Raw genomic sequence first — 72,089 nt, forward strand, 5'->3', positions numbered from 1 at the left:
TGAGTATTTTTGTATAGATTTCCAAAAATATAAGGCATTTTTTGGTAAAATGTCGCATACTTGAATTATGATTTCATTTAGTCTAGTGTCTGTCAATCTGTTTACTTAAGTAGAGTTACTTGCTTTCACTAAGACAACTGAAAGCAGTGTCAGACATCTATGGATGTTATAAATGCTCTTGTCAAAGGGTGAGAACAAGAATGTTAACAAGAAGAAGGCAGAAGTATCAGCTTTTACAGAGTGCTCGCAGATTTCTGTTTTCTCTTACTATCTACTAAGTTATGAACAGTCAGATGCCTGGTGAAGCAGTTGGCTAGTCTTTAATTCTGTAGTGAATAAGTTCTGCCTTAAGCACTGGCGTGAAATAATGGATCTGACCTTAAATTTCAGACCGTAGTCTTGTGGGATAAAGTGAAACATAATACTTTTTTGAAGCTCCAAGAGGTTCCCTGTTTAATGTCGGCAAGCGTACAATGGGGTATCTTACCTCGTTATCACTGGGCAGATTTAAAGATTTTATTGGAATTATTGGGGGAGGAGAGGGGAAGAGACGAGATGCCCCTTGTAGAAGCTCATTTACTGCATCCTGATGAAGTTTTTCAGCAGGCACCCCGAAGGAAACATCTGAAGGCCTATTACTAGGAAGACACCTCTGTAGCGAAGTAATTGCACCACTTTTTACACTTTCCATCTGTATGCCAAACTACTCCTTACCACTCCTGTCCTTCAGCTGGTGCTTTTTTCCCCGATACAGTCCTGTGATTAATAAGGTATTCACCTTGAATCATACAAAAGAAAGAAGTTAAGATGAAGATAGATTTTTCAGGCATATTTCAGAGTTTTATGGTCACTTACCACATTTTGAAAATTAAATTCTCCCAGTGCACACATCAGAAATCTGTGTATTAAGTATAACTTGAAGAAAATATTTAAGAATGCTGAAATGAAGTACCATTGTTTTAGAATATTAAGCACCAATAAATGATCATAAATACACACTAGAAACTTGGTTTGATCCCATAGTTATCCTAACAAGCTTCAGAGATGTGGAAAGTTTATAGAGGACTTTTTGAAAATGCTCTTGAGATTGCAGGTGATTTAAATTCAAGATTGTTGTGTTTTCGTTGTACTGTTAGGCAGACAGCTTCCAGTCCTACTACTCTGGGCAGAAAACTTTTCTGATTTTCTCTTCACACTGATTTGTTTATGAAACACGTTTCTGTTAGCTTATTGCCTGTTTAAGAAATGCAATATGCTATATGGGTGTAGTATATTTCAAAAGCATAACCTACTATAGAGATGATGAAGCATCTCAGTCTCTGTGTCTCTGCTGTTAAATTGTCATGTTATAATTAAGTGAGTGCTTAATAATGTTTTGGAGGTTTCTTTTGTTTTGTGAAACACGGCTAGGCATCAAATTAAACAACAAATGACAGTTTAACAATGACAGCTTTGTGCTCAGCATTCCAAATATGGTGGTTGTAGGAAAAGACCTGTTTCTTTGATTTGTTTTTTTTTTTTTTTTTTTTTTGTAGGATAGTTTATTTTTATATTCTCTGAATAAAGTGCACACTTCAGTGAGTATTACTTTTATTTGATACTGTCAGTTATATTTTATTTAGGTATATATCAGCCCTGTTGCTTTTGGGAAGGCCAAGATTTCACATTTGTGAAAACTTATCGAAGCCAGAGGAACAGTTTTGATAAAATAATTCTTCTGATTTGAAAGACTGTTAAACAGAATTTTCCAGAGTTTAAACTTTAATGAAGAATTTAAATTTGAATAGAAAACAAAACAGCGGAGGCTTATCCACCCTGCAGACCAGTTCTGGTTTCTGGCGTCTATGAGCAGGGACAGAGAAGTAAATATACAACCTCATTCATAATCCCCCATATAGTCTGTTTAATATGGACAAAGTTGACATATTATAAGGATGTGGCTATTACGATCTAGAAAGAAACATTAATATTCCCCATTACTTTGACTGGCACTTCAAGAGAGAGAAAGTTTCCTTCGATTACAGTATTGCTGAGACATTGATAATTGATTAATTTGTTTCCAGTTAGAATTGTTCTCATTTATGAATGTTTCCATTTATATAACTGCCAAAACTGCGGTAAAATGCAATTTGAAATGCCTTGAAGTCTATAATGTGTCTGTCACTTCAAGATGTGAAAAAGCAGTGGGGAGACTTTTCATTAATTTCAATAGGAAATATGTTTATATGCATTGTGTGATTGGGAGACAAGTATTCTGCATTTCAGTTCTTTGTTAAGATTTTTTTTTTTGTGGGAAGACTTATTTGTCACCTACAAAGACATTTAAACTTTGTCATGATCAACAGATGCAATTAATATTATGTACTACTTAATTTTTATTTCTTTTCAAGAAAGATAACCATGAGATTCCTGAAATAATGAGAGAGAAAGCAAAGAACTAGGAAGATAGATGAAGAATCTTAAGAGGGTTGAGAGGGATTTAGGATTTTGAGATCTTTTAAAAATATGTAAATAGATTATTTGCTTTTATGTGCATTGTTTCTCAAAGGAAAAACAATAGTCCTCAACAGGAGTTGGCTGATCATAATCTAATCTATGCAATGATTTAGAGTCACAACACTCAAGTTTAAAATTAATCCAGAAGTTGAACTAAGATCATATAGATATGCTAAACAGTGGAAATATAAACTACAGTATTTATGTCCTGGAGGAAAGGGAGAAGTCTGTGAAATATGGGTGGTCGATAGTCTTTGTGACAGTTGAACTCTAATTTACACAGGGTCATGATTTTAAGGGATAAGTGTTTGTAATCCCAGATGGAAAAAATTATTAGGTAATAATGAGGTTGCTGCCCAGAGAAGAGTTACCTTGTTCTGGACATAGTTTAAGCTACAATTCAGTTAAATATGTGTATGTACACCAATAATAATTTAACACCTTCCTTCTGTTGTATCTAACGGTGCTGCAGAAAGGCTTTAATTTTGCAGTGAACTCTCTATATCTATGTTTTCCCACTTCCACTGATTCTTCCAGATGTCTGTAATAGATGCCATGAAATAATAAAATAGATTAAGGTTCTAAGCCATCTGGTGATGTAAGACTTCCTGGCATTGGAAATTCTGCTTACTTACTTCAGTGTAGTGTATATTTTCAAAACTACCATTAATTTTCAACGTAGGTAGGTTCCCTTGAATCGTAGATATACTTTTTTTTACCCATTTTAGAATAAAAGTCTACCTTCTCTTAGTATTTTCACTTAAGGAAATGTCCTTGCAAATACTGGAATATTTATCTTCTCTTTTGTTTCTTAATTTTACTTGTGAAGCATACTTATTTGTGTTTATTCCATAATCTATGTTTCTTCACAGCATTTTAAGTAACCTGCCTTTTACTATAAAATCTAAGGTTCTCATGACTGTATCCTTTTGAGGATCTGATCATGATTCACTGCTGGGTCTGCACAGTTCATGCCATACAATGTGATAGAAATGGAATGATAATTAAGTTTCTTACTATAGCACTTCATTAGTTGCTTTAATAAGCAAAAGGCTCTCACTAATGGCTGAAAATTACAACTGTAAAATTTTCTAGTCCTTCAGATTGGAGTGGATCCACTTTGCAAGTGCTTAAAATAAAGGAAGCATCTATGGATTGACTCTGGAGAGTTTATGAATGTGTACCACATTTCTAGGGCTGAACTTAAAACATTCAGGAAAAAACTCCCACCCCATCTTCAGAAGGGAACAATATTCCATGGTTTGCAGCAGTGCAAGAAAACACTGAAGGCACAGAATTTTCCTGAACATAAAATAATAAAAAAAAATTCAAGGACATGTTTTGGTATTTTTATCTTAACTAAGTAATTTAAATAAGTAACTATAAGTTGATGATATTTGCAAAAAAGGTACTGTTTGGTGTAAGATATTTACATTGGGTACCTAGTAAACTAATTTAAATGCCAGTGATGTAGATGTCTGTGTTTGTTGTTTAGATTTCTGTTTTAGATGGGTTTGTATAAACCCTGTTTATTAATTAACTGCTATTAACTTAATCCTAAAGAAGCTTTGCAAAACAGAGCACCGGTATTCCCATTCCTCTTTGCTGGTGGTAAAGTGATCCCCAATGGCTGGCTCAGATGTTGGTATTTACACTACAGAGGCATAATGTTTGACAAGACAGGTCCCACTATTGGTGTGGTGAGGTTAGAAAACACCAAAACCTTTAGTTGATTGCTGATTTTATTATGCAAACTACATTCCTAGCTGAGAAGGCTGTATAAAGGCTAAGTGGAATATAAATTGAGAAGTAATTTGTTTCAGTGACATGTTGTGCTTGTGTTGAAATGGATTGCTCCTCACAACATGTTTTACGGAAGAGTAGAATCATAGAATTGCTCAGGTCGGAAAAGACCTTAAGAATCATGAAGTACAACTGCAGCTTAACCATACTTCCCTAACTCTAACAACCCTCCACTAAATCATGTTCAGTCAGTTAAGGCTCTAAACGGTCAGGAACTACTTCTGTATAAGAACTGATCAAAGAAGCTAGGGATGCAAACCACTGGCCATCAGTGTAATGTGTGTGAAAGCCACTTAAACCTGTATCCACAAGGGCTATTACCTGCAGCAAAATGATGAAAGTTGTCAATACTTTACGTAATGGAAAGACTCAGACAGAGTTTCCTTTTTGAAATGACAGTCGTATCCTTTCGTAATTAAAATAGGATTTGACTGCGTTAAATTTTACCTGCAGCTGAAATTTCCGAAAGGAAGAACAATGTTGTGTGTAAAGCCCAGATACTGATGACCTTCATAAAATAAATTACTAATAGATTTGTCTTGCTTTATGACAACCTGTTAATCATGTAATATCAGTTGCTATATTCTATACTTAGACTCCATATTATTTTTTCATAAAACTGATGAAGTCCGAACATGAAGTCAGTCAAAGCGAATTCTTTTCCATTTTTAATATTCAAGGAAAACCACTATCCTGCCAGATACATGCAATTCTTTCCACCATTATTAATGAACATCAACAAGGTTTTGTTTTGAAAAAGCTGACTTCCTCTAATCTAAGTTGACTGTTCAATATCTTTTTCTACCCTCAGGATTTTAATCAAAAGGCTATATTTTTATTTCAGGCTTTAAGGTACCATTCATTCATAATGACACAGAATACCTTTGCTGTAATTAGGAAAACAGGACTCTGAGCTGGGATTTACATTTAAACCCTGTCTCACTGTCAAAACCAATCCATAGACATTTTGTAATCCCTATCCTTTGGGAAAAGGAAAGATGCTTAAAGGACTCTTTTACACCTCTTCTGTTCATCACTTCAGTAGTTTCTCTAGTCTTAACAGTGATTCTGGAAGGGAAGAGAAAGATCTAGAATAAAACATGCTAATGGCTTGAATTTGCTTTATTTTCTGAGAAGTCAGAAAATACGTTTTAGAAAACTATACTGCAGATAAAAATGGCATCATAATTTGATATTTTTTTCTTGATTTCTAGCTTATACGATTACATTGCCTACATTATTTTTCAAGCTTTATCTTACTGCTGGGGAATTTGTGTGCACTCTTTAATAGTAAGCTGGGATAGGACTCTATCTGTTTCTCTTGACCTCAGGTTAGCTTTTCTTTGAGATACACTACTTTTAAGATTGGTAAGTATGCTGACCTATTTCATTAAAAGTAGAAGATGCCTAGCAAAGGCATTGTCCTGTTCCTCCTTCTCCTTCTGGTCAACCTGCAGTCTAACAACTTCTAAATAACATTCTCTAAAATACCTCATCTTTTTATGCTCACAATACCCTATTTTTGCTTGGAAAAGAACTGCCATTTTGTTCAGGTGACAGGTCCTGCCTGTCCAGTATTCTTTTCCTGTGAAAGACCGGTGCCAAATGCTTAGGGAGAAATAGAAAAAATAAGATTCAAGAAAGAAGCTTTTAAATGTATTAATTTGACCTTTATGCTGAATTTATTCCAGCCATTAATCCAAGCAATACATATTTAACTTAGTAATAGTGCACTCATATACAAAATAGTCTTTTTCATATATTTAGCAGCTTTACAAAGTTTCTAGCTTTGTTTTACACCAAGGCATGTTCAGTGCTTACTATTTTTCTCTTTAGACTTATGTAAATTGATGTATGAATTATAAAATTTTGATAAAAATGGAGATATAGCACCAAAAGTCCTCTGTAGAAAGTTTTGCAATGCATAGTACACATGTACAATAAACTTTTATCTACTCTATTTACTACATACAAAGCCATTCCCAAAATAAGCAAACAAGCATAAATAGTGTTGGAGAAAGGAGGACCTGAGATAGAATGTGACATTTCTAATAAAATGAATAACAAATGTAAATTAAAGTCTCAAACATCCAACATTCCAATGGATCAATATTTGAAGATAGTTCTGTAGTGTCCATATCTATGCAAAAGTAGTTTAAATTCTTTCAGTCTCTGGGATTTTTTTTTTATTAATGGAATTCCTTGTGTGGGAATTGTGTTTATTCCCCAAAGTAGAACTTTTTCTTATCTTCATTTCTGGTGACCTTGCCTTGGCCACTCTCCATTCTTCATTTCTCTTCCTGCTCTCACTACTGCTTTCTTTTTCTCTGGATCTCTCAACCAGGTTTCCCCTTTGCTAGCAAAACTAATGTATAATCCACTTATATTCTACTCTCTGCTTCTGTTTACATTTCTGATTTTCTCACTTTCGACTTCTGCAGCATTCTAATATCTTTGTTTTGTTTTTCTATTCCGAACTTTGATTTCTTATTTACGCCTGGAAAATATTCCCCATTCAGTGGGGAAATACACTCCCTTCATACTCATTCTCAGACCTTATTCCCTGTGTGTATTTGATATCTACATGCCATGCTAATCATTTTAGTTATTTTTAAAATGATTTGTAGTTTGACATAAAGTCATCTTCAGTTCTATATTTTCTTATGTGTCTGTCTTGTATGGTTTATCTCATCTCATTTTAGTCTCCTTGGGACGAAGTTTCTGTCTTTGTTTCTTTTGAATGCAGAACTGAGCCATCACTACCATCGCTAAACGAATCATGCTATTAATGACTAATATATGGGTCAGATTACTTCTCTGTTTTCTTAATTTAAACTAAGATGATTCCATTTTTAACTAGTTAACTTACAGCTGCTCTTAATCTAATGGAAGCAAAGAAGTTATTTATCTTGGGTAAAATCCACCATTGGGATGACTTCTGAATCATGATTTAGAAGATTTTAGAACAGACGTTTAGAGTGATTTCTAAGGATTGTATGCTGTGTGCATTTCAGAGAATGACTGATGGGCAGTCACAAATTTCTTTACAGGCGTATAGTTACTACTTCTGATTTTAATGTGAAATTCAGGCTACTGCTGTCAATTTGATTAGTGGGGTAATGCAGTTGATGACATTAAAAAGTTAAATTTTGATAAAGATACAATCTGGAAAGGAAGCAGAAAATATATTGTAAATATTGCTTAAGAGCTATGAAGCCTGATTTGTTGAAAATGTTAGCATGCTTCTTAATTTTACAACTATAAATAGCACTTTTTATCTAAGTATTTGTGCAGTTCTCCATTCTGTAACACCTAACTGTGAAATCTTAAGGGCAAAGAGACTTCATTATATAAACTAATTCATTGTGAAAAAAGGAAAAGGGCAGAAAATTGACAAAAGAATAAGAAATGCCACTTTCCTTGAAATCCACTGATTAGTATAGTTCTGAAAAAAAATTACATCTGTAATGTGAATATGTAAAAAAGCATGTTGACCTTTTTAATTTTAATGTTTCTTTTTTTGTGTGTACAATGTGGAGTATTTTTATTATATATAACTATTGCAGTAGAGTAAAATATCAATTTATAAGCAAATGCACAATTTCATAGAATCATAGATTTCTATATGTGTAAAGCAAAAGAATGCAATTACAGGCAGAGACAGCCATGCTCAGTACTAAGTGTAGTTTAACATGTACTCTGTTCCAAGCAGTGATATTCTTTCAATGGTATGGGTGAAACAGGGAAGAAGAAAAATTTGAGAGGGGATTGGTGTGTAAAGGTAGGTGGAAATAAGGTATTTAACAGGGAGACGGGAAGAACTGAACCCTTCAATATCTGTCTGGCTTAAATCTTTTTTCTAGGGATAGTGCTAAGAGTATCAATGAAGAGATCTGCTCAGGAATACAGTCTCTACATATCTCATCTTTTCTGTATTCTAGCAAAATTCTTTTAAAGTACAACCTCTCTTCCTTCAAGAAAGAACATTCTGACCATTACTGCACTACAGCCAGCCAAAATCTCATCTGAGCATACAGATGAGACAAAACAGTATTGGTAGTAAGGCAGAAGAGGTCACAAAACTACACACTCATCTCAAGGGTAAAAAAAAAAAAAATAGGACTTAAATATATATTTAAACAAGAGAATACCAAATTAATTATAATAGAGCTATACTTAGAGAAAAATAGTTTTTTTTAGATGTATAAACAGTATTGGTTCCTACAAGGATGTACTGTACAAGATTGATACATATTAGTTAATATTTCTTACTATGTATTACTATAAAGTGGTTGTCCATGGGAGAGGGAGACCCTTATGCCAAAGGGTGTAGGCATGTGAAAGTGTGTGATGTGAAACAGTGTCTGAAGGACTTCACATTGTAAACAAGCAAGAAGACCTGTGTGTATTTGGAGGGGGAAATAATTGGGGGGAGCAGGAAAAAAAAAAAGCAAAACTGAAGGACAGAGAAATTAAGGACTCTGATGGAGGCCACAATACAAATCTCTGGTGACAACCCTGGGAATTATATCTAGACCTTCTGAGACCCAGTTAAATCCTTTTCCAGAATTTCTCTCAGTAGCAGGAATATGATTTATCACTTGCAGAATTATAAACCTTGGATTAGTTTTGTTCTCAAGGCATACTGCAGATCTATTAAGATTCATTTCATGAAATACTTAAATTGTTAAGAAACGACATCATCCTCAGCGTCATCATCTTGCCTCCCATCTCTTCAATGACTTTGATTAATCTAAACTTGTCTTTAATAAAAAAATGGTGCTCCTTATGGACTTAGTATTTTTAAAATTACTGTTGATTTAGGGAAGATTTTTTTTTTGTTTCAGTGCTCATGTAAATTCTTTATAGACAACAGCAAGCCTTGAATTGTATAAAATGTATGTTTTATTATCAGTTTTCTGCAAATAAATTGAGAGTTTGGAAGATTTAAATACTTAAAATCCCACTCCAGGTTGAGACTGTGAAAAGACCCAGCAGGATTCTTAACTGTTTGACAAAATAGGATAATGTACAGAGTAAATGAAAATAGCAAATGCCACCCTTATGCTATTACTAAAATTTTGGCACTTACAAAGAGACTTAAAGTTATGGCTAGAAAAAAAATAGCCTTAAAAAGAAAGCAGGATGTAAACTACTGTGAATGAAGGTTTATAAGTGTAATGAAGATTACCTTTGAGATTTAATGTACATCTTGCAGAATGAAAGCTATATACATTTTCTTTTCCACCACTGATAATTTGCCTGTATGCTTTTAAAAGCAGTAGTGACAAGTTAATGCCTTACACCAATTAACGTTTTCTATATAGTAGACATTGAAGTTTCTGCATTCTTGATGAAATCTTAATTGCATAGTAAAATCTTACAATAGTGTTGTTTAAATTCTGTTATCTTCTTATGTTTGTGACAAATGAGAATCCATCTTTGCCTCATTTCATTCAGTGTTGCTCCAGCATTGACTTTAGGTTCCCATGCCTGTTGGGCTCAGTGAGCTTGTGTGTGGCATTTGAATATGTAACGGTGCTATCAGGCCCCCAGTCCAAAATATTTTCCGGGCGGAAGCACAGATGTTATGTTCATTTCACTGAATTTTCACGTCCTCTGTAGAAATGCAATTCAAACTCCCGTGGAGCAAGTTTCCATCTTCTTGGGTCTGTTCAAGAACTTCTCTTAGGCTGTTGAATCTTTTATCTGTCTCCAAACAAAACACGTTCTTCAGAAAAACTGTCAACATGCCGGCACTGAATTGACTGATGCCATCTGTGTGTTGATTTTCACATGCTTTATGCCCTTATGCTATGAAATATGAAAGTTTTCTTTATTGTACAGATAAAATCAGGAGCAGAGATGTCGGAATTATATTGCTTTTTTTTGGTGTATGGTATTCAGGAGTAATGAATCTTTATTTTTTTGCTTTTTAATCACTAGCTACTGGTATAGCAAAATCAAAAGTAATGTCAAACATCGATGTTTTAGAGTAGCTGTGCATCAGGTTTTATTATTGTTATCTTTTTATCTGAATAATTTCTTCCTACTTCTGTCCATGATGTTCTATATTTTTATATACTTAGCAAATTAAGGATTTTTAGTTGAGAGATTTTTTGTCTAAAGCAAATTCTGAATGTAACAGATGCATTCACTTATAGTAGAACCTCAAAGATTACTTGAGAGCAAAATGGAAATACGTTATTTTGTCATTAAGGGAATTTTGACTTTATTACTAACTTAAATAAATGTAACAAAGAATATTTTTGACAACTCATTAGTCAGGTTGATTCCAGTAGACTTATACATTGGTAAATATCATAAAACATGACATAAAATCCTTATGTACAGGAGATGACTGGAAAATACTGTACATAACAAATTGGAATTGATTTGTATGTTGTTTTTCTTTCCTGTACCTATATTTTGCATATGATCAACATGACTATGGTAAGCTTGCATCATAGCTTAACATAGATATTACATAGGAATTACAAAAATATGCATTTTGCACTGCTTTTTTTTGTTTTAAATGCAAATACAGTTATGTGATATGGTTACGAAGTTGTATTTGGGGAAGAGCTTGGTACATGCACTCTTTCCCATCTTGCATATACCACTGGGGATGATTGAATATACAGTTTTCTGAAGAGATAACAAACTACTTAGTGATTGGTGTTTTCTCATGGGAGCTGGTTTTGGACAGGGGCAGCTCAGAGCAGTCATAGTTTTAGGACTTCAGGAGCACATTGCATAAATACATCTACATGATTCTTTGTGGGGGTCCTAGTTGCAAACTGATTCTGTCCACTGGCTTGGGCTGAAGGTTGCAAACTCCAGCTTGACCTAGACCACCTTGACCAGATGGGGCCCTTGGCTCTTCTCCACATCCCTGAGCTCCAGGCTCTGGAGGCCTTTAGTAGGACATCATCTTGCACCTTCTAAGTCCTCCATTTGGGATGCATCAGCCAAATACTCTGAAGCTAATACTTAACAAGGTCTTGCTTATGTGTCTTTGATTGAATTCTTGTGCTCTCATTTCTTGGAGGATTTCTTTCACGTGCCAAGCTTACTTTATTTACACACTTTCACGAGTTCACTTGTGTGTTTGCACAACATAGGTACTACAGACAAGCGTATTTATAACAGGAATAATTCCAGCATCCTCTAATTATTTGGGGCTTTGGCCTTCTTGGGAGTGTGCCAGCCCCCTTCCTTGTCTTAGATGATAATTGGCTCATTTTGAGTATCTTCTAAAATAACAGTCTAGGGACTCTTCCAAAGGTAATAAAAATTTAAATGACTATCAATGCTAGTAGTAATTCATATTTTCCTATACAACCTTGAAAGATGTGGAACAGGGCTATCTGATTTTTACTTTCATTAGGAAAATGCGATGGACAAAACGTGTAATTGAGACATTATTTGACAATATTTAGCTTTTCCAATGCAGACAGGATTGAATGGTGCTTGAAGTGTGTTGCTGAATCTTTCCAATATGTCATAATGTACAACCTGTCTTATGCCTCATGTAAAACCAGAAAATGTACAGAATAACTGAGAAGTTTATTGCTGAAATGTAAAATGTAGTGCAAGGGCATGGATGCAGATCAATTTAAACTACATAGAATATTAGATTTGTTTGTACTGTTGTGTTGTGATCCCAAAATATAATTAAAACTGTATGCAGAGCCTTCCATGTAACTTCTTATAATATGATTTGATGATTGAATAGTGTGGCTTCATCATTTCTGTATGTATCTGTTTCTAGAAATGAACGGAAAAGAATCAAGAAATTTAAAATGGCTCCGTCAACAAATTGGTTAAAAGAAAGAAAGAAATTGAGCAAGGTGGAGATGCAGAGTTTTCAAGATACTGCAAAAGGCAGAATTAGCATTATTGTAGGAATGACCAGTTTATGGCAAGAGAAGTAATGAGCAGGAAATGAGACAGTGCAATGATAAGTGGAAAAGAGATATAAAAAGGTGATGCAAAAAGAAAGTATGCTGTTTGGCAAGAGAGAAATTATGTGATCTATGAAATTAGAGAGGAAAGAAAGATGTGATGAAGTGAAATTGGATTTAATGATGTAGAAGAAAGGTGATTATGGAATCACCTTAAGAAAAATAGAATTTAGTGATGAGAAAATCCTATTAAATTACCAGTAAATCTTCTTGCCACTTAGGGATTTCCCATCTTACTTCTCTTTCTCTCCCAAATATTTTCCAAGGTATAATCTTGATATTTAACCTTATAGAAATGCCATTTTCCTCAGGAAGCACTTCCACATACGAGACTAGAAAAACAATGCAAGTGTACTCCTGAAACTTAGTTATTGTCTTCAGCCTTCTATTCTGCATGGTGTGTTAGTCAAGTTAGTTTGTCAAAAATGTGTTCAGGTCAGTCCTTTTTCTAAGGACTCGTTGTTTCTTGCTGTTTGTTTGCTTGTTTTCATTTGTTTTCCTTTATTTTTATTTCCCCCCCCCCCGGGGAAGGATGGGTTTTTGTTATTTATGTCAGATACTGCCTATGAAATCATCTTTCCAATTTTCTGATAATCTCCATTGCGTAAGTTAAATCTGTAGACTTTCTGCAGTTTGCTTGCTTTTAATGGTGTTCGGTTCCATATTACGGCTTTTAAAAATCCAAGCAAAGTAGATAGAAGCAGCATTAGAATGTGGGTAGCAGATGGCATTCCATTAGGAAATGACCGGTTTGGCCTATTGGAGTCATGTCTGAATTACACTCAAAAGGTAAAGTGCACGGTATTTGTGTGGACTGTCTCTTTGCTTTGTCTTTTTGATGGATAAACAGAAAAAAAAAACAAAACAAAAAACACAACAAAACGCAACACTTATTCATAAGACAATCTATCAAAACAACAATTACAACACAGACGCTGCATTCTCACATTCTCTGTGTATGATATTTCTGTCTTAATGTTGTGTTATTGAGACCCAATTTGGCAAGATCTTGTCTTAAAATTTGATATGTTTGGTCTGTAGGTTGTAAATATCAGCAAAATTATATGTGGGAAATCCCTCTGATTTAACTCAAAATGGATTTAACAAAACAAGTCTGGAGAGCCTTAAATACAATGATCATTGTGGTCCTTTTCAGCTCAGGCCATATAATATAAGATTCATTCATTCTATAAAGATAGAAGAGTGTGATGGGGGGTTGTCATGAAAAAGCAGTAAACTAAACTGCAAAGTTTTAGTTTAATTTACGTATAGAAAGCTTTCCTGTGGAGTTGCTGTAGATCTGATGTATCACCTAAAGCATTAGTCCTAAATCAGTTTGTTTTATAGAGTGGAAGACAGCTAGTGTAACTAGCTAATTAATCTGGAGATCCCTTGGTCCTTCGGTAATTACTACTCACTGCTTTTTAAGGTGGATTTTGTTGTTTTTTTTCTTTCCCCCTCTTTTGCGATAGCTTTAGATCATCTAAGACACTTCTTAGAAGCCTATTTTTCAGGTCAAAAGAAATCCAGGAACTTCAGTTACTGACATAAAAGAAATATGTTGGTTTTGTCAAATAATGAAACTTATTGGAATACATTACTATCCTTATCCTGTATATGGGGAGCAGAAAGAAACGCATACTAACAAAATCCCCCACCTCTGTATCCTTCATGAGAAAACATTTTGAGTGTTGCAGTTGCCCAAGTCTGTTTGTTCAGCTTGAAGCAAGTTTCAGAACTGGTTCTGGTCAATTAGATAAGCTTGATGTTGATCAGCAAAATTCTTGACTTTGAGTGCCATAAAGCTTCAAGAAGTTTCCCTTAAGTGGTCATCCCCTTCACACGGAAGTTGCTGAAATCAAAACCAAGTAAGTCACTTTCCTTTCTGAAGTCTCAGGCTGATCAGACTGTCTCTGTGAATATGAGTTACACATTTTCATGCTGAAGACGCAATTGACATAATCTCAGAGAAAGTGAATTCTTAGATTATTTTAAACAAAGCTTGTGTACTGTGGTTTTGGAAATCTGAGAATGAAGAAAGCATTTCTTAATGACTGTGGAAAAAAAATGCTTAAGTGTTGACACAGCTTCAAAAGAGAAATAGATTTATACTTTTAGCTCTACACTGTATCTGTTTCTTAAAATGTGGCATTAAAAGTAAGGACTTAGCATTTTAATCCTAAAACCTCTCTTTACTGAGAAGATGATGTACACAGCTTGGTATGCCATCTGTTTTTCCAACCAATGAATATAGTCTATATTTTTAGTGACTGACCAAGTGACCTTTATTTTATTGATGATTCTTGAATCAGGTTCTGAGTAGGTTACTACTGTATGCTTGTACCAAAGAGTTCAATTGTACATGAGGTAAAATTTGAAAAGAAGACAGGAAGAAAGAATTTTTTCAGGAATATAAAATAAAATGTGATAGCAGTAGAAAGGTAAAGGAAACTTGAAGTGGCAAGAAGGGAGAGGAAGTGTTCTAAATTTATAATGAAAATTAATTATGCATTCACTGCATTTGATGAGGTCAGACATGATGAATTTAAATAGTACATGAGAATGAAGGCCATCTTTTATATTAAAAGCATTACAACTGGGCGATGTGAGGAGGGGCAGAGAAATAAAGGAAGCAAAGGGAGAAAATTGCAACATTGAGGCAATAAGTAACAAGAACATTAAATCGAACAGATCTGCTTTGTGACTAAATTGATTCACAATTTTTAAGCGATTCAAAATAATGGTAATTTATTAGCCATAAAATTACACTGGAAAAATGTTTAAAGCTGCTGAGGAAGTTAATGAAAGGAGGAATTTCATAGTGGATATTCATCAGCTTGCAGCAACCTTTAGAAGTTCTGTTCTTGTTAAAATTTTGTTCCTTTGTTCAATATAGTTGCTATGTATGCTTCTTGATTTTATTGGGAAAAACATTTTTTTTCTTTTTTTCTTTTTCTCCCTGTCTCTTGTCACATCTGTCCTGTTTTCTATACCCCATTTCATTTGTGAACATAGTATTTGAGCAAAGTAATTAAACACAAACTCATAGAAGAGCTGTATGATACAACCAGTTGTACAGCTAAAACAATCTCTGGACCCTCTTTCTGGAATACCAAATTGGATTTTGTTAGTAGGGATAGACAATGCTGAATAGCACCACTACAAGTACATCATAGCCTCTCTGTTTTACGTTGGTTTTATACGTGTGTTCTGGGAAGTATGAAGATACCACATTTCTCAGCCACCTTCCTTTTCATAAATTCTGGTACTGTGGAGCTGGGAACCCTTTATCTTCATGTGGAGTTGAGCAGTACTTCTGATATATATATATATATATATATATACATTGCTGTCAGACCCAATAGTTTACTCAAGATATTGCTATGGAGACACAAGAGACACAAGGACTATGTGCATGGGGATATGACCAGGAAGTAAGAAACTCACACTTTCTTTGTGAAAAACATCCATTTAATTACAGAAATAGAAAGGGAAGGAGTCCTTCAAGTGTTTCATTTCTGTGTCTCCAAACTAAGGATTGTCAGCAGAGAGTTAAATCTAAAAGTCTTAGTGGTTAAGAGGAAAAAAGGTAGAACAGCAAATAGTGAAGTGTCACCTCAGACTTTTACAAAGTAGCACTTAAGACAAAATAAACATTTTTTTTTTTCCCTTAAGGGTGGTTTCGTGTACTAAGTTGTCTGTGGAGTGCAAGGTTATCAGAACACAGGATACTGTGCCAGATAATTCATAGAATGGCCTGGGTTGAAAAGGACCTCCAAGATCATGTAGTTTCAACTCCCCAGCTGTGGGCAGGGTCATCAACCACCAGACCAGGCTGCCCAGAGCCTTCCTCTAATTCCCCTATGTCAGCTGTTATGATTCACTGGTTTTAATATTATTCCTGAGTTCACTAGAGACAGTTCTCCAGGCAAGCTTCTAAGGCATAACGTGTAACCTAATAGATTTATTAGTTAGTGTTTTTTTTAACAACGTATGTTCTTCATTTACTTACGATCAACCTCTATGCTGAAAATGCACCATAATCCTTATAGCTGTAAATAGATAACCATGGTCAGATTGAATCAATACCCATTCTTCTGAATTATATACTATAATATACTGAATTTGTGGAATACAGCTCTAATCTTTCTCCTGACGTATGTCATTATTACTAGAACCTGGTTCCAAGGTCTATCTAATTCATGTTGTTATTTACCAATTAAGTAAGCCATTAATAATAGATAAGCATGTATTTAATGCATTTATGTGGTCCTCATATTTTAGAATATTAATTATTTAGCATGATTTTCTATTAATAAGTAGTTATAGTACTGTGTTTGATGAAAAGCCTGTCAAGTTTAACATCTGACAAAAGGTTTTATGGTCTTCTAGCACATGGGAGTTTTGAAACCTGTTGACAAGTGAGGGCTTTTCATGTTACATTTCCTTTTCCTTAGCCTTAACCTTAGAGATGAAAGTAACTGTTATACTGACAATAGCAATTTGGTACCATGTGCCTCCTTAGTCCCAAAGTGCTTGATGTTAGTTCAATCTTGTGTCTTCTCCTGCATTTTGAACTCACAAATGGACTACTGCAGTTCTAGTAAAATCATTAACAGTCAAACTTTCCATATTAACTTGTTATTTTTTTCTTTGAGGACTTCGAATTTCACATTGAAAAGCAAGTTTGGCATTTCAGTTACTGTTTTACAGTGATTCACCATTAGGAAGCAACGTTACAAGACATTTCTGTATAACTGTGTGTTAGCATGCTGGTATCTACGTGTATTCCTTATTTACCTTTGAGGAACCTGAATGTATTGCCAGGTGTGTCAGTTCCTTTTGATGATGTCTGAGAGTCTTCTCTGGGATTATATGTTGGTTTGAAGTCAGCTTCCATTGCACAACAATCTGTGGTATATAGAATGAATGAAAATGATAAATATTTATACTATAGGAGAAGCTATTCCAAAGATAGGTTTCCCCTGTCAAACACACAAGTCAAACACATTGTTAGAAAACTTAAAAGTGCTTCCTGATTCAGTTATGTTAGTGACTTTGCCGTATTGGTCAGGTCTATCAGCTTTTTATTTGACTCATGAGAAAAGATCTGTGCACTGGATGAAAAATGGACATAACACTCTTCTCCTTGAAACTCATAGGTAGATAAACCTTTGGCTGAGCAGAGTTGGCAATGTGTGTATTCCGCAGCTGTGGCTTCTCTTTCATGGCTCAGTTGTGCCAGATGCGTGTTGGTTAGGTTTCCAGCTATGCCCAGCATGAGGAATATGGGAAATGCAGAGAAGTTGCTGCAGTTTGGGAGCTGCTAATTTATGGTAGGAGATATGGTTGGCAGAAGCCAAAGGAGCAGTGAGCATGCAGAAAACTGGATATTCAATGGCTCTGGGAAAAGAAGTTAGTGGTGCCCATGAAAGAGAAATACAAACCGTTATATATGGTAGGGAGTCAGCAGACCATTTCAGAAAGAAGTTTGTGTCTTGGAGAATCAATATATAAAAAAGGACAACCATCTCATTTTCAATTTCAGTTGAAATTAAGTTCCAATCATAACTTTAGATTAAAATCCTTTTTCAACTTTCGGTGATTTAAACATTTTTCTGCGTATTTTCTATCTTTTCAATACCCCCGACCTCAGGCAGAAGTAGATTTTTTTTCTTTTCAAAAAGGCACAACAGGGAGAAATCTTCCCCCTGTAGGATCCAGTAAAATTTTCCTCATCAGTTAGGTTGACAGCAGGCTTAGCACATTTATTAATTATGAGTGAGATTTGTTGGAGCAACGAGATTCCAAACCTTTAGGAGTCCTGGTGTGATTATAAATAAATAAAGAACCTTAAAAATGCTTCAAAGCAAGAGCTCAGCAAAGAAAAGAAGGGAATCTACTTTAAGACTATGCTACTAAAGGAGGAGTACCTTTCTTTTCTCTTTTTGAAGAATTTCCCAGAGTATTTACAATACACCAATGATCTACAAGTATAAACGTTTTTTTTTTTTTGTACTCCTTAGAGCTTCATTGGAACTAAAAGCATTATGAACTTTTGTGTATCTCCTTGTGAACATATTTTGCCTTCAAGATTGGCAGTAGTTCTGCTCTCTTTCTTATGTGTCCTGTCATGTTTCTGGCTTTGGGGCATATGCCTTTTGCCACTTACCGGATGAAGTTCTGCAACAGCATCGATTATGTGGGGAAGTTGGTTCTGGGTTGTCACATGCTTTTCTTCTATTGGAGGAGCGTGAACGTTCTGCAGGCCCTTACAGGGATCTGTGGAGGTCATCTCTCCAGTCAAAACCCTTACTCCAAAAAGGGCGACCACCTCCTGCAGGCTTATCCTATAATTAACCGGAAGAGGAAGGTTTGTTTTCAGACATGTTTTCCACGTTGCTTTTGTTAACTAACATCCTACCTATTGAACAGAACCAAACTACTAATGCTGGGGAAATTAGTTGTCAGAAATTCCAATGTAGCTGCTTTTGTGTGCCAACTAATCAACTGTACTTAGAGACTCTTAACTATTCTGTGTTACAAGCAGACAGCATGGTGATTTAGTTGGGCAGCACTATGATTATTGATTTCAGATCTTGAGAGTCATGTTAAATATATTGTGAACACTAGCATTTATCCTTTTGTGAGGGAACATCTACACTGAAATTATGAAGACAGTGTGCAGTGGTTACTTGAATAAACCTCATGGCATTTTGTTCTTGTGAAAGAAATACAGGTATGATTGTATTTCTTGTCCTGAGCAACCCCTTGTATCTATTTAAATATTTATCAATGTTTATGGTTTTCAATATTTATACTTTTATGTAACTTAGCTTGTGAGCCTTCCAGTTCCGTAGCTACTTATTTTTCCTTCATACAACCAGTATGCTGTAGTGCCTTGTCTGTCACAGAATTAGTGTATCTATTGTATATCTGTATTTTATTCTACTTTGAGGGATTTGTATCCAACAGCTGCCACACCTCTATCCCACTATGTGTCTGACTGTGAGAAGTAAATCAAAAACATAATGCAGCAAAGTAATCTGCTCATCATTGACATTAGAACTTCTGAAATTTTTTTTTTTTTTCCTTAACTAACCTGAGTACTCCTTTCTCAAGGAAAAGTAAAAGCACATATGCAGTGAACTGGTTTGACCTCTTTGTTACACAGATGGTAGAAGGTGCTCTGTGGTTGCATTTCTGGGGCAGTTCCAATGAAACTAAAGGAGCTACTCCAGCTGAATTTGACTCATTAACATGCTTTTCTTTAGATGTAAGATTTGTTTTTTTTGAAGGTACTACTCTAGTGTGTTGTTTTTGTAACTACCCTGATTTCTTTGAAATTACATCTATGACAAAATGATGTACAGCCAACATAGCTTAGACCCACAGGGGTGAGTTACAGTCTAAAAGAGAATATTGTGGACCACGAGAGTGTCAGTGACCCAGAAAGTAGCACAGAAATGAGTTTGCATTGTGTGCTGATGATGCACCTTGTTTTTTTTAAAAACTCAGTTACTCATTTTCCCACTCTATTATGTTTACTGGACAAGTGCGATATAGTTCATGATCAGCAGAAAACTGAGGTCATGCTATTAAGATTTTTGTCATTTACAATTAGCCACTTATGTCTCCTTTTAACAGAACATAGTTTTGAAACAAATAAATTTAAAAACTTAATTGTATGAGGGATGCTCTGAAAGTAATGGTTCTTGTTTTATTATGTCATCCCACTATGACAGATCACGTGGCAGTAGAGGTTGAACCTCCCTGATGATATTCTCTTAAATTCTAATCTTTAAATATAAACTCTCACAAAAGTGAAGGAACTGGTGTCTGAATCTCAGATTTTGAACATTTGCTATCCAAACTGTTCATCCTTCTCTATGAAGTTGCTGCATTGACCTAAAGGTCTTTGAGATAGTTGAAAGGGTGATATTTGTGCCCTAGTTCTGAAAAAGCCCGAAAACTTTGTGCACCATGGATGATTTTCAGTAAGACATTTTCTCTTTCTTGAGGTTCCTGAAGGACTAGATGGTGAGGGATTTACTCAGTGACTGACTTTCCAGGCTGCCTGGACTTTGTCATTTGTGATCTTAATACCGTTTTAACTGTGACTGTTTTTGACCTCGTTAAGGAAAGTATGATTATTTAAATTCAGATTTTAGCTCTAAGATTTTTTAAGATGCGTATAGTGAGCATAGTTCTATGTTGTCCTTTATACTATTAAGACACATATAGCGAGTGTAGTAACCATAGTGACCAGCATAATTGCTAGCACTTGAAAAACTCCTAAAAAATGCTAAAGTTACTTATTTAAAATATGAACTTCTACTTCTCAAGTACTCAGATGCTGCTTAGTTGCATTAGGATTCTAGAGAATGCATTACATTGTATAATGTGTATATATAAAATATTACTACAAAAATGTAGTTAATTTTACCTTTAATCCATAAAGGAGTCATTCCAGCTGCTGCCTATCCCTCTGGTTCACGCAGTACAGAACCAGAAAGTTTTTTCAGGAATCATCTATGGACAGCTGCGTTTCGTGATACTCTACTGTGAATTTTAGAAGATCCCGTATTTTAAATGATCATCATTCATTTTCTATAAATGCCTTTGAGAACATTTCATAGCCATGCCCAAACTGTTCTCCGTGTTTTGTGTGAAGAAGGCAAAACAGTTTCAAAAGAAACATTCCATGCCTTTCTGGCTGACATCCTGTGGGTTCCTAACCATTTTTTGTTCACCTTTTATTTTTTTTCCTACATCATACATTAATTCCATCTCTTCTTCCTTCAGAGACAGATGGTGAGCTGGTGATACTAATGAGCTCCCTGCTACCCAGGGAAGGCAGGCTGAAACGGTTTGTGTTCTGAGAGCTAACAGGCAGAGCACCCTCACTAAGGATGTAACGCACAATGGAAGGTTTTATAAACACATTCTATAGCAGACTTTCTTCACATTCACCTATGAGCTGTAGTTCTCCAGATCAACTTTCCGAAACAGTTCACCTAATGGTCCAATCCTTACTGTGTTTATTGGGGTATTGTGAATGGTACAGTAATCTCCCACCGTTATGGAGACTGAGAGAGCATTAGGTCGTGGACACATGGCAATTGAGTGCCCTGCATCTCTGGCATTAGCACACTGAGAAACAAAAACAAAGAGCACCTGCTGTTTCTCAAAATGATAATTTGAACAACATAAACACTTTGTTGGCAGAAGGCCATTCTTTTCTAGTCTAACTTTAAAGAGAATGCAATTAATTATAGGAACAGCAGACCTCTAAGGTAACAAAATGCAATTATCCAGGGATTCATGATAGATTCAGTTATATCTTGTTTAAAACATAATAGGATTGTCAAAACTGACTTGTGCTTAGCATGCAATTAAAGACAGGTCCATTCGGACTGGAAATCCAGCAGTTATAATTCTGCGGTCAGTTCAAGGCTAACTACAAAGTTCCAAAATTGTGGTAGTTCTGTGAATTCAGCATAATTATGAAAATGTTTTCAAAACCTATTGTACTGGTTATGATTTTTAGAACTTCATTAATGAATTAATTAAATGTTCTCTCTCCTGCAGAGATAACAAAGAGAGGTGTAGCCATTTCTCCACAGCCAGTGGAGTAGCTGCACTGACACAAGATTTCTAATTGAGCAAATGGAAAACATTCACTTTTTATGTCTAAAGACAAGTAAATACTAGTATCAGAATATCTGTCCCTTAAAGAGCTCTTTTGCCCAAGAATGCAGTATTTTGCCACTGGAATGGAGAACATTAGAAAACACAAACATTTGCTTGCAGTTATTACACATAGAGATATCACATAAGTTCAAGGGATAAATGATTGTATATTTAACTCTAACTGGCTAAATATTGTAGCAAATAGGGAGCTGTTGGTTTCTTATCACAGCAGGTACTTTGATATCTGCTAGTACAGAATAGTACCCAGTCCACATTTAAGTTAATTACAGAATACTAGCAAGTAACAGATGTGCTGCAGATGGGTAGGGTGATTAAAATAAAAAAGCTCACAAATAAAGGTTTTGCAGGTTTAGAAGCTAACAATATATAAATGGGTTAAGAAGCACTATGTTAGAGAACTCTTTTTTTTTTAGTATTTGAACTGAGAATGTATTTGTTTCCTTATGAACAATCATTGGTTATGAATAGGTTTAAAATAATGAGTTACAGACTTAAACAGAGATGTTTTCCCTATCTGAGTATAATTCTACTATGCCAGCCATTTCTTTGGGAAAATATGCGTGTACTCTGTTCTTGGGGCTGTGATATCACCAGTTTTTGGGAAGAACATAAAATTAGGGTCAATATTAAAGTAGGTTATAGTCTTTTTGATTTTTTAGACTGTAATCTTACATTCACTGAAATGAAAGCTTTTTACAGGAATGTACTGGTTTTGCTAAAAAAGCTTTTACAAGCATTTTTGATTTACAACTGGAAATTCTACCCCAAAAGGAGAGGGAGCCACTTTTAGACATGCAAACACCTATCATATAAGAAGAAAGTTGATCGTGTAAGCAGTGTGACTCAGGAAACTAAACCAAAAGTTCCCATGGGTCTCTTCACAAGTTTTTTTCCCTTTTGGGATGATGCTCCTTCTCTGCTCCTTTTGTCATTTGACAAGAAAATGGTTTCCTGCCCAGCTTTAAGAGGCATCATTGTAAGATGAAAAAGATTACAAAATGTAAAGGAAATGATACAATCCTAGTAATTTAATATTACATAAGTAGGTTGACCCAATTTCTGATTCAATCAATATTCAGACCATTTTTGCCATGTGATCTAACCTCTTAACTAGTGGTGTGACACTGCATTAGCCTAAAGGAGCTTAGCGTATTCAATGTAATTCGCTAATATGTACAAAAGTTCTGTCATACCACAGTACTGTGGACTGAATTTAAAAAATATAATTAAGCTTCTCCTGTTCATTGTTACAGAAAACAGTAAAGGAGTGAGACGCCTCATAACCTCACTTACTGTATAGAAAGAACATGAAAGTTTCCGCCTTTATCTTACGACATTGTGTACTTCATTCTAGTAAACTTTTGTACTATACAGGTCATTTATAGTATATTCATGTTGAATTTGGTCTGTTGGTAGGAATCACTTGCTTATGGGTTTTTCTTCTACCCACTATAGTAACTTCTCTGCTGTGATCCTATGACTTTTCTCTTTGACTCTTGCAATTCTCTTTGACTCTGCTGTTGTCTCCACATGCTTGTTAGAAGAGTAAGAGTACTTGCTGTGGCTGATTTCCAGTGGCATGAGGGTGGGCAAGCAGGCTCGTAATGGCCTCTTTCTTTTGCCTTTATCTCACACAGATGATATTTGGGACTGTGTCTTTTTTCTAGTAGTTGCTATTCAGGAAAGTTGCCAGAGTTTTGGATTTTTGGGATCTCTCATCCTCTGAAATCGGGGCCCATAGGCCCTGGGAAAAATGGGAAAACAGTGAAAGAGAAAACAAATGACCATGTGGATGCCCCATTCCTGGAGGCGTTCAAGACAGTGTTGGATAGTGCCCTTGGCAACCTGGTCTACCAGATCTGGAGGTTGGTGGCCTGGTTTGTGGCAAGGGGGTTGGAACCTGATCATCCTTGGGGTCCCTTCTAAGCCATTCCATGATATGAAAGTCTTGTTTCCTTAGGGAGCCAGACTAAAAATGTGTTTCTCACTTATAATTTATCAAGCAGAATGCACCCTCTGGTATATAGGTATACTGGGGAAGTTTAGTGGTGGGGATGACGAAGAATTTAAAACTGACCTAAGAATATTGCCCTCTTCTAGCCTTTGTTTCCAAAGCTGCATTTTTTAGCTCTTTGGACCTGTCTTGATATTTATACATTCTTTTTGTTTTAGGATAAACTACATCTACTCTCCCTTCCTTCCTCTCTCCCTTCCTTCCTCTTGTCTAAATTTCTTGCTATTTCTTCTCTTACACATTGATATAGACAAATTAATATGAATAATTCTTTTGAATGAAGACAGCCCAAGAAAAGTTAAGCAATGCATTTGAAATGTGAACTGGGGAAGTGTCATTAAGACACTGTAAAGCTGCCTGTTTGTGTTCCAAATTAGTTTCTAAACGTCTAAGACTTTTAACTCTCTGTTAGCCAGCAGCACAAGGCTCAAAGGTACAGGGTGGTTTGGTTTGTCAGGCCGTATCTGAAATATCCTGAGCTCACACTGAAAGGAATTATAAGTGTCAGTTCCATAACATGCTATAAATCTCCCCACCAAAAATAGTTCTACACACGAAGTCTACTTAAGTTAGTGTCTAGAAGACATTTTCCCTCCACGGCAGTTACTACAGTGCCTAGAAGACATTTTTCTACCACTGTTACTGTGGAAAGGACTACAATAAATGATTTTTTATTTTTTTTTTTTTTTAACTTTTTTGGTACCACATACCTCTTGTAAGTACAATACTAGAATTATAATGTTTAAGGGCTACCCTGAAAGTAATGCGTCCTATTTTATGACATTGGCCCAAGACGTCAGAGGAGGATTTTGGTAATATGGCATTAGAGGCTGAACCCTCCCACCAATATTCTGTTACATTTTGTTGCCATGAGACGCATGGCAGCAGAGGGACAATCTGACAAAATGGCATCTAACAGGGAAGTATAGATGAAGCAGAGATGTGTCACTGAATTCCTCCATGTGGGAAAAATGGCACCCGTAGCCATTCATCAATACTTGCTGAATGTTTCTAGAGACCAAACAGTGGATGTGAGCACAGCGGGTCACTTCCTCTGGAGCAGATTTTTATAAGTGTAGCACTCAGTCTGTGCATTGCTGGTGAAAATACATAGCTAATTGTGGTGACTATATTGAAAAATAGGTTTTCGTAGCTGAGAATTTGCTCTCTCCAGAAGTGTTATAGTGCTGTTAGAATCTGTGGTGGTTTTCGTGGAAATAAGTGGGAGACATTACTTTTACAGCAGCCTATGTATATCAAGAAGTCAAACTATAGCATTTCAACAGTAATTGCCATCTTCTCTGGTACTGATTATGTGGAAATTTTGCAGAAATAAGATCTGGGTATTAAATGGACCACTGGAATATATGTATCTGATTTTACTTGAAAAAATGCAAAGATGTCCTTCTGGTAAATTCAGCTTTGTGAGGCACCATAAAGGCAGCAAGCCTGGAGAAGTGTCAGGGATGAAGGAGATGTAAAATGTATCCAGTGACAAAGATCAGAAGAATGTTTGTTTATTTGTTTTAGAGAAGAACAGTCAAAGGGAGATGTTGAAAGAGTTCTAAAATATTTGGGAAAAAAAATCAGCAAAGATTATACAGTCTTCAAATGCAACATGCTAGGCAATGAATAACAGGCATACGTATTAGTTAAGAAAATGCATGTTAGAAATTAGGGAAAACTTTACAAAATATTTGCCCTTTGGATTACTTGCCTGAGCAGGTTATAAAATCTTTGTTACTGGAGGTTACTAAACATATAAACCAACATCTGTTAGGGATGACAGAGGTATGGCTCACTAGCCTATTATTTCTGAATACATTTGTGTGTTTTTTTAATGTGGACATCTGTAAGGCCTTTGATATTGTGTGACACTATCTCTAAGTTGTTCAGTGGGTAAGGAATTGACTGGATGGTTCCTGTCAGAGGATTTTGCTCAGTGGCTCCATGTCCTGGTAGAGGCCATTAAAGAGTGATGCCTCTCTTGCTCTACAGTATCTTCAACATTTTCATCAGAGACCTAGACAGTGGGATCAAGTGCACACTCAGCAAGTTTGCAGATGACACTAAACTCTGTAGTGCAGTTGATACAAAAAGGAAGGGATGTTCTCCAAGGGGCTGGATCTGATTACCTTGAAAAGTGAGCCCATATGAACTGAATGAGGTTCAACAAGGCCGAGGGTGCAAGATGGTACACTTGAGTTGGGGCAATGCCAAATATGTGTACAGCTGGAAGAAGAACTCCTTTGGGTCAGCACTACAGAAAAGAACTTGGTGGTCTCAGTGGATGAAAATCTGGACGTAAGCCAACACAGTGTGCTCTTGAATCCTAGAAGGCCAAAGGTATCCTGGGCTGCATCAAAAGAGAGAGGTAGCCAGCAGGGCAAGGGAGGTGTTTGGATCCCCTCCGCTATGCTCTTATGAAGCTCCACCTGGAGTACTGCATCCAGGCTTGGTCAGCTTGAAGAAGAATTAAAATACTGTTACTGAGAAGAAAGTTGTTTTTACATTAGTTGTATACAACAGATAAATATTTTTACACACTATGATAGGAAATTGAAATTTTGACTGCAAATTGTGATTTATACTTGTATTAAGACGCTGCTTTTACATTTTGTTGTGTTTTGCATATATTCACGTTTCTGTCTGAATGTATTTTCTGTTCCTTTTGTTACCTTAAATTTCGAAGAATGGACAAGGCTCTTTTGTTCTGAATCACAACATTACTTCATGGTGTTATTCTGTTACATAACAGCAAATGCTTAGTTAGCTATGTTAGCTAGCTTACAGCATCATGCAAAGTTCTAAATGAATGAATTTGATATTGTACACAGATGTCAGCTCAACTGTAAAGGCCCAACATTGAAATCAGACCCTAATACAGTTGAACTCCATGCTCATTATCTTCTTTTTTTTTTTTTTGAAAGAAAAGCTCTCAATCACTGTAGTAATAACTGTAGCCCAGTGCTGCCCAGTGCAGTTATTCAAGATTGCTAGTGTTGAGTTAGGTGCATGCCTGATGAGAGTTTGAGTTTGGTTTACACTACTGTTATGTTGCACAATCATTACCACTTGAAAACATTTTCAAATATGAACATTCTCCATGTGTATGTGAAGAAAAAGAGCCAAGAAGTGTTTGTGGTAGTGAATAATGACATTTGTGATTTTCTGTAGTGAAATTGAATCTTTATGAAAGCTGGAACATTCAAAAATAAATTAGAATGTGAAATTCTAAGGCTGAGAATGAATTCAGGATGTTTCCAAATGATGAAACATTGCCAAAAAGGCACAAGTGGACACCAGATGAAGAAGCCCTTCCTATACAATTATCTATATCAGGACAGGTACTATGACAGTTTTGCATCTCTCATATACGCTGAACACATTGTTAGTGTCTCATATAGTTCTGCTCAATTGTTAAGATGTCTTATATTTATGTTCAGTCATTATTAGTTTTAGGAAGAGGAGAGTGTGTTCAGGGACTACTCTGGCTAAACGGCATGCATTATGCAGTGTACATGCAGTGTAGAAGGATTAATTGAGAGGCCTCATTAAAGAGTAGACAGCTGTGTTGCAAGTGGCTCATCAGGTGAACTAAGGAACCTTTTGAACTACTCTCACTGCACTCTTCTGCTGAGTTGGGTTCAAGTTGTTGGGGAGAAGAAACGTGCTACGTGCTACAAAGTTATGGAAATAACTTTGGGGATGTGTTTTCAGTTAAATGATTCTTAAGCACTTGGATAAGCATTTTAGGATGAAAGATATATTTATAAATGTTGTACATACAGTAGGAAAATGACAGTAACAGGAATCTTTTTTTTTTTTTAAGTATATCAATTTTTTCAGAGCATCAATTATTAGTTAACAAGTTTTGTTCCCTGTCAGCAGGGTTAATGGTATCTAGTACACAAATAGAAGGATGACACTGGAATATCTGCTTTGTTCTGAAGGAGCACGTGGCTTTCCTCTGGAACTCAAAGTGAAAAGCAACATGAGGAAGGCTAGTGGTAATAGATCTTCAAAGTTCTTCCAAGATCCTGTGTTTACTTAGGGTTCGCAGGGCATTTAACAGAATCAATCCTGCTAGTAATTGTTACTGCAGACTTTATGGTATGTAACACAAATTCTGCTTTTCGTATCACGCTATTTTTTTTTATACTAGTTTCTGACATTGTTCTCTGCAATGAAGAACCTGTTAGCAAAATCAGTGGCAAGAATGCTAACGAAAGAACTTTCGTCTTATACTGAGGTTTAAATGGAAAACCAAATAATACCATTGTGGAATCAGAGGTCTGACTATGGCCAATAATTTTCCCTTGGAAATCTTTCCTGTGTTTCACTGTGGTTGAGGTTGTGATTGAATTCAGATAGGAAGCATATGGCAGTGGGCTGGAGAGCTGAGATGTTACTGAGATGCAGAAAATGAAAATGGAGCCACAAGAATAATTGAATCACTTATTCTGGTTGAGTAGAGCAGCAGAATGTTGTAAGTTTTCTGTGAATATTTGCTCAGATTTTAAAATTACTTTATTTCAGTTCTGAAGCTTGATTCTCTAAGTCATAGTTGATCAGGTAAAAGCTAACTTAACATGTTACATCCTGTCAGAGCTCACGTATTTTCAGCAAACATAGCTAATATGCTACAGATTCAAGATTACTTTACAAATAATCTGATATGTATTATTGATTTTTTCTCATAATTTACAAACAGAAGAGACATTTGTTTGAATAAATACTGTAATGCAACATTCTGTAATAGTATTTTGTATTGAGATGAATTTAGTGCCCATATGCATAGAAAACACAGGGCTTGGTTTCAAGGAATTTGCATTGGTGCCTTTTTGATTAGGGCCTTGTAAGATGGGCTGTCATCTACTTCTTACCATCTTGTACTTTTGTCTAAATCTTTGTAGAATATTTACCATACTCAGAAAATTAAATTTGCCTGGCATTTTTCAGAGCTTCTCCTTTTTGATATTATTATAGAAACTAAAGTGATAAAGGTGGCAAGTGAATTTGGAGAGGAGAGGCTAAATTCAGGGTAGGTAAATGGAGGTAATGCTGTAAAATAAGCAGACTACTGTGGATTTAGATGAACAATTTTCCAGCTATCTGTCATGTTCTCCATGGCAAGGAACCAAAACTGCCAAATAGTGAACTATGAACAATGATAGCTGTTACAGTTATCTGTATGATGAACAGTGGTTCACAAACGGTGGGTCTGGATCACTAATGATCTACAAGTTTGCGGGCAGTGCTTCACCGCTGATCTGTGGGAATACATTGCAGATATGTTGTGTTTTCAGTTTAAATATTCTGATAGGGGTGCACTTACCTCAAGTTTTTTGAAACAGTTGCCTGAAGCCAGAATGTCTGGTATCTAAGGTATTTTTTTTCTCTTCTCTGTAATGGGACAGTGAATTGACAGAGGGTACTGATACACCAATATAGAACATGATAGAAAATTCCAAAGCAGATACAAATATGTCTTCTTGTCCATGAGCCAAGGATGCCTGACTTTGCTATCAATGCTGTTAGTGATGCTCTACCTGCAATTTAGATGAAATCTGTGCTTAGCATGGCCAGCTTTCAAAATAAGGAATAATGCAGCTCTCTTCCCTTGCTGATTCTATACACAGTCTTGTGTAATCACTGCCAAAAGATAAGAATGAAATGGAAAAAAAGAACAGTAGCAAAAACCAATGCTGTTCTGATCGGCAAAAGGCAAGGAAAAGATGGGTATAAAAGAAAGATTGTATGTGCAACTGATGCTGTGATATTGATTTGAAATGCAATTACTAAAGGTCAGCCATTTCCAAAGGCATACTTTTCTCTGCTGCTCATGGACTGTAAGATGTGGGGAGAGCAGGGACACAAAATGCAGGAGGCTTACAGGAAATAACACATAGGGATGTAGTGGAAAGCAGAGGGTAGCGGATACTCTTTTCTCCCTAGAAAGTCATTAGGTCTTCTAATAAAGAAATCACATACATTTCTAGATATCATGTACTTCATAGTATGGTTTACTTGCTAAATTTTCTGTTTCATTCTACCTCTGCCTTTGTGTAAGTGCTCTGCTAGGGATGGTGGACCATTGGAAATAATTTCATCCCACGTTTTTCTGTGGCATTTTGCACGTTTAGTACTATTTTACCCTAGTTCTATAGCAAAAAACTTGAAAAGGCGATTGTAAAGCATAAAATTGAACCTTGAATATCTACCTTCAATATACTTAATCTAAGCTGTATTTTCTTTCAGATGCTGCACTAAAATTATTACATAAATATTCTTCTTTGGTTTCTTCTTGCACTTTACAGAATGTCTGTTTAAATCTCTGAGTTTGAATGGTGTTATTATTGTAGTTGTCATTTAGTAAAACCACAGAGGTGAAATTATAAGTAATCAATACCTCATAAGAGGTACGACTCATGATTTGCTCTTAAAATATCTGTTGCATTAAACCAACTCTATCATGTGGTTTAAAAGTAATTACATTTTGATTATCAATGTGGATAGATTAAAGTTGGAATTACTTGAAATTTTGTATCAATACATTTGCTAATATCCCTTGCTTATAATTTGCATTCTTAACAGAATAAACAATGAAAACTTGCTTATTATTTGACCTCTTTTTATAATAATCTACATCTTATGATCATATAGGACTAACCCTCACTTTTACATCTTCACTTTCTTAAAGGCAGTAGGCTTTGATATTGCTCTGTTTTTACACTTCATTGAGGCAAAACCAGAAGTTCCTCTGACTACTTAAACAATTTGAAGAATATTGAGGACTCTGAAGCTCAACTGATTTGAATGTGCGCTTATCTGTGTAAATGAGTGAAATGTTAGAAGGATCGGAGGTAAATTCAAAAACTAAAACCAGAGAAAAGCAATTAGAATCTTTAAGTATTAATCAAAATGCTGTCTGCACACAGCTACTGAATAGACCATATGTGGCCAATGCAAATACAGGTGTGACGTGACTGTTCATTGCTCTACCAGATTACTACATTTCTGTAGACAAAGCATTAATGTTTGAGGACAATTTCTCTGGGATTTGATTATCATATTTTGTATTATTCTTCCTAATCTCACATGGTACAGTAACTGAAATAATGAAAAAGTAAACATGGAGAGTGCAACTCTCCACTGGAAGGAGATGGAACAAAAGATGACGTTTCTTCCCGAGACAGCTATGCAGCAAAGAAAAGGGTCTTTAACAAATACAAAATAAACATATTAATAAAAATTACCTTACATATTTTAATATAATATTGCTAACAAAGGAAACGGTTGCCATTGAGAAAGATTTCCTTCTTCCCTCCTTAAGTCTATATGTCTCATTTTTATGAAACCGAACTGAAAGAATTGAGGTCCCATGTGCGTGACAGAGGCACAAATAGTTCCTATTTTGTACATTGGACGTAATGATAAAAGATTAAATCTGCTCTGAGTCAGGTAGACTGCTTCTCAAGTTTTCTCAGACCTTGTTCAATAAGAAATGACTCAGTTTTTTGAGTTCTGTAACTGTTTTGGAAAGGGTGTTGCATTTTTCAAGTCCTTTGTCAGAATAGCTTTTTATCTGTTGTCACATAATTTGGCCTATCTTGGCCTCAAAGAATAATGTTCATCAATAAAAAAATAAACATAATAAAAAGTAGCTTAAGAATTGCTCTACTTGTCCTAAATCATAAAGTGGAATAATGAAGTTAGTTTCTCTCTGTTAAAGTACATTGTGGATGACCCTACTATCCAACCTAATTTACTATTAGGTCTTTTCAAACCTGAAAAGTGCTGACGTCCTGTCATTAATACTCTTGTAAATTCTGAAGTAAACAGATTTCAAAGACACTCGATTGTTAGTGTGAAGACAGGGTCAAAGAGTTGAATGACAAGTCCTCCTGGTACAATAAGACTACCCATCAATCAGTTTTACTACCAACTTCTTAATAAAGAAAAGAGAACTGAACATGACAAAATTATATCTTGAAAAATGTGTGTGCATGATGCCCATTTGGTATCCTTGGACTAGTTGTTAATGAACTAATGACAGCTATTATATATGGTTGGGAAATACGATTTGTCTGATATTCAAGATGCTTTTCCGCAGTTTAAAAGTGATCAAAAGGATCTTGTCAAAGTCTTAAAGTGAAATCCATAAAGAGGAAAAATCTAGTTTGCCAAAGTTTTCTATTTTCTTGCTCCTAGAAGAATATATATTAAAATAATTAAAATAAGTAAGACAGGGAAATTTCATGTAAGAATTATCAGGTTTTAGTAGTGGTCACTTAGAGCTGCTCATTTACTGCCTCTAATTTTTTTTTTTTTTCAGTTATCAAACATATTTTTGTATGAGTGTGCAAGCTACACTGTCAAGGTATTTGGCAAATACATAGGTTAGAAGCTAAGTCGTTTTTCTCAAGCTTTCTGCTGAAGATTTTTGGAACTTTTTAGCCTGCCCTGTGGTGCAGCTTTGTTTCCTTTCCTAAATTTTTCTGTTTCATTCATTTTATAGGATTAGATGTTACAGACAGGTTAATCAGTGATAATTTTAAATACAAACAGTGTACCAATTTAACAGTAGAACACTGTCTAAACTTAGACAGATTCCTTTTTTCCCCTAAGTAAATGTATAGGAACAACAAAATTATGACTCACATCTGTCATTTTTACTAGCACAGGATATTAAAAATTATACAAAATAGAAAGTGCTTACTGGTAAATTGGCTTCAAAAGCAGTTAACAGTGAAGATATTACATACATTTGTACAAATGTATTGTGAAGCCTTTTCAGTTGGTCATCATCTCACTGGTGATAATCAGGATTTGTCTCAGTATAAAGAAAATAAAAATCCATTTATATCTGGTCATTCAGCCTGGTTCAGTCTAGACAGGAGAAGAGAAAAAAATCTTGGTCCTTGAAATTAAATGCTGGAAGAGATCTTTAGGAAGCATGGTGGTAGTTCTGTGGGTCTGCCTCAGATTTCCTACAAGACATTAAGCTTCTTCCTTTTTTGCTAACCCTTCTGGTTCCCTTTTGTTAGGTTACTTTGTGAGCTTTTCAAGATATAGTACTCCTTCCTACATTTATACAGTCTTCCAAGTGAGAACCCATTCCGCATTGGGGAATCTTAGCACAGTGGATGGAGAAGTAATAAATAGTAAACAAATTTACCTATAAAGTGATTATTTTTATGGAAAAGAATTATTTTACTCACTCAGTGGATATATAACACTTCTGTAGACGTATTGATTTTCCCCAGCTTCATTATATATTCTGTAACTGTACAGTTTTGATTCTGGTGTACGTGTAAACCAATGTCCAACATCCTTGCTGCTCTCCTTTCTTGTCATATAATTAACTGCAAAGCTAGGTGGATGTTCTGTGCTTTTAATTAGCTCAAGATCTGCTGATACAGTTAGTGCTTGGAAAACACCATTAAGACTGGAAGTGGTCATGTGAAGAGACTAATTACAGGAATTAAAATGCCCCTCAGGCATATTTCCTGATGTAAATAACTGTGAAAAGTAATTGCCTCTTACAGTTTTTGTAAACATTTGGGGCAGCTGTAAAGATTTTGTAGGGATTTTTTGGAAATTATTGTAGAGTTTGATTGTGAAAGGTGTCTCTTGTTTTAACTGAGTGATATCTGTTGGAAGTTTTTCTTAGTAATAACTTCATATGGTCAGCTCACTTTAGCAATATTTAAGAAGATTACATGTCAACAGATAGAACTACAAACGTTTCCTGTGCATAGTGCTCATAACATTTCCTTCTTCCCAAAAAGAGTAAAGTGCTGTGGTCCAGAGGAAGTTCTCACATAACAATGTTTTTTATTTCCTGTAGAGTTTTGGTAGCAATCACTACAAGTGCTGTGTGAATTTACAAAGTTATCAGAATGTTTTATTATTTTTTTCTAATCAGTGTTACTTCAGTGTAAATCCAAGATTTAAAGGAAGTTTTGTTTAACTTACACTGCAGCATCAAATGTTTCTTACAAAACAGAATACTGATTTGTTCAACGTTTGTTCTTCTCCCTCCCTAGCAGTCCTTGATCTCCAGAGAGGATCCTATGGTAGTAAATTTTAACTTGGAGGATCCACTCATGCCTTCTCAAGCGCTTTGCCCCACAATAGGAGAACTGAGGAGTTCTCTTTGGTTTCTTTGCCTCCAGATCTGCGTAGTCGCAGTTGGTATATTCTCACAGCTTCCCTAGCAGTCTTGTTGCTGCCCATAAGAAAGAGCAACAGGGGTTAAAAAATTAAGGAACAGAAATAACTCAGCTGTGTCTACCACTTCCCTGATCCAAGCCCTGACAAACAGCACAGCAGATCAGGTCAACAGATGGGTGCCCCATCCATTGGAGTGGAGTGTCACCTGCCCTTCCTCCTGGAGCTGCTGAGTGGTCAGACATAGCCTGAATCAGTATGTTGATGGATGCTGCTTCCAGTCCCACATTTGCTTGCAGGGTACTGAAGGTATTTTGTAGTCACAGACCTGTAGTAGCAGGGGCTGTTCTCCATATGCCAGCACTCACTTAGCTTCCAGCCTTTGTCATCATCTAGGGATTCAGACTCTTGTAGCCGCAGTGTCTGAAGATCCCATTGATCTCTTTCTCTGCTGACCTCTGTCTAGAGCTGTTAGTGGTCCAGAACCTTTAATTCACTTGGTCACTCAGAACAGTGATTAAGTGATTCAAGCACATCTACCAGCACAGAACTCCTGGAGTCAAGTAGGCCATCGCTTGCTGCCCCCAACCTTCATGGGAGACCCCCAACACCTGCAGGGCTGTTTCATCTGAGCTTGAAAAGTAGCTGCTAGGGAAAGCAAGACAACATGTAACAATCTTTACTCATTCAAAAAAGTACTCCTTTTTAGATGCAGGGTCACTTTTTTCTCTTCCTGATCTGCCTGATTGCTTGACAAGAATGTGATTTAAGTTTTCAGCTCCTTCAGTGCTCTTTGTGTTGTTTTAAATGTGAACAGTTAATCTTATTCTGTGGGGGTTGTTTTCACTTTCATGTGAAATTACATGGCAACAATTTATTGTGGACTGAGCTTCAGTTAGCAGTTAGTCATCATCGAGTGAACGAACGTATTAGCATGTCACCCTGACATATATCACCCACTCTGTTAAAACACAATGTCAGCTGTAAATGTACTCTTACTACCACTGTCTTTTCACAAAACAGATCCAGCATGGTATGTCTGCAGAATGCTACTTCTGCCAAGGATCGTCCTTCTGATTTATTTTTAGAACATTGATGACCATAGTGTGGAAGCATCATAGGTACATATGAAAGTGTTAATGGCCATAAAATCACCTGCTTCCTGGACTTGTTGCTATGGAGTGCAGTCTTAGTTTGGAAACTCCTATGTAAATGCATGTATTTGTCTTTGCATTCTGTTTCCTAGCAAACTGTGATACAGTGCTACATTTGCTGTGGCTGCCCCTTGTTTCTATGTCCGCATAGTTTATAGGAACACTTCACCTGCTGCTACTAATGGTCTCTCAGAGTCCTGCAGACAAGGATGGTTTTGCCGTCTAATTTTAAGAGCTGTGATGGTGGCACTGTTTGTCTCTTTTCTGGATCTATTTTGGATTTATGTCTGGCCATGGGTTTGGAAGAGCTGCTATAAAAGCAGAAACATCTGCTGGGGTTTTATTGCTGCTTGCTTGCCAAGTCCAGCAGCAGGCCAAGCTTCAGCTGATAAGCCAAGCCCTCCCCAGGTGTCACTGCAGCCACAGGAGAGGGACTGGAATTGTCAGAGGCTATTAGGAGATTATGGCTGAGGTCATTAGCAAGTAGCAGAAACATATCCTGCTGAAGTGATGGTTGCAACTTCATAAAGTGTGCTCCACTGTTGGTAACTGTATGTGGAACCGCTGTGTTTGCAAAGCGGCAGGTCAGGTAGCAGACACACTGCTTTTAATGGCTGTTTGGAAAATGTGAGCTTGTTTAACTGTGTGGAAATTTTCATGACTTCAGATGCCTCAAAGCAACCTTGATGGTGGATCCACGTGATGAGGCAGTGAACTCCTGTGGTATGGTGAGGATTTAAAGAGATGCCTTAAAATTCCTTGTACAGGTTTTGTTCCCAGGGTAATTGTAGTAACTTAGAACAGTTATTCTTTTAAGAACGGAGATGCAGAAGCTGATACTTTAGACAACTTGAGCTCCCTTTGAGCACCGCCCAGCCTCAATCTGTGATATACAAGCAGTTTTGGAGAAACATGCCAGAAAAACCCACAAGAAATGACTCTGTGGGACTTGGTAGGTCTTTAATACACTCAGCGCAAGGCTTAACATTCTGCGGTGTCTGTTTATCTGTATTTATTTACTATTTGGGAATATTTCACTTCTTTACAAATGTGCCCAGATATTCCTTCAGTTCTTCCAGGCATTTAGCTTCAGTGGCAGAGAAGCACACTCCAATCATTGACAAAAGATGGATGTATTTACCTTTCTACAGCGTTACAACCTGGCCCTGTAATTCACTCCCTACCTCCTCTCGCCATGAGTCATCATAAAGCTGAGGTCAGCACTTCAGCAAGAAAAGTAAAAACTTCCACAAATTGAGTCAAAGAAGAGTTCCACTTACTGGAGTTTCAGTAGTCTACTATTGGTAATGCCTATTGTTAGAGGAATACACAGTAATGTGTGATGGTGTGCGAATAAAATTTATTTAAGTATTATCAGTTATTTTTTAAACTCCTAAGTGTTCTTGCTGCAGCAAGAAATCTTGCTGTTTTGATCAGAAGGCATAAGGCCAAATTCTCTTTTCTCATATATCCCAACATCCTTATTGCCTTCCAAGGACTTGCCTTGCTTGACTGTTTCTGGGAGAATAAAGTTGTTTCAAAAATATTTCAGCTGTGTGTAGTGGTTTAAATAAAAATCCTGGGCTGTAGGAAATACCTTGCATTTTTCCGTGGTGGATAATTTTAATGTTCCATGCAAGCTTCACAAGAAGATGTTTTTAAACCAATGTATTTCCTCAAAGAACGTGAGAGTATATCAAATGAGAAATTTTCCTTTGTAATTACTTTATTTCCAATCACAGCACTCCCAAAAAAGGAATCATACTGGAAGTAATACAAAGTTGTTTCTCTTCTTGCAATCTTCTTAGTAAATGCAATTTTTGAGAATTACATCTTAGCATATCCCTCTTCCTCAATGTGTCTTGGCTTCCTTGTCCCTGTGACACTGTGTTATATGGTTGAGTGTATTCATTGCAAAAAACTGTGTATGTTGAGTGTGCTTCACAGTGTACCTTTTCATATGTGCCATCAGTGGTTTCTGTGCCTTTGGAATTGAATTAATACAGCAAGGCACTAGTTTCAAAATAGATGTCCCACCTAAACTAACCATTTCCGTGAGAAAAAATGGTGATTGCAGCTAATGGAAACTAATGCAGTGTTGTGGAAGCCTGTAAAATATGAAGCCTAATTATTGGAGCTGTGCAGCAAAGTAATGAGGAGCTTAAAAATGTAACTGATAAGCAGCTCGATAATAGGGTAATGAGCAGGATGTTTGTGGTATATTGAAGGACTAATGAAGGACTGCCAAAGATAACTGTGGTGGTGTACATCAAGGCAATGCAGAGCAGGAATGTTTAAATACAGCCCTGGGAGATCCGTGGCGTATATTGAAGACACAGCACCGCTATCTGTAGGAGTTTAAATGCGTGCATGTACACTACAGAATAAGTAGTTTGGTTATAAGTAATAACCAAATAAAAATGCTTGATAAATCCACAACAGAGGATACCAGCAGGAGAAAGCATGATATGTAGGAAAAAGAAGAACTGTAACTTAAATTTCTGTGCCACATTTCTGTGTCAAATATCACCCTCATTGTAAGACACAGTTAACTTGCCACCTTCCACATTCCCTCAAATATACCATCAATTTTCTGTACTGTGCTAAGATTTTGCCTGGGTCACTCTGAGACGGAGTGAGATTGTGAAGGCTGAGATTGGAAATAACTTTCCGCAAAGGCAATTGCAACATCAGGACAGAACACTGCAGCCTGGCATGCCAGTATGGGTCAGTCAGACCAGGTCCTGTGTAGCTCTGAGGAGCAGATTGTCAGTCCTATGTAGCATTGCTTAGCTTTTGTCTTTTATTTTTAAGCACGCTGCAAAACAAGGTAGTATCTTCTTCCTTCCTTGTTTTGAAGTTAGTAACCATAGTTTCTAAGGGAAGACCTGTCTTGCTGAAGTAACCAGCAGCCTAATTCTTATATTTTTTTTTGGTCTACGTAGGAGTGCTTTTCCCTCTCAGGTCAGACAACGGAGTCAGGTACATTCTAGACATTCAGTGGAAGTCCACCTCTAGACATTGTGACGGTTTGATCCTCCTTGAGTTCTAATTGGGCAAATATTCAGGTTTTGCTTTTTTTTTGTTTTCTTCGGAGTTTTTGGAGATAGTATTTTACAGTCGGATGTGAATATATATTTATGAGCTGCTGAAAAGTTATTGCAAATAGTTGCTTGTCTTTCATTTTGCTTGCATTTAATGACTGACACTGAAGGACTCTTCATGTGTATGTAGCATGGAACCAGCTTTCATAAGTATATAAACACAGGGTTGTACTGTCTTTTATACATATCAGAGTAATACACAGCAATAGCAGTTAATTTCAGCCAGAAAGGATGTTGCGATAAACAGTTCTTAAGAATCTGGCTAACATTATCAGTAATGGATTGGTAAATAAAGCCAGGATAAATTCATTTTCATACTGCAAAAGGGAATAAAAAGAAAAAGTAGACTCTGTATCATCTAAATTTGAAGTAGTGAACAGTTTATCTGTTAGCTCTTGCCTGCAGCATTGATTGTTTAGTGTAAAACTGGATTAAATCAAAGAAACATTTCTATAATTTTTCTATTTTTGAGAGGAAAAAATGTACATAACTTCAAAAAGGCTCAACTTCTATGGAAAGCAGAGGAAGGTACCTCAGTAGATCCAGCAGCTGATGAGTAATCTGTTAATTGGATTGCTAGAAGTCATACTCTTGTATAGCTGTTGAAGAAATTTTGATCTGCATGAATTCCTGAGTATATGATGATTTAGTATTGGAACTCAACCATTATAATGTGTTTCTACTGTGAAGTAAGGCTTGGGGATTTGTGGGGAGAGAATGGTGGCGGTATTCAGAAAGATTTTGTGAGACTAACCAATGTCTTTGCAATTTTCACACTGTGTATGTGAGAGTCCTTGAAGTCTCCTGTGTTGTTCAGTTAATGAAGATGTATGAGTGTACCACCTTAATGATATTCTTCTGATTACTTCCCTTTCAGAAGGGTTTTTCCTGGCATATGTTGTTGGAATGTCTGATATAAGGGTGCCCAACCAATTGGCTGAACTGAGCGAAAAGGAATTTTCTTGGGCTGCATATACATAGGTTGCTCTGAATGTAATGCCTCCTATTTATTTCCATGGAAACTACAAGAGATACAAAGAGGACAGTAACGCTATTTGATAGAGAAAACTCTCAGCTACAAAACACTACTTTTCAACAACTTCAACAGTCACCACCATTAGCTGTCCGTTTTCACCAGCAATGAACATGAGTATCCATGCCACGTTCGTAAAAATCTGTAGCAGCGGAGGTACCCACGGTTGCTGTTACCTCTGCTGAAGTACACCACCTGACTGTGCTCACATTCGCTGTTTGGCTTCCATAAACATTCAGAAAGTGTTGATGAATGTAAATGGGTGCAGTTATTTCCACATGGAGGAATTCAGTGACACATCTTTGCTTCATACACACTTCCAAATCAGACCATATCCAGTCAACTTGCATTGCAAGCTGTGCCAGGCTGCATGCAGCCTGTGGACTGTGAGTTGGACATGCTTGGTCTGATGTATCTGTTTTAGAAGCTCCACTCCTTTACTATCCTATAAGTAGCTATGTATTTTCCTTACAGATGTTTGAAGTACAGGTGATAGTATTGTCTCCATTTTTTGAGTGAGAGACCTGAAATCTTGAACATATTACAGCTTGTACAGTTGTAGAACTTGTATCACTGAGGTAAGGAAAATGCTTAGGTTTTCAGTGTCTTCTTGACATCTCTTTAAAAGCCAGACCAGTTATCCTCAGGGTACTCTACCCTGTGATGTGGAAGTCTGGGATGGGGAGCAGAATAAACCCCCCACAGTTCAGGTGGAAACAGTTAGAGACCTACTACTCCACCTGAACTGTCAGAAGTTAATGGGGCCAGATGGGATCCACCTGAGGGTGCTGGCAGAGATGATTGCCAAGCTACTTTCCACCATCTATTCAGCATTTCTGATCAACTGGAGAGGTTCCAGAGGATTAGGAAGTTGCTAATGTGAATCCCATCTACAAGAAGGACCATAAGGAGGATTTGGGAAACTGCTTGCCTGTCAGCCTGACCTTGGTGCCAAGAAAGGTTATGTGACAGATAATCTTGCATGAGATTGCATAGCATGTGCGAGACAACCAGAGGATTAGACCAGGCCAGCGTGGGTTCAAAAACGGCAAGTCTCCTTCTATGATTGACCAGCCTGGTAGATGAGGAAAACACCAGCATAGCCTACCTACACTTCAGCAAAGCCTTTGATGCTGTCTTTCACAGTATTCTAGAGAAGCTGGCAGCCTGTGGCTTGAACAGGTACATTCTTTGCTGGGTAGGGAATAGACTGTGGGGCTGGGTCTAGAAAGTGGTGGTAAATGGAGTTAAATCCAGCTGGCTACCAGTCATGAGTGGTGTACCCCAGAGGCTGGTGTTTGGGGCCTATCCTGTTTAATATCTTTACTGATGACCTGGATGAGGGAATTGAGCGTACCCTCAGTAAGTTTACAGATGTCACCAATTTGGGAGGAAGAGTCAATCTGCCTGGGGGTAGCAAGACCCTACAGGGAGGGATCTGGACAGGCTGGATTGCTGGGCTGAGGCCAGTGGTATGAAGTTCAGTGGCATCCTGGCATGTATCAGAAATAATATAGCCAGCGGGAGCAGGAATGTGATCATTCACTTTTACTCAGCACTGGTGAGGCTGCACACTGAGTATTGTGTTCAGGTTTTGACCCCTCAATACAGATATGATAATGAGGCCCTGAAGCATGTCCAAAGAAGGGCAGCAAAGCTGGTGAGGGATCTGGACCATAAGTCTTAGAAGAAGCGGCTGAGGGAACTGGATTTTTTTAGTCTGGAGAAGAGGAGGCTCAGGAGATAACTTATCACTATCTACAACTTCCCAAAAGGAGACTGTAGCAAGGTGGAGATCAGCCTCTTCTCCTGCATAACTAGCAACAGGACTAGAAGGAATGGCCTCATGTTGTGCCACGGGAAGTTCAAATTGGATATCAGGAAGAATTTATTCACTAAAAGAGCAGTTAGGCACTGGAACAGCCTGCCCAGGGAGGTGATTGTGTCAGTGTGCTTGGAGGTGTTCAAGAAAAGCTTAGATAATATACTAAGGAACGTGGTTTGTTGGGGAAATATTGGTGGTATGTAGACGACTGGACTAGATGGTATAGGAGGTCTTTTCCGACCTTGATGATTCTGTGACTCTATGATATAGTTCATTTGGTTGTAGAATTAATCTTCAAGGAGGAAAGATAAAGGTAATCTGATTAAAATATTTGCTAAGTGTTCTAAACATTGTCTTTCTGGTACATCTCTTCAATTCACTAAAAATAAAAGGAAGAAGGAAGTGTTTTTAATTGACAATTTCTTTGAATATTAAATTTTACTTGGGATTTTGCCATTTTGACTTTTCAGATATTTTTCCTTAGCATCTCACCATCTACATTTTAATGTTTGCTATATCTATTTTACTATATACTTGTAAATAACTTTTGGAAAGACAACTAACAGACATACTGTAGGTGTGAGTTGTCAGTGGAGAGCTGTATAATGATAGTGAAGTTTGGACAGGCAAACATTTGATTCACATCTGTTTTGGTATCTGCTGCATATCTTCTCCCTCAGTGTTTGAAAGATGTACAGACTCAGAGTGTAGGTACAGCTTTAAGCTGTACAGGGCATAGATTTATTTTAGCTCAGTTAAAAAAATTACATTTTAACAGACAAGATCCACAGTTCCCCAGAGTTCAGGAGGTTTTGAAATTTCTTGTTTTTCATCAGGGTAAATTTTTGTGCCATTTGGAAGGTTTCCCAACCGTACTTTGAGCTCACTGTATTAAAACAAGATAAAAAGACATGATTCTGTCAGTGTGTAATATTGTTTTATTTTAGTGATTGCTATTTCAACAAAGTGTTCACAGAGTGACAAGTGATTTTTCCTTGAACACAAAGATGAATAATGACACGCACTTCAGCAGATGCGTACGCTTCCAAAGAATCTATTACCTAGTAGGAAAGCCTGTCAGGAACAGGTTGCGTGAGGTTCCTCGGTTTGGTCTGCCCAAGCTGGGGAAGCTGAGACCTCATGGCAGCTGCAGCTCTTCAAGGAGAGCAGAGGGGCAGCTGATCTCTGCTCTCTGGTTAGTGAGAGGACCAGAGGGAATGGCATGGAGCTGTGTCAGGAGAGGGGCAAGTGGGGGTTAGGGAAAGGATCTGTACCAGAGGGTGGTGGGCATGGCCCCAAGCTGCTGGTGCTCAGGGAGTGTTTGGGCAATGTTCTCACATTTTGGCTTTTGATTTTGGGTGATGCTGTGTGCAATCGGAAGTTGGACTAATAGGAGAAGGGAAAATGGCTTTAACCTGAAAGAGGGGAGATTTAGGTTAGGTATTAGGAAGACAGTTTTTAATCGTAGGATGCTGAGGTGCTGGAACAAACTTCCCCAAGAGGTTATGGATGCCTCATCTCTGAAGGCATTCAGGGCCAGGCTAGATGGAGCTCTGGGCAGCCTAGGTCTGGGGGAGGCAACCCTGCCCGTGGCAGGAGATTGGAACTGGATGGGCTTTAATGTCTCCTCCTTAAGCCATTTGGTGATTCTATGACTCCGTGATCCTTATGTGTCCCTTCCAACTCAGGATACTCTATGATTCTGTTATCCACATATTCTGTAGCTATTAATGGGCAGTTTGAGATAACAAGTGGATAGCTTTCTCTCTATCCACTGAAATGTCTCACAGCAAAAATGATCAATGCATCCACAGCCTTCTGAGTTGTGGGTCAGGCCCATGGTTAAGAAATCAATCCTTTCACTTCTTGCTTGGGTTTATAAAGTTCTGCTATTATGCTCCCACTGCAAATAAACTGCACTATGGAAGAATTTTTTCTAAAGTCTCCTTTTACTCCTTATAACTGTATGCTCTTATCATTTTACCTTGAAGTATTTTTTCATGAATTTCTAGAGAAGAAAGAAAATACTTTTTCCTGATAAGTACAAAAGGTTTATTCTTTTTTCCTTTCTTTTTCTTTTTTTCTTTTTTTTTTTCCCCCTTCTTAAAACTTGACATAGTATGATCGTGGTTTTTTTGCACACAGAAAAATAAAAACCAAAAAACTTATCTTCTAATTTGGTACAAAATGCATTCTGTACTGCTACGTAGTATATTCCCAAAGCAGGCATGCACTGCAGTCCCAGAATTCATCCTCCCCAACCCTGCAGCTGAGTTATTACAGAGACTTCTGTTAGTAAAATGTTGATTCTTTATATATGCAGAATTGGGGAACAGGGAACACATAGCTCAAGTAAAAAAAAAGTCTGGAAAGCCAACTAATCTTTTGGATGGTTCTTCCCTTGAGCAATGTCCTTGAGCTACAGTCTCTTGTACGTAGATTTCTTAAGGAGTAGCTGATATTCTTGGGCTGCCTCAAGAGAAGAAAGATCTTTGAGCATGAATAAATTTTTCTATAGATTCACTGATATTCTGCTATCAGCATGGTGCATCTTTATGGATATGCATTGTCCTATTGTGTCAGACTGAAATTAGAATTCTTTTTTTGCCTGATTTTTTTTTCCCCTTGAGTTAGCTCATTTGTATGGAAGAAATTAATAATTTTCACTATACTTTTTCTACCTTTCTCTGAAAATACCTTTGTTAACTAAGCATACTTTTTTGAAATAACTTTATTCTTTCTTTGTAATACTTTTTATAAGTACTAAGAATTAGAATAGGAAGTTCTGAACTGGAACTTTTTATCCTTTTTGGGCTTCCTCCCTCTACTCTTTTCATATCTTGATGCAGTTGCCATTCCCATCACTCCTGTGGTGTCACTCTCCAGTGATCCCATTGTATTAATCCTGGAATTGCCTCTTCAAGGTAAATTAGGTCATCTTTAAGGTTCAGAGAATGATTTCAGGATTTTATTACTGGGCAAGCCACTGACCTGATATTATTTCCTCAAAGAGAATATCCTGGGCTCAGTTTCCAGCGTGCATACTTGTTCTGCATGATTTCAGTACATCTGGCTGAAGTCAGTATTTTACTTTTTTCTTCAATTTCTTGTCTGTCAAACACCTCTGGCAAATTAGATTTAGCACTGTCCACCCTATTCCCCTTAGAATTTTAATTAGCTTGTTGCTAAATACCCAGTGCAGTGCAATTGTATGTATTTGATTTCTACATCATTATTTGTCTGAACCAAAGTACTCTGATTTACATTAATTTTTGTAATGCACTGTTATGTATCTGCAAACAAAACTACACTATGGATCTAATCTGTTCAGTTGTGACTATAAAATAGATATGCTTTTGGCTTCAGGCTGTGAGTATGATCTGTGTTTCACAGTCATTTTTTACCCATACACAGGGCAGGTGAATAAAGTAAATACACATGATTATTTACTTTTGTGCCTTTGTGCATAATCTAGACATATCAGAACATTTTGCGGGTGGTAGAGAAGTTGGAACTTGATGATCCATGAGGTCCCTTGCAATCCAAGCCATTCTCTGATTCTGTGCCTCATGTTTTTGATGATGACAAAACCTTAAAAAGCTACTCCAAGACCACAGCTGTAAGTTCTTGCAACACGTGGATAATTGGATAAGTGATAGCAAAGTAGCCCTCTCTATCTTCATACCACATGTCCTCTGGATTAAGTGACCTTCTTGGTGGGATGGGGACACGGGCAGATGGAAGCCAGGTGCCCTCCTGCAGGCAGGTGTGGACTGTTCTGCTTTGTGTAGCTTGAAGGAGATCTGCTCTGAGCCACCTGTCAGGGACATGGTGAGCTAGGGATTCCTTGTCTCACTTTTCCCTCTTGCTTTACTCAGTCTTGTCCATGTGAACATCAGCAATAACTCACTTGGGCAAGGAGTATGCAAGAAAGAGCCCAGTAAGGAACAATAAAAAGGGAATAATGTGCTACAGGGCTGGAATCAGTTATAGGCTGTCCTCAGTGTCATGCCGGGAGGGGCACAGGTAATGATTATCTTGGATAGACTGGACATGAGAACTGCAGTGTGTGACCACAGAGATACCTGACAGGGCACCTTCAGTCCTGTTTAAAAAGAGATGGTTATTCCAGTGAGGAGAATGTAATGTCATGGAAGTCCACCCACTAGCCATCTGTCTTAGGGAAAGCTTCTTGGTGGAGAAAGGGACAAATGCCTTAAATGAGTCCCCTTCCAAATAAGAAGGGAAAAATTGTAAATATGGAGAGACCATATGGTGTAATTTGATGCTATAAGGAACAAATGAGGCTTCACCCAAAGTGATTTAATTTTGGATGTGGCTTGCTTTGAGTTTTGCTTATTAACATTTTGCTAAACTAACGTTTTACTTGATCATTGATTTTATACCTGGCACTGCAGATGGAGGTACCTAAACCAGATGTCATTTCTTGCTGTCAGGTTTCCAGGAATTCAAGACAGTTTCTGCTTAGTGCTCCAATTTATAATATTTGTAGCTTAGTGTGTAAAAAATACTGATGGTCACGTACCTGCTTTGATTTTATTTATTCAGAACTATACTGATCCTCTGAAAAAGAACGTAAGGAGTAGATACTTTTGTCAGTACCAAAGCCTCCCAGATCTTGGGCCAAATTCTTCTTTACACAAAATCAGGTTCTGAAATTAGCTATTTTTTTTTCTGCAAAGTTGAGCAGGTACTGTTATTATTCACATAAAGCCTTTGCTCTGCTTAGCAATTTTTTCAAAACTTGTGGGTGGGTGGTGATGGAATGTTGTATGTTTTGTGCTTCTGACTCTGCTCTGGGTAGTGACAGGATGAAAACTAGCACTGCATAGACCTGTGACATAAAGACAGAGCTAGTGATATCTTTTTAGATCTGGAAAAACATTCCTATTCTGGCAGGTTTCTCTTAATAGCTTATGAGCAAAAAGAGAACAAAAGAGTAGCAGAGGAGTAATGAAAATTGATAGTTATACAAAGTGATCTTTTACTTGTTTATTTACTTATTTTCCTCAGAGCATTTCTGTGCTGAAGCCTTTAGAAGAAAGTGCTTACAGATGTTTGATTTCTTACAGGTCCTCAGATTTTGGGACGTTATACACAAAGTTGAATCTACAGCCTGGGATTGCCACTGTTATTGACAATTTCTACATTTGCCCCACCAACAAAAAAAAGGTATGTGGCAAAAAATGGTGTTTTGTACTGCAGAGGAAACTGCGATTATGTATGTGAAATGTTTTATCGGCATTAAAACATAGGGGAATGGCTTTCACCAAGTAGCTGGTCACCCTAGGTTTATCTGTGATATATCGGAGTGGAATATTTCTGATTGTTGAATAATATACAAGAGGAAAAATTGCATGAAAAATTTTGTGGCCACTAACTCCTGGGTATCGGTTTTCCATAGTTTTCCACAGAAAGGAAAAAAGCAAATCCTGTAGATTTTCAAACATCCACACAAATTCCGGGTCAAGCATTCAACCTCTTCATTCTTTTTATATGATTTCAAAGTCCTTTTGGATGTTCCTGAGTATTAAGTATAGGAATGGGACAGTCTGTCATTTAGAATGGTGTTTATCCTGTGCAAAACCTTAATTAAAAAATAACAAACACCTCTCCTTCAAACTCTTTCTTAAAAAATGTTCGCACATCATTACTGAACGAAGAAGCTTTTCATGGCTCTTTAAAAGATTAAGTGGACTTTATAAGTGAGAATGAAATCGACCCATTGAATATATTTACAGTGGATGCTATATTAGAAGCAACAAGAAGAGTGATTATGAGGGAAAAAAAACAGTAAGAACAACCTTTCTATGTCTGCAAAATTTAAACTGCAAGAATAGTGAAAAACATTGTGAATAACACAAACGCAGTGGGTCTTCTGTGAAGTAAGAATTTTCTCTTGATAGGGACCTTTTAACTACAGTGTAATACAGAAGAATTGATTTCATGCAGAGGCCACTGATTGGAAGGACAGTCTTAGTTGTGATTGTCTGTCTATTCTGCTTAATGAAAAATCAGTGGAATTTGGTGAGGCTGCCTGGATGATTAAGTGCATATTTCATTTCTCTTGCAATTGTGACTGTTTTTTTTGTTTGTGTTTGTGTGTGTGTGTGTGTGCGTGTGTGTGTGTGTGGAGTGGAACTACCACCAAACACGTGAAGATTCTGTGCACTGTCTATCTCAAAACTAAGATTTACTGTTTATTTCAAGTCCAAAAAGAATTTAAAAAAATCTTTACCCATTTCAGTTTCTGGATTGAAAGGTAAAAGGATGAGAGCTCAGTGGGAAATTTTTCCCATCTCACCCAGCTAGAGCATAAAAGCCTGTACAGCATGTCAGTGACTGTGTGATTGTGCCAGTTGTCTGGCAAAATAAACAGTGTTAAGATCACTGCTGAATTTCAAGCCTGAAGGACACACTGAGGTTTACAAAAAAATCTCTCATGTTAACACTATCTTAGAAAAACCTGTTTTCTACACAAGTCAACTTGAAGACTTTAGAGATATAAATTCAGCTTAGTGAACCAATATTACATTGCAATCCACTTCTGATAGAATCTTTTCTTTTTGGTAGTCATTAAATATGCTATTTTCATGTTGAGTTTTGCTTCTCAGTAGATGGTATTCAGTAGTATGCAAAGAACAAAAGCAGAAGAACGAAGGATTTCTAGGATCTGAAATTATTCCAGGAGAAGATATGTGTATACATGTAAATGTACATATATACACATGTACATGGTTGTAACAAAGCTGAAAGGATTGGGATCAAACAATGTAGTCGGCATCTTCAAACTGGACTTGGAGGGGTTGGGGTCACACCTAGCAAGTAAGTGGGAAGTCTCCATGTCACAAGAACTTTGTCATTGGACACAAATGCTACCAGCTGATTTCACGAAAGTCTTTTGGAAAGATAGAAGAAAATTTCTCCCTTATCTCTCTTCTTCAGCACAGATGCATTAGGACAGAAGAAAACATTTGACCTGAGCAGAAGTCTCAGGATTTGACCTCATACTGATGTTACTAGATTTCAGATTGCTGTGGTGTGGGTTTTCTTCAACCAGTATACATCTTTTGAAATATGCTGAAACTGGGAGCTGTGATGGAGTGCTGACTGTGCTTCCTGGCACTGAGCATGCACTTTAAATTTAAGGCATAAGTAGTCCCATGCTATCACTTAGTGTTTATGGACTGGGAATGTGCATGAAAGCAAAGATAAAAGCCATTGACAGGGATTTTTTGAATACTTTGCATATTAAATGTTATTCTGTGCTTTCATTTTGTTTACATGTTGTAGACCTCATTTGTAGAAGAACTGATACTGCAAATATAATGATCCGCATTTCTACCTCATTGTCATCAGATCTTTAATCTCACCTGGTTTTCACTCTGTAGAATTTAGGTGTTTTGTCAGCTCTTCTCCTTCTGTAGTCCATAGGTAGTCCATAGAGTAACTTGGGTCCCTCTAGGCAGTTTATCCTATTAAGGTCATTGTACTTACGAAAGTAAGACTGAATGGTCTTATATGTGACTTTGTTACTCTAGCGAGTTCACACAGATATATATATTAATGGAATTAAATATTTACAACAAGGCTCCAGTCTTGTTCTTAGGTTAGCATTATTTCTTCAGGTTTATCTCTGCCTATATACCAGCTTTTGGAGTGCATTAAAGTTGCACTCAATGTGCCTGCAGTCTTTGAGGTATAATTATGCTATAAAGACCAATGGACTTGCAAGTGATCTTTATACAGAAAATGTGAAATTGTACTGGAAATTTTTGAACCCTATGAATTGCTCATTTGTACTTTTTTAAGATGTGTCCGAAAAAAAGATTTGATACTACTTATCTTCCCTGTGCCATTTGTCAAGTAGTTAAAATTCCACAGAATCATAATGGTGTTTATGATTAAGTGCATTTGCAAGTGCAGAGGTTAGAAGCAGATAGTGCTCCATGGAAAAGGGATTGTATTCAAACAAAACACAATGAAGCATTTTCAGCATAAGCTATAGGAATGCAGGGGGCTTTCAAGTAGCTGGTGGAGGGAAGGAAATCGATTTATAAACCCCCCTGAATCCATCAGAAGTGTCATGTTTCTTTTTCTCCATTACTCTTCTGTGAGTGAGTTGTGATGTCCATAGGTCTGCCAGAAGAATCAGTATGGAATTATATCAAGATCATGTCTACAAAATCTTTTGTACATAGAGTTCTCTCTGTCTGGGTCTTGTTCTGTCTGAATGCACCAGAATTCTGATGTAATAATTGCGTTGCTGTGGTTGTCACAGGACTGAATCTATGAAAGCCAGTTTTGACAAGAAATGACGACAAAGCTCTGAGAATAGAGCTTTAGAGAGCTTTGTGTTACTCTGAATAGCCTTTCTAATGAAATCACGGTATGAAGGTGTGAGCTGTGGCTGTTCTCGATGTGATTGAAAACTGAACTGTTGTCAGGAAGCAGCACAAGGAGGAGACATTCACTCCTACCTGCAAAAGACCATGTAGGCTCACTCTGAATTACTATGAGACACTAATTGAAAGTTTACACTTCCTGAGTATATATTATTATTTGCTTTATGTTCCAGTTGCTTTTAGTGTGATAGAAACCTGCAACCAGAGCCAGGGAAACTATTAATCATGTTGTTCTTAAATGATGCTGGAAAGTTGTAGGGTAATGAGTGTGAGATCTCGTATGCAGCCTCTGACAGTAAATTCTGAATTTGAAATACTTTTTCATTGATCAGTGACGTAAAATAGTTTTAGTCTATGCAGTCCTCAAAGTACTGTGCATTGATAAGGGATATTCTTGTACCTGAAACAACAGAATTTATGTAATTATCTTGTTTGCAGTAATTACTCTGTGCTGATTGTATCAAGTAATGCAGACATTCTAGGATGTACCACAGTGTGAATATAATTGGATCTGTATCCTCTGTTTTCCAAGCCAGCATTATAACTGTGGTTATGAACTGATGCACACAATTCATGGAATAGGAAATTACAATTTCCATAGTGTCAATCTGGAGTCAGCTAAACAAGGTAAATTCTTTTCATAGAAGACAAAAGTTAGAAGAATTCACATACACTGAGCTAAATTGACAACAGTACGTAACATTTTTGTAGGTCATATATGCTGCTTAGTGTAGAAGTTACATATTTATTTTAATTCAGTATAAAATTGATGGGGAGGAGCTAAATGAAAATGCTTATCTTTTCCCACATTTTAATTTTCATTGATGCATCTGCATTTGATGCATCCATTGTTTCGGATATACACTTTTTGGAAAGTAGCAGGTAAGCAGTGTATATTCAAGATTTTCACATTAACAGAAAATAAATGTTTATTGTGTCTATGTTAATAGATAAATGGGTTGAACAATTACATTCTCATCTGTCGCAATAACCAATAGCTTCATGATTTTCCAAAATAAGGGGCAAGGTGGCAATTGTGTCCTTTTGCTTGACAAACCTTGCAGAACATATAAAATAGTAATGAGAGTATAGGTTATCCTGACAATATTTTATGTCCCGATTCTTTAAAAATTGTATACATTTACATGAGATAGCAAAATGATATTTTCCACTGCTATAAAAGTCTTCAAGAAGCATCTGGGTTGAGCAACATTTGTAGTCACTAATCAGTAAATTTGTTTTGTCCTTTCAGAGCAAAACAGTCAGTAGTGGAAGGTACCAAAAAGCAGCATGGTTGCGTTTACTTGTAAGGAATAATTGTACTCCATTATCAGTTTCCTTAGAGAGAATGCCAGTACGTCTAGAAACATACAGAACAGAATTATCTTACACTTTTTTTGTAGTAATTGGTCTCAGCTAAGAAATTATGTCTTTCAATAACCTGAGTAGTTTCTTCAGGAAGGTTTCACTTTGAAATTGCAGGACAGCCACTAAGATGATCAGTGGGCTGGAGCACCTCTCCTATCAGGAAAGGCTGAGGGAACTGAGGTTGTTTAGCTTGGAGAAAAGAATGCTCTGGGGAGACCTCATTGTGACCTTCCAATACTTGAAGGGAGTGTATAAACAGGAGGGGGAATGGCTGTTTACAGGTGTGGATAGTGATAGGACAAGGGGGAATGGTTTTAAACTGAGACATGGGAGATTTAGGTTAGATATGAGGAGGAAGTTTTTCACACAGAGTGGTGACACGCTGGAACAGGTTGCCCAAGGAGGTTGTGGATGCCCCATCCCTGGAGGCATTCAAGGCCAGGCTGGATGTGGCTCTGGGCAGCCTGGTCTGGTAGTTGGTGACCCTGCACATAGCAGAGGGGTTGAAACTAGGTGATCATTGTGGTCCTTTTCAACCCAGGCCATTCTATGATTATGAAGTGTTCTTTTCTGATAGTGTCACCATTAAGTTTTATTCTAGTGATGCACTATCAAAATACAGATGTCACCTGACTACTTAATTTTGCTTTAGACTTCCATCCAGGGCTGTCCATTCATCCTCGGTTTTTTCCAGATGCTTCCAGAAATATGCCCAGTAATAAAAAATTTATCCCACCCATATTTTGCTACTAAGTGGCTTTCTGGGAGAAGCAGTCCTGTGCATAAATCCCAGGTTTCTTCATACACAGCTGATGAGCAATTGCCCAATTGATGTCCAGTCCAGAAGAGTACTACAGGGAAGTGGAATTACGAAGGCTAAATAAGTTGAGCTGTTAGTTAGGAGTCACCATCCACAGCAGAGTACCGCTGAAACCAAGCCATACAGGGAGAAGATTTCATGGTTGCACTTTGATAAATGTGTGTTGAAAAAAATCTACTAAAGATTTGAGAAGCTGAAAGTGAAGCAGCTGCAAATGAAGACCATAGATAGAACCTGGCTGGAACATAGATTGGAATCTGGCTATTAGAAAAGTACTGGGGCTAAATGCTGACTGAATGGAGGTTAGGAACTGCAACTTCCTCTGTCTGACTGATTCCCGCTGTGTTTGAGAAACCGTGGCTTTTTCAAACTTTGCATATAAGCAGGACTGAATCAGAAATATATAACTAGCAGGATTTTTGCATTCTAGATTTTTGCAAACTAGCAGGATTTTTGCATTCATTCTCAAAACACCTCTAATAATTCAAAAGTAATAGCAGTATTACAGTATTTAAATATGCTATCTCCTTTAATCAATTGCCTTTGAATATTTTTTTCTATATCTGTTGGAGAAAAATTGTTTTGGTTTGGTTTCTGTAAAGAGATTTAGGCACTTTCTTTGCACTTCATCCTGATCTTCTACATACAGAGCTTGAAAGGAATCCCATTTCTCGCTGAATAGATGCATTGTTGTCTTTGAGTACTTTTTTGCAGGCACTTTTAGAACACTGACTCATATACAGTTTGAAGCTGCCTTTAAATTCTGTTCATTTCAGTTTTGCTCTGTTTGACCTCTAAAGGTTTTATTGTTCAGCACCTGTAGACCATAGTATAAGGCTGCAGTTTGTTTAAAAAAACAAAACAAACAAACAAACAAAAAAACACAAGCAAAACATAAACAAAATGAAAACATCTGAATAACAGTGCAAGTTTAATGAGGACTAGTCTGTAGGTTTACCATTGCATATACTCAGTAATGTAGAGGGTATGTGGGCTAAATGGGTGAACACTTGAACAGTCATTATTATTATTATTTTAGATTATTGTATCCTATTATTCTATGTGATACTTACTGTAGAGATCTCAATTTAAGCTTTTGAACTAACCTCCTGCTTTGATTTTCTGGCCTAATATATAAGTTCTGCATTCTCTTGTGCTCAAGTAAAGTTATTCTAAAGAAAAATAGTCCTGTCTTTACCACATGCTTATTATAGATTCTTTTGTTCTGTTTTTATGAATTTCCTGTCTAAAACTCATTTATCACAAATGCAGACCAACAACTACAAAAATCCTAATGTTAAATTAAGTTTACTGTAGTGAAGCTAAATATAAAAAGACTACTGTGTGGAAGTAAAACATAAAGAAATTTATGTGAAAATGGAAAATACTTTTGAACAAGTGTTAAGATGCACTGTGCATATTATTCAGCACTTCAAAGGTGTCCATTTATCTCCCAGTAGTTTTGGGAAGAGAAGGAAGCCAAGCATCATATTTTCAAAAAGGAGAAACTCTAGACTGAAAAACATTGTTTTTGAAGGCTGTATTACTGTGAGAACGGTAGATTTTCTCACACAGTATAGAGCTTGAAGACTTAAGGAGGCAAATTTTTTAAGTAATGATCCAAAGAGAAGGTATACACGTGAGAGTGACATCTACCATGGGTAAAAGAATGGGGCCCTGGACAACTTAATCTAGTGTCTTGATCTAATGCTTGGCAACTCTACCCACGTCAGGGGAGTTGGAACTAGATAATCTTAGAGATTCCTTCCAACCCAAGCCATTCTGTGATTCTAACAAGAAATAGTAGGTTAGCGTAATCTTTGCAAAAGTAAAGAGCAGAAAAGAGAGACAAATTGGAAAGAGGGGAATGATAAAGAGTTAGTAACAAGCATCTTACGGTACATGACAAGTAATTGGCTGCCTCATGTGCTAGAATGAAGTGGATGCAGTTGAGTCTACAAAACAGTCAGATTTCCTCTAAAGCCAGCATGCATGAGATAAGGTCTTTCTTTGATGAATTTAGACTATTTATATCTACAGCAATTATCCTCTGTGTTAAGATTACTTTCATGCAATTATTTACTGATATGCAACATGCCCTGAGGTATATTTATTATCAAGGTTTCTGTGTTACTGAAGAGAAGAAATTGGAACCCTTTCATCTCAACTCAGTCTAAGCGCAGCAATAACTAACTACCAGGAGAATCTTAAGGAGATAACATGAAAACTGCTACACGGTATTTGAAAAAAGATGAGTAATACTCTTCAGGAAATCTGCAAGGACAATGTGCAGTCGGCATATTCCCCAGACATCCTCAAAATAATGATGTAACAAATTTGAAACATATTCACCATGCTTGCTGATGGATCTTCTGCAGCTCCTGGGGACCTGTGTGTTTCCTCCTCATTTCTCCAGTGATGGAGCAGCAGCATGAGTCCCAGCTTCCATGTTTCATGCTCTTTTAGCTTTTTCCAGTCTGCTTCTCTTTACTGTAACTGCTCAAATTCCCTCTACTCACCCTGGCCACACAAACTCCTTTTGCTCTCCTGGAAGCAGAGATGCAGCAAGCCTATTTTTCTTCTGGAGCTGGCATGGAAGCACAGTGGAAATGTATGGGGTTTAAATTGCTGGCAGCATGGTCATCCCATTGTGCAGGGCTGGAAGAGCCCTTACCCCACTGAGAATCCCTCTGGTTGCTGCTACCCATCCTTACTAGCAGTAAAACTGTTGCCTGCACTGCTTAGCTGCTGCAGTCTCACTACCATGGCACAAACATTTGTAAAAGTGAAAGGACTCCTAAACTAAACGTCACAGCTGTATTCCAGTGATTTTGTTTATTCCAACCTCTAAAGCAATGCTTTCTGATACTCACTAGAAGGGATGAATATAACTGTTTTCTTACTTGGGTCTAATTCTGGAATTATCCTCAGTTCTTGGGTGGGTGGGTGGGTGGGGTGTGACAAATGCATTGTAGGATATGACTACATGTCCTTCTCTTGCAGCCTGTACCATTTATTTGAGTAAAATCATCAAAAATTCATGCAAACATAAAACAGGATTTTTCTTCATTTCCCACTGTGTGCTTCTATCAGGCAGAGGAAGATTCTTACTCATGGAAAGTGCAATCTCGTGTTTAAATAAGCCAGCTCTGAGGCCCTCTGACAGTGGTCTCTTTCACAGTCTGTGGCAGAGACAAGTTTTTTCCATCTGTGAGAGCAATGCACCAGGTTGCTGTAGTCCCTCTATTCCTGCAGATTACTGTCAAATAGTGGATCCCTCATAATTCCTGATTTGCTATCATTATCTATCTGTTGATTCATTTACTTATTTTGAGTGGAATGCCCTGCAAACACCTTTTGTCACATATCTGATTGGCATTTCTCCCTCCATTTTTTTCATGATTTTTTTACCAGTCTTTCTGTCCCTTCATCTCCCAATCTCCTTCTAACTTTCTTAGTGTTTTTTCTCCTTTCTTCTGTTTGTAAGCATTACTCTTTTTTATAACTTGCAAGTAGTTTCTGAATGTAATTAAACCTTTTTCTTTCACACTTACAATTACTGAAGAACAATATTACTGAGACAAATGTAACCAATAGTTTACATTTCTATTTAGGATTGTTATTTTGTTGGGGTATTAATAAAAACTTCTGCATAACTTTATTTGGTTAATGACAAAAACTATGGACAAATCAATAACTGTAATTCACAAAATGAATCTCCTCAGCAGCAATACTGGGATGATTCAATCAGGGAGCTGTTAGCCAGGAGACCTGACTTCAATTTCTATGACCTTGAGTAATCCTCAAGTGCTCTGATGCCCGGCTTCCCATTGCCTTGAACAGTGTAATATCATTTGCCCTTTGGAAAAAGCATTTTGCCATGCTACGATTTGACAATCTACGTTGAGGTCAGATAACAAAGTTTTCCAAAAAGTGTGGAATGAGTCTGCATTGGTTTCCTTATTTATAAACTTCAGACAGTAATACTAAACTGCAGAGTGTTTGTGATTATATATAGTAATAAATTGTAAGTAATATATAATAGCATGTAACTATAGCATATCATGTATAAATTACATTATATCATATAATGCATAATACATATATATGTATTGTGCGTATATATATGTAATGTGTAGTATATATAATAATAAATGCTGAGTATTTTTAGGATATCATTCTGAGAGGAATGGATATTTATTTATAAGGTGTTTCTTGAGTTTTATTCCTGCAGGACTGAACAGCATTTTAAGATTTGCAGCATGGTGAAAATAATTGTTATAAATAAGTTCCTATGTTTTTCAAGATTGCTTAACATTTATCAAATATGGTTGTTTCAAGTCATAGGTAATAATTTGAGTATGATGGCAGCATTTCTGCTCTCACATAAATGTGGAATTTAAACTACTTGCCCCGAGCAGAACAGGATTAATTTCTGCTCTGATTGCTGGAGCTACAATTTATGGGTTTACAATCCTATTCTCAGTCCTCTAAACAATATTACCGCTCCAGGCATCAAAATAGCATTTAGATTCAACTTGAAAATGTTCTCTTTCTTTTCTGGAAGACTCTAAGTGTCTGCAAGGAGATCTTGTGGAAAGATCTGGCAAGAATAGTGCCTCAGGTAGTTCTGAGGGATTGTGCAGTGTTTAGCTTTTAAAGCTTGGTGCCAAAAACTGGTGACTACTGGTTGCATAAAGAGCTCTGCTTTCAAGGTAACTATGGCTACGAGAATTGGACTGGCATCAGTGGGAGTAAGCAAACATCCCATGTCCATTTAAGATATTAAATGCAGTGGAGTCGGTCATCTTTAATATTAATATGTGTCCTGTTTATTTAATTCCATCGTACCTGTGAACGATTTTTTTTCTGCATTGCATCACGTTATAGGATTTTCTGTGCTTAAGTACTTTTACAGTTTGTTTATGATGCAGTGTAGGCGAGCATAAATCAGGGTGCTTTGGCTTAAGGTTTGAGTCCGTCCATGAGAATAATAGTGTCTTGTTCTTTCTCTGGGCTCCAGCAAAGACAACACTTCTGTTACGTGCTGTAGCTGAAGGTTAGAGAGGTGCTTTTCTGCTCTGCATTGGAGCAGGAGGTCTGGCGCCTTGTGCTCACCAGAGCCCTGGTACATGGGGTTTCTGCTGTGCTTTGGGACTGAAACACAGAAAGGCTCTTTGGAAACTCTCCCTCAGAGTAGAGCACTGCAAGGCCTAGCCATAATTTTTGCTTGACATAGACAGATTAAGTCTATAAAGCTTCTCTTTCTGGAATAAAATGCTGTTCTGTAAATCGTAATGCTCCATTCTAATATTGTTTGGTATATTGTAAGACCATATTAAATCCACTTGTGAGTTGTAGTCTGCCATAAGATCTCAAAATCTTATGTGCTTGTGGATGATTTTGAGTCACCTGTTAATAGTTCTGGAAATTCTGAAGAGGTTATATGATTTCCATTTTACAGATGTGGAAACAGAAAGTTGTAAATGACTTGCTTGGGAAATAAATGAGAGAAATTTAATAATATGCTGTGTGTCTAAGCCAGCTTCAAGCACAGAGCTACCTTTCTGCCCCTCACCAAAATAAGAGATTATTTAAATTGGATGCATATGCAGAGATGGGTTTGTAGGAGGTCTGTTGATACTGTAGATATCATCAGTGGCCAGATATGTATGAAAGGTTATTCTTGAAAAAAAATCAGAATTGATCATAATTGTAGTGTGAATGACTGAAATCTGGAAAGTAGTTTCAATAGGAAAATCATAATTAGCTTTAAGCAGGAGCCAAGCAGTTTTTTTTTGTTGTTGTTTTTTGGTGTTATGACTTTTCAGGATTAAATAGATGAATACACAAAATTTGATAAAATGTTCAGCAGTACATTGTTTAAGAGTGAAGATGTGACTTTTGTACCAAATGTCTTAAGAACTTTACAAAAAGCTAATTTGTGATGATGACAAGGAAAGTTCAAAAGCTGTTGGGGGCAATTTGAACTGCATCTTTAAAAAGCTATACTCAGGAACAAAGGGAGATAAATATAGATCTAGGACCTTATTTTAAGATGCTCTATTGGAAAACATTGGTCCTGTGTTTCTGCACAATTTAATGAATTCACTTTTTACTCAGCACACAAGACTACACCTTGAGTACTGTGTTCAGTTTTGGGCACCTCACTACAAGAAAGACATTGAGGCCCTGGAATGTATTCAGAGAAGGGCAAGAAAGCTGTGAGGGGTCTACAGCAGGAGCTCCTCTACTACAGAGGAGTTTCTGAGGGAGCTCGAATTGTTTAACCAGGAGAAGAGGAGGCTCAGGGTAGACATTATTGCTTTCTACATCTCCCTGAAAGGAGGTTGTGTCGCAGTGGGGATTGGCCACTTCTTCCTCCTTCCCCACTAACTAGTGATAGGAGGGGAGGTGATGACCTTAAGTTGCACCAGAGGAGGTTCAGGTTGGATATTAGGAAACATTTCTTCTAAGAAAGAGTGGTGGTTTTGGAACAGGCTGCCCTGTGGGGTGGTGGAGTTACTGTCCCAAGAAGCGTTCAAGGGAAGTGTAGATGTGGTACTGAGAAACATGATTATTAGGCATGTTGGTGATGTGTTGATGATTGGACTGGATGATCTTAGAGATCTTTTTCAATCTTCTATGAATCTTCATGTGCTTTAACTCATTCACCATGTAAAACGTGGCTTGATTAGGATAAGGTCAGGAATGTTTTTCAATCCTATGAGGAATTCTGAAAAAATTATACCCTAACTTACAGATGAAAAAAACTTACAAAAGAGGTGATGGATCTAACATAAGGAAAAATAGTTGTGATTAAATGAGAAATTTTGGTTAATCTATGCCTCTCTTAAATGTAGTGTTTTAAAAATATCCTGATATTTACTTAAAGAAATCATAAATGCTCCAAATAAAAGTCAATATTTGAACTAGGAAGTTTATAAAAATCAAAACATGTTCTGGAAAACATAGACTTTGCCATTTCAGAATTTTATGACCAAAATTTATTTATTTATTTATTTTTGAAAGTGTCCTGACATTTCATTTATCTTATCTATTAAAGTGTGAGAATCTTACAGATTTTTTTCTCTGACATCTGGATATCTGGTACCTTGTCAACTTGCTTAGCAATTATGACTCTGAGTTTATCTCAAAGCATTAATGTATTCTGTTTTACTTACATATTTTTTTATCCCCATAGGGTTCCTTGATTCTTTTTTTTTAAATGAAGACATTAGGAGGCAAAGTCATCAGACTGATACTCATAGACTGGATGAGACACTACCAGATTTGTCTTTTTTTTTTTTTCCTGCATTAAAAAATCTCTGATTTAGGTAATTATGAGTTGTTTATCTTCTTTGAACATTCTGATAGCACATTGGGTTGTTTTTTCCCCCTCTTCTCTTTGCTGGTGAAGCTAATGCACCTTGTCAGAGGCTGAGTCTGACACTTTGCCATTCCTTAACACTGCTGTGTTATCTGCCACTGCATTTAAGTCATGTTCACAAATGTAAGCTAAGTATCAACCAGTTAAAACCCAGAGAGAGGCAAAATCTCTAAATGCTCATGATAGCGAATAAACGTTATTGAAAGTCACTGTGTGGTATGCTGACAGAACCCAAGAGTCTCCCTGTCTGCCTTCCTTGCTGATTAGTTTATAAGCTTCAGTCAACAAAATTATCCACAGAGAACACTGTGATTGTAAAGTGGCAGTGATGTCTACTGTGGCAGGGGGCTGTGGGCTGTTATTAGAAATCTCAAAAAAGGGTCTATTCCTAAAGCTATAGCAATTTTTATCAAATCATCAAAAGGTGAAAGAATGACATAAGTTCGCACAATAATTTTTAAATCCCTATTTTAATCCAGTAAATATTTGTTGATGGCTGGAGAGTAGAATACTATTGTGCTTCTTCCCTGAAGGATTTTAGTTTTCAACTTATTTTGGTTCTTAAGGAATGGCAAGAATGAAGATGAAACCTCCCGTGTAGGGCTTGCCCAGCTCTGTTGTACTATATTATATGGTAATCAAGCATACTTCAGATTGATGACCTTTCATCTAGGGCTGTTGTTTAACAGCATACAGTGCTGCAATCTGGGCTTTTGTGTGTTTCAAGTATTGATTTTCCACATAGAGAGAACTGCAATAATAACCTGGGGAGGTCTGGCAGCACGGTGACCTGGTTTACTATTATTCCTTACAGCTCTAGGCACAGCAGTCAGTTCCCAACAGCTGGGGGCTGTGACCAGATCTTCCCCCAGCCTTCCTTTCCGGCTTCTTTCCTTCAATTTCTTTTCTTCTCTTCCCAGCTTTCTTCTTTTCTTCTTTTCCCAGCATCCGAGGAGCTGCAGTGTTCATCTCAGCCTGGATCACTGGGCAGCTTTGTACTGCTAATGCCAGAGCACTGGAAGATGAGTGAGCAATATGGCATATCAAATACAGTTTTGGTCAATAATCACTTCAAAATGGTGCTCTGCTTTGATAATATATTGTTTCTTTCCTTTGGACAAAGAAATGTGCTGCTGCTGTCTTGTTCAAAACTCTGCCTAAGTTTACTTCTTCCCTTTCTAAAGTTCTGGGGTACGAATCCCATTCTCACTGGGGTACCTTGGTGATGAGTGGCTTACAAATACCAGAGACGGAAAACGTGTGGATGGTTGCTGTGGTGTGCTTAATCTCCTTGTGATCCTTTTTATATGAGGATAATTCTGTGTGAGGAACCTATGATCCAAACTAAACGCTCTCCAAGCCAATTGAGCAAGACTACAGGGAGCAGGGATACCTCGTGAAGTTGAGCTGGTAACTGATGTCAGCACTTGGTGGTTCTAAGGCTGTGTCATCAGTTGCTTCTGTAATCCTTTCTATGCGTTTACCTCATTTACGTTGGAAATGGGTTCTCTCACGTGACTGAGGTTACTTACCTACTATTTCAGAGTACAGCATATAGTCAGTATTTGTTCATCACATGTAATGGTGGGTATGCAGTATTTATAGAGTCTTTCCCTTAGGATTAAAACTGGGAATAGTGGAGTCGCAGCCAATTGCCACAGCAGCTGCTTATCAAAGCCAGCTCAGTTACCATACCTTGGCTGGAGTAATCCAGACCCACACTGTATTACCCAGTAAATACAATGCATTTGATACCTATTTGAAGAGACTTCGCTCATTTCAAAAGTCTCAGGAGACAAAATGAGTTACTTCTGTGGCTGAATCATTGAACAAAAGAGAAGTCATTCGTTATCTGAAGGAACAGGACAGCATGCATTTCACTGCATTGTGGCTGGCAGCTGACAGCTTTGAAAAATATGTTCTTGTCTTCACAAAAAACAACTTCGTGCATCTCAAGAGGTATTAAAACAACATGCAATGAGTCAAGTTGCAATCAAGTTAGCCTTACTAGTGAAGAGCAAGAAACATATTCAAAATTTTGGCAACTGCCATTTTACCTTTGTCTTTTCTTAATGACAGAAAATCCACTGAGATTTCTCACAAGTTTTCTTGAGCTGTATAATAAAGAAAGGTGCCCTGAGCTATTTTTCCTCTCATACCCAACCACCTTGAAATTCTAACCTTAGGAGTGAAAATAGAAAGATAAAAAACGGGTAGAATTCCTGCTTCTGTTCTCTTACCTATTTAAAAATATTGAGTTTGTCACCAGAGGAGAACCATTGAGCTGATTTCCTTTCTGGAAAAAGCAAACTGTCAATTTTTATTTTTATCTTTTCAAATAACACTTTGACTGCCAAACAAACACCCTGAAGAGTCAATTCTGCAGATGTATGTACTCCTAAATTTGTCATGTCTGTGTTCAGATATCCATACCATCTGTCTTCATGATTAAAAAAAAAACAACTATTACTTGTGACTCTTCAGGTTTGTATTTCATAGTAAAAGATATTAGTGACTCCAACACTTTCTGTAGCTTCACGCTGGTAAATAAGACTAGACGGTAATGATTAGAGACTTTTCATGCCCACCAGCTTGTAAATACTGGGGAGAGTAGGCAATTCTTGTACAGGATAACCATGAAAGGTGTTTGAAATAGTTTTCAAAGTCCATGCTTTCTAGAAGGCTGAGAAATCACATCACCAGCACTGTACAATGATGATAGTCTTCTTTTGTTGCTGGTCTGATCAAAAGAGCCATATTTGGAGAGCACGTACTTTTGTTGAATCCAAAAATTCCATGATTATGCCTGAATAAAAGGTGCATGGTAACAGAGTTTCACAGAAGAACTTGAGTCTGATGGAGTGGATTGCAATCCTGCCCATGGCAGAAGGTTTGGAACTGGAATCTCTAAGCTCCTCCTCCAATCTAAGCCATTCTATGAACCATAGATTCTTCCTGGAAGCACAAGATGAACAGAGAAATCGTATTTCTGTCTCTACTTAGATGGCTGAGGTTGGAAGCAGAGGTTGATTTTACAATATCCAGCTGTGGATGGAAGAACCTCGGGTAGGACTGTGACACATTAATTAATATGGAAATCCATAAAGATGTTGATATCAAAGACTGAGATTGTTCCAGTCTTCTGAAATAATGAACATTTGCATCACTTGAACACATCCATCCAGTGCTATTGTGAACCACTCAATTGTTAGGATGGAGTCATTCAGTACTCATGGCAAATCAGTTTAGAAGCATTTGCAGCAACCTGTATAAGAGTAGATAGTGTAGAGAACTGATCCTATTTACATTTTGCTTGTTTTTAATAAAAAATGCTGTGCTTAGTTTCCTAACTTATCCTTCTAGAGCTATTTGCTGAATAGGGTATAGGCAAATGGGAAGAAATGCTTTACATGTGAGGCTTCTCATTTCTGATAATTTTGCACCTCAGGATTCCTTTAATTCTTAACAGAAATAGTGTTTTAATGGAAAATAGGAGGGATTAAAGAAAACCCTTTCATCTTCTATTTTGCCATGGAAGGCTTAGCGCTTGGAATTTAAGACTGACCTGTTCTATATTCAGAAATAATTCAAAAAATGAAGTCAATCAATACAGATTATCTCAGTAGATATTGGATGAAACTGTTAGTCGTGCCTATTACATCATGAGAAAATGGTTGCATTAGGGTGGCTAATAATTGCCTGAATGAATGAACTCCTATTTATCAGCATACTTCATTTTAGTCCATGTTGACTGCCGTTCTTAAGGTAAGGGAGTGGTTTGTGCATGTGAGATTGCATTCCGCTGACATCACTGTATCAGTACTTGGTCTCATTCTCAAGAGGACCGGTTCAGTTGGTTCATGGGTGGCAGTAATTTGTAGGTAAGACAGAAGACAGAGTAATCTCTTAAATATTTATTTGTTTTTTTTTTTTTTATTTGACTTTTTCATAGCTGTAAGCAACATGGAAGAACATCACAGGCAAAATGTGGTTTTGTTTTGTTCTGTAAAAAGTAAATTAGGAGAATTTACTTTTTAAGGTGTAAGCAAAGGGGCATTTAGCAAAATGATTTACAAAACTTCTGCTTTGTTAACTTGTGTCCCTATCATTTCATTTACACATCTTCTCTTGGGGCCTAAACCTTTTGTCTGTCACTAGAACTTAAGTGTGGAAATAGTACATACAACACTTATGAAACTATGAGCATGTTTTATTATCAGACCATTTCTTCACTACATAGAATATAGCTAGAGATGTATAATATGCAATATAAATATGATAAGAAGTGCCACTACAGCTCATCTTTGATTAAGAATTTATTTTACTCTCCTCTTAACAAGGATTGACTGGATCACAGGCCATTTCATTTAGGAGGCTATATGTGAGAGCTTTGTTGATTTTTAATTTTCCTCCATTGATTTTCAGCATCCAGAGAGCACTTGTTCTCTAATGGCTCTCTGTGTTGGTGTTTGCTTGCAAATTGAAGTAAAAGATAAATGGCTGTCAGAGTAATACCTCTCCAAGGGCTTCCACTTGAGGGCTGGTGGCTGTTAGCTGAGCTGCTGAGTGTTTAGAAAAGTTCTGTACTCAAAGAAAGGCATTCCTGAGCCTCTAAATGTGGTAAAATGAGTTTATTTCTTGGCTTGTCTTGACAACAATGTCAAGTTAACTTCTGGTTCTTTGTAAGGAATAAGCCCCATTTTGTCCACGTATTTTTTTGCAGGAAAGAGAAATGCTCTGCACTTTTCTCAAAAGGGATTAAAATGATTCTCCTCAACAAACAGATGATTTTTCAGTACAAGAAAGGGACAAGAACTGCTGGTATTTGGCTAGTTATGAGCAAGTATTTGAAGTAGAATGTGGTAAAGTTATGCTTGTGCTAAGATTGAAAGTCTTGGCCTCTCTGTTGGAAAATAATATTTAGAAATGGCTATAAATTTAATTTCAAAATGTTTGCAAGCTTATGAGCCTCTAACTCTTATTAAGCATGAACTTGCTTTACATTTGGCTGTTTGAGACCTGCCTGTTGCATTGTATAACAGTGTTCTGTCTTGGAGCCACTGCTAATTAAAGAACGCTTTTTTTCACTCCTTCGTTACCTATTTAGGACAGACTTAAATATTGAAGAAATACATATGCTGTCCCAAGTTTTGAAGTAGAGGACTGTGGGAAAGGGCTGTGAGACTCTTGGAGCTCCAGGGAGATGATGCCGGTGAGCCTCCCCTGTATGTGCTGCACATCACCCTTTCCCATGGGACCACTGGAAATGGTTGCTGTTCATCACCTTGGTAGTGTTTTTCTGTCAGGCAGGTCTATGCAGTGCATATGCACAGACTTCAGTATGTATTTTTATATATTTACATTGCTAAATTGCACTAACACATTTTTAAGTGTTAGTTACTGAACATATACTGCTTATTCATGTATGCAATTTCTTTATTAAGTTTTCAGCTTGTCAAGAGTTCCCTTTAAAATCAACGATCAGATGGCCTAAGGAATCTGTGGCACTTTTTTATTGCTCACATATATTAATTCAAGCAGCTTCAAAAACATCTGGAGCAAGATAGATGTTCATGGGTGCTGAAGCAGCTTAATAAACTGCTCCATTACCAAATAGGTCTAAGAAACTAAAGACTCTGTCTGGAAATGGAGAGGAGCTACAAATTCTGGGCTCCTCTCTCAGCTCTGCTACTCTGTTATTTTCTGTCACCTGGATGGATATTAAGGTCAGCGTTCCTTATAATCCTCTAATTGTGCGGAGTCCAGCATCAGGGGGAGGTTAAAACTGGAAAAATGGAGATCTGAATTTTGAGTTGGTTTTTATGTTCTCATTTGGCAGAAGTTTAAACTGTTCGTGTTTGGCATTAAGTGTGTGGATTATGCCATTGACTTCAGTTCAGTGCATAAGGTTAAGCATTTGCACAATTGCATTTGGGAACTAGGGAATAAACTGGAATGCACAAAAATTAGTCATTACCAGAGGAGCGGGAGAGTAACTTCCATATCTTAATTTATAAATGAGAAGAGTAGCTATTTTCCAAGCAAATGAAGACACTGTTTCACAGCAAAATGCAGTTTATCTAAGGACTTCCATTAGCTCTTTTTTAAAGCCATGAACTTCTGATGGCTGTATGTGCCACAGGGCACACAGAAATCTTTTGCTGAAGGCTTTGTTTCAAGCTTTTGGGGCTTTTCCTTCTCACTTGCTAGGCTTATTGCATCACATGTGCTTCTGTTTTCTTTCTTCAGTGTGGCTTTCAGGGTTACCTCTGCTGAGATAAAAAGACTAAAATCATTTTCCTGAAGCAACATCTTCAGCCATGATGAGCAATTCATTGCTCTGAAATGAATTGCACACTCCCAGAAATATTCCATAACAGACAAGACTGGACCTGGCAAAGCTCTTGATTTTCTCTGTTCCTCCTACACTGCTTGTGAATCAGGGCAATGCAAAATCATAAAATACAGTACTGTATGTAATAGCTGTGCTAGTCCTACAATGCGGGAAAAGGTGTTGTTTTATGTTTTCTTGAAGAATTTAGGGAGAATTGTAATGTGGTTATGTTCCTGGTCAACTGTTCAGCGGGCTCAGTGTTTTCACTGCCTCACTTGGTGTCATTTGAACTCAGGCAAATCTAATGTGAAATAGTTTAGAGTGGTGCCAATGTTAAGAGATGGTTTTAAGCTACTGTTATGAGGAGCAATACAAGGAGAATTTTGTAACCAAAATTAGACCATTTCACAATCCACGGGTTAATTCATGTGCTTTGAAATGGATGTTTTTTGCGTATCTGTTGATCAGGAATGGAATAGTTTTCAGGGAAATAAGCAAGGATTATATTAGGGAACAGTCTTGGAATAAGATGTAAATGGGTAAAGGAATAAATATTTTCCCTAAAAGTTCTTCTTAGTGTAGTGTCTAACAAGGGAGTTGAGGCAGGGCATTGAAGTGGTCTGAAGCTGAAAGTCAGACTTTTTTATTGCAGTTGACTCACTAAAGCTGACTGTAACAGAAGTATTTTCCTGTGAGCATGATATTCATTCAATAATTGAAATGTGGTTCTTTGAAAAGTACATACTGTCAGTACTTTCTTTTCTTTCTTTTCTTTCTTTTCTTTCTTTTCTTTCTTTTCTTTCTTTTTTTTTGGCTAAGTAATTTATAAAATTCTATTTATAAGTGGACTAGAAACAGTGGCCCAGAAAGCTTGGAACACATCTAACAGCTCTATATTAGTCAAGTAATATAACCAACCTGCAGAATGAAGGTTTAATTTATCACCTTTGGGTGAATGCTAATACAAATGCATAAATAAATGAATGATTCTTCACCACAGCATGTATTGTCTAAAGCTGATGAACCAGACACAAACTGATTTAAGTTCTTTGCATTATCCAAAATATCTTACATGAACTATTAACTTATTTTATTTTTATTTTAAAATGTATTATTAAAGAGCGTTTCTGATCAGGTCAGTCTGTCTCCAGCCTGGTCTGGTTGAGCAGGAGGCTGAACTGGAGACCTCCTGAGATCTGCTGGGCTTCTGGGGCTATTGAATGACATACACATTCAGAATTTAGTTTAAAGATTCTTTTGGTAAGAACTTATGATTTATTTAATATCTTCTTATTTTATATGTCCATTCTTATAACTTGAATTCAGAACAGCTTATGAGTTTTCTTCGGATAAGACGAGCAGTATGAATTGCACCATTTATGTTTACAATCAGGTTATATATGAGTTAAAAACACCACGAGAAGGGAAAATGCTATGAAGCATGCAGTATAAATCCCTGAAATAGATCCTCTGAGTATTGAAGTCTCACTGCTCAGTGTATAAAAATGTATTGGTTTAATTCTCCAGTTAGTCACAGAGCCCATTTTAAACATTAATTTCTCGTTTCCCTGATATCTTTTCCCCTTAGTAAGTATTTGAACTAAACTTTTTGCAAGACCGTAGCATTTCCTTCCCCTGATGGGACAAAAGACTGCCTCCTATGCTACCCTCCAATTCCCAAGCAAGACAAGAATTGGTGCCTTGTTAGACTGAGAGCGTCCTGATTTCTCAAGGAACAGAAAACCATGCCGTTGTAAGCAAGATGACCCAAGTTCACTTGGTTTTGTTGCGTTATGTATATTGATATTGATTCTTTTCTCACTTGGCTGACTTGTCACTTAACAACCCCGTTTTGTGGTCTAAGTGGCATGCTGGAGACCAGTTGAACCAGAGAGACACTGGTGATCTACTGTGTGGCAGTTAAAGATGTATGAAGCTGAGGTTTGCAATTCACTGAATACTACTCAGTTTTTGTGGCAGATGTCATTAGTTATGGTTTCCCTTTAAGCAAAGGGTATTCAAGTTCCTTTGTACCAAGTTCATTGTTAAAAAAGAAAGGCATAGTGTGCAAATGCAGTATTCACTCCAGAGCAGTGCACTCTTCTGCATCTTTCATAACATTATATTTCATAATATTATATACTTTGCTGTTTATTGACAGGTTTTTGTTTGTTTGTTTTCATAGAATGTGGCTATTCGGGTAAACTGATCTATACTTTCCTCTTTAGGTTGTTCAAACAAAGACATCAAAATGCTGCAAATACGCATGCAGTCTTTAGCAAAACTGTAAGTCAGCTGCTGGAATGAACTTTTTAATGGAAACAGACACAGAGAGGTAGAGGGTCACAGAACATGTGTGACTGAATCATGGATGGCTTGCAGAGCTCTGATTGCATTCCAGATAGCAGACCTTGTTCTCTACTTGTACGTTCTTAGGCATATATTCTCTGATCACTGTATGTACTGCTGGGTCATTGGCTGTTCACACAGGCTATTGAAGATGCTCTTGTACAGAACTTTTATTTCTTTTTTTCTGAAGTCTTTTTAAAGGAAGCAAGCTGTGAGAATCTGCAGTGAACCTATAGGTGAAGTACAGCACATTTGGTGACCCCTTTCAGCTCTCTCAGTAAACAGCTGAGCATGTATTGATGAACTTGTGTTGGCATTTTCATCAGGTTTCTGAAGAGGCAACATTGCTGTCTAGATCAATAAAACTCAGTTAGATTTACTGATTACACTATTCTCTTTTCCTGAGACAAACACCAAGTTAGTAATTGCACTATGCACTATATTTTCTGCCAGCTGTACCCAACCACACCTGTCAGTTTGCATGTGTCGTATGGGTTTGGGTCACTTCAGGTATTTTTATTCTCTTAACTGCTGTGAGCTGGTGGACTTTCTTTAGAGGAAAAGGAGAAACACACTTTTCATAATCTGAGCCCTTCACCGCAGTCTTCTCAGAGCTGGCCATAATGTAAACAAATGTTTTGAGATTTTAGAAGGAAAGACTGTGATAGCTGCGTGTGCTACCTTGAAAAAGAGGTAGACTATCTGAATATATACTGCGAATCTGTAATAACAAAATGAGATACTGTAATGTATCTAACTGACCTACACTAGGTTTTTTTTTTAATTTTTTTTCTGGAATCCAGATATTCTTTTTGTTGTTGCCGAGACTATGCTAGGAACAGGGAGACGCGTTGTGTGTTCCAGGCTCACACCTCCTCTTTTCTTGTACGTTGCCAGTCATGTCAATTTTATGTTTTGGAAGCAGAGGTCTCCAGTACACCCAAAATCTCTGGGCTTAGTATCAGTGATGGCCTCTTGTGGAAACTAAATGCCAGTCGAGAAAACCTGATTTTAAAGTCTTTGAGCTGAGAGTAATTAATTCATTTACTCAATCCTATCCAGGTATCTGCGTTCCACTGTGCTACATTAATAGACAGGTCTAACTGACTGGCTTTTCTCCCTAGGCTCAGTAAAGTAGTTACCTCTCCTCTTTGAAAATGCAGGTCGCGTATGACTTATGAGAAAAAATGTATGCTAAATTACACAAAATAGATAGATGAGAACTTCCATTCCCATAATCACATTTGCTCCAGAATTACTGTTTCTTTTCAGTAATCTATTTACTTCTGTAAGAGCATTGCAATTACTGGACTAAAATGTACTTACTTAAGGACTTCCTAAGTAGCTCTGTTTGAGGTGCGTCTTCTTTTAATTCCACTGCCTACTGGGGAAGTACAGCTAATCTGTTTCTTCTCTCTTGGAGCACAGATTCTCAGTAGGCATGAGTAGACTAAGCTTCACTGATAATGTTACAGATTTTGAGCCTTGTCTTTGCCATGTCCTCTCCTGCAGTTCTCCTGTTAGTGATGTATGATACTCCTCTCATCAGCCTTCAGAATTTGTTTTTGGTAAATGTGTAAAATTTACTCTCTTGCTGGTTGTGAAAGGCTTGTATCCCAGGGAAATCCATGAAAAAAGCAGGGAAGATTTTGGTGATGCTGAATTGCCGCCCTTTTAGGAAGTACTCTTAGGGTGTGATTCTCTACTGGCTTCTAAAACTGAGGTAAAGCTTTTCAACTCAGTAATAGTACAATATGGAGGTAGCAGAGAAACAGAGCTGCTAAAAGGCAGAAAGAAAGGATTTGAGGGTCCTAATACAAGGCTTAATAAATGTTCTCAAGGGTATAAGCAGTCTGAGATCATAATGAGTATTTTATTAAATTTCAGGCAACCATTTCTCCAAAATTATCATCTTTGCTGTCTTTGAAACAGGCTGACCTGCAGCTGAACTGTGCTAAGACACAATTTTAACAAAATTATACCAGCTGTTAACAGAGAGTTAGAAAAAAATGTGTGCTAGATTCACTGTTGGTATAAATTGTTGCAATTAGATTGCATTCAGAGGAGCGCTTTTCATTACACAAAACTGAGATCTGGTGGCTGGGGCTTTTCTGAGGCTGATGGGTAGCCTGAAAATAGGCTGCTATTTTCAAACACCCCTGCTATTTTGCTTACCAGTGATATGGTGCAAATGCCTGTTTTTAAGTTTTAGAGATAATTTTCTTGGATTTTGAAGAGTCTCCTGAATTTGACCTATTGCAGCATATAGTGCTTCCTAGCTCAGTAAGAGCAGAGTGTGCCAGCTGTCTGCCTGGTTGGGCATGCAGATACTAAACTCCCTGAGGTAGGCATAAATACAGGGATATCTTACTTCATAGTGTAAACCTGCTTAAAAGGAGGTTCCTCTTTGTATGGTAACTGCTGAATCACGGCCTGAAGTTCTGGTTAATCACCTGGGGCGAGCAATGAGTCGGCCCTGGGAGCACAGGTGAAGGGAATTAAATGGGACAAATAGACCCCATTTAAGAGCTGACTACCAGTGGGGAAGAATCTCTTTCTGGAGATCTCTCCTTTTGGAGTTATCCAGCGAGCCCAGGACAAGGGTAGGCCCTTTATCTATTCTTTTTGAAGTAATAACCTGCTTAGCCAAACTCTCTCGTATGTTTCTTAATTATAACACCTGTATATTTATTGATTATACACTCTTCTATGGAAAAGCTCTGTTGTAATGCGTTGAAGATATTTACATGTGAGCATTATTTGTGTACCTTCATTGTGATCTTACCTCAGTTTGCAGGTGGGAGGAAATAAGGGAAAGAAAAGTGGTAGGCTCATCTTATCTAGGTTGTCTGCTGCTTAGGAAAACTATGCCTATCTCCTTTATACAAGAGAAATCCGTTTAGATTTTTGTTTGTGTGTTAAATATTGGGCAGAAGTTATCACTGAACAGCTTCATTTAGTTGTTTTTATGTTGCTTTTTTTGTAGTACTCTTTAAGTGGTAAAATCCCTATGGGATGGCTGCTGTAGGAGATAATCACTGTCTAAGTCTAGAGGGATCTTGAAAGAAATGCTACTCCACTTCTGTTCAAAACTTCATTTTTCAGTATTAACCATGATAGTGCAATATCTGTCAAAAATTGAGACTGTCTTCCTTATTTTGACGCTGAAGTAATATCTATATGCTATAGTAGTCTTTGCTTACTCCTATAGGTAGTACTAAAAGACTTTTGATGAAAAAATTCTTGGACTCATTTTATTTGCAATAATAGTTTAATTTCTTTAGACTTTTGTGTGTGTATGTGTGTGTGTGTATCTCCTTGAAATTTATGATCGCCAGAGTTATTTTTCTCCCAATATATAAGCCCTCGTATAAACAAGAGAGCCTATTCTTTAGGTGTAAGGTAGGAATGCACGTATTTTTAGCTTGCTTTGGCCTGGGCGAGCAGGTGGAAGAGGGAGCAGAAATCATTCCAGGTGGCCAGGTGCTCTGCTGGCCTCTAGTGGTGAGTGGGCAGCAATCTGGGAGATAGAACGGGTCTTGCCCAGAGGCAGCATCTTCTGATGTTACTTCAGGTAAGATACACAAAAATTTGAAGCATGAATGAGACCATGGCTGTGACTTAGTTTGTTACGTGAATTATGTTCTATGTGGTTCAGATAATCTCAAAATGAAATGCTTTTCATTTTTACTGATGAAAATAAAGCTCAAGCTGTGTGTGAGTGCTGGAAGAAACTCTTGGAGAGAGAGCAGAGAGGATACACAGTATCTTACAATTTCTGTAAAGAGGAAAAGCTGGTTTTGATAGAGAAGAAATGTTACAAAATTTGTACAAAATCCTCTGAAGATGTTTATTTTTCATAGTGGATCTATGAAGAGGTAAAACTCGCTGGGCTATTCAGGCAGTTCTCTTGTACAGGAAAATAACATAAGGATCGGTTTGGTGGCCTGCAGGTACATGCTGTGTGATAGGACAGGCACTGTGAGGGGATGTGCTGCTGTGTTCCAGTTCTCAGCACATCACTCAAGTGCTGCTCAGCCCACCAGGCTTTGTAGTGCCTGATAGGCACCTGTGTAGGTGCACACGTAAACTCTCCTGATATAAACTCTAGTTATC

The 72,089-nt window shown here is 37.2% G+C and overlaps 1 long non-coding RNA gene across 2 annotated transcripts; it reads left to right on the top strand.

Annotated features, from left to right (window-relative positions):
- Positions 1–34,955: 34,955 nt before the first annotated feature.
- On the top strand, positions 34,956–59,289 carry LOC109367428. 2 transcript variants are annotated; one of them, XR_004159704.1, is made up of 4 exons: positions 34,956–34,967; positions 41,394–41,397; positions 46,380–46,479; positions 59,105–59,289. It is a non-coding gene; the product is annotated as an uncharacterized LOC109367428 (long non-coding RNA). The 2 variants fall into 2 exon arrangements; XR_004159703.1 differs by lacking the exons at positions 34,956–34,967; positions 41,394–41,397; positions 46,380–46,479 and adding exons at positions 49,585–49,801; positions 50,245–50,339.
- Positions 59,290–72,089: the final 12,800 nt, after the last annotated feature.

Source organism: Meleagris gallopavo, chromosome 4 (genome assembly GCF_000146605.3).
Source record: "Meleagris gallopavo isolate NT-WF06-2002-E0010 breed Aviagen turkey brand Nicholas breeding stock chromosome 4, Turkey_5.1, whole genome shotgun sequence".
NCBI classification, from domain to species: domain Eukaryota; kingdom Metazoa; phylum Chordata; class Aves; order Galliformes; family Phasianidae; genus Meleagris; species Meleagris gallopavo.